The sequence below is a fragment of the Amblyomma americanum genome, chromosome 10, assembly GCF_052857255.1.
Source record: "Amblyomma americanum isolate KBUSLIRL-KWMA chromosome 10, ASM5285725v1, whole genome shotgun sequence".
Taxonomy (NCBI): domain Eukaryota; kingdom Metazoa; phylum Arthropoda; class Arachnida; order Ixodida; family Ixodidae; genus Amblyomma; species Amblyomma americanum.
In genome coordinates, this window is record NC_135506.1 from 73,377,919 (window position 1) to 73,450,007 (window position 72,089).

The 72,089-nt window shown below is 49.2% G+C and overlaps 1 protein-coding gene across 1 annotated transcript; it reads right to left on the bottom strand.

Annotated features, from left to right (window-relative positions):
• Positions 1-8,445: 8,445 nt before the first annotated feature.
• On the bottom strand, positions 8,446-44,717 carry LOC144108418 (uncharacterized). Its single transcript, XM_077641660.1, has 5 exons — positions 43,908-44,717; positions 43,654-43,801; positions 43,397-43,585; positions 11,116-11,407; positions 8,446-9,088 (listed from the first exon to the last, which is right to left on the bottom strand). Exons 1-5 carry the CDS (start codon positions 44,715-44,717, stop codon positions 8,446-8,448), a joined length of 2,082 nt encoding a protein of 693 aa, XP_077497786.1.
• Between the last annotated feature and the right edge of the window lie 27,372 nt (positions 44,718-72,089).

A 72,089-nucleotide genomic window follows, 5' to 3' on the forward strand; every position in this document is an offset into this window, starting at 1 on the left:
GCAGGGGAATATGGCTAATCCGAAACTATGATAGCTTTCGGTGTACAACACGAAGGAACTGAATGCGCCAAAGTGCTCAGCAACGGTCCTTCTGGAGCGATTTCGTAGTTCAAACCAATAGACTTATTGCTGGCCGCAACGGCCAGTGTCAAAAACCAAAAGCAAGGCGGTGTATTCTAATAGCTCAAAAACATCATCTTCCTGTGTTTTACGTGAAGGCACTGCATGCCTGGACTACCAGGCGCACGCATTGACGAAGAAATTAGAAACAGTATTTCTCAGTGCAGGTTTACATCCGCACGAGTAGCAGTGTCTCTACTCATGGAATATTCTCCGTTACTGTGCGGTTCGATTCAAAACATCCTTTATTATTCTCTCATTTCTGTCGCTATGGTAAGAAACACAGAAAGAGAAAGAGAGTGGGCAAAGAAGAAATAGGGCGGGAAAAAGAGAGTCAGACTGAGAAAGAAAGAAAAAAGAAAGAAGAAAGAAAATCTGGGAAGCATAGAAAAGAGAAGACGAAAGAAAAAGAATGCATTTTAAAAAAGAAGGGAAGGAAGAAAAAAAGACAAGAAAGAATTAAAACCCACCGTTGTGGGTCAGCGGTTAGCGCGCCGCACTACTGAGCTGTAGTACTTAGGTTCGGACCCGGCCTTGGCGGCCGCGTTTCGATGGAGGCGAAACGCAAAGGAGCCTGTGTGCTGTGCGATATCAGCCCGCGTTAAAGATCCCCAGGCGGTCGAAATTTTTTCGAAGCCCTCCATTACGACACCTCTTTCTCTTTATCTTACACTCGCACGTTCTTTCCTTACCTTGCGGCACGGTTCGGGTGTCCGCAGATATATGAGAAAAAAGTAGTAAGTAGTACGTGTTTATACAAAAATCAAAAATATAAAAAAGGAAGTTAAAAGATTTTTGCTCACCCCGGCATCTGCCATCACTTTATTGGCGGGAGCAGAAAAAAAAAACCAATTTTCAATTTTTAAAGAAAAAAAGAAAAAAGAAAGAAGGAAAGAAAGGAAGAAAAGAAGGAAAGAAAGAAGGAATGAATGAAAGAAAAGGAATAAAGAAAAGAAAGAAGGAAAGGAAAGGAATGAAAGGAAGGAAGAAAGAGAGAAAGAAAGAAAGAAAGAAGGAAAGAAGGAAGGAAAATATGTGTACCTTTCTTTGTACAGAACCATAATTTTCTGCTTCCCTCTATTCTTCTTGCTACGTCGTTTCGTAGTCGGGCGGGCGGGGTGTTGGGACACCGCAACTTCTTATCGTCGCCGGCCACAGGCCTCATTGCGTGACGTGGCCGCCACGCATTTCTGTAGCGGAGCGCTGCTCACCACTTAAGGCAACGCTCTTAAACGTTGACCGCGACAAGTGGCCAAATCTTCGCGTCTAGACTCGAGCACGAAAGTGCAATTCAATGCTTCTCGACATAAACGCGGTCAAGTCTCCACGTCTCTTCACTTTTTGAGATAGCGAGTTGGGCGTCGCACAACACAGAGGGTTAGTGGAAAGGCTACTCGGCGAGAGGCTAACTTCTCTAAAAACGACTCCTCTTGACAGTTTCAAGCTCAAATATGAAGCTATGAAGCGTTACCGATTATCGACTTCGGCCGCATAAACTGTTCAGGATATTGTGCTCCAAAAACATTGTTAAACATCTCTTCCTTTACGGTGACACCTGTTAAGCGCCTGTTGCTGCGATTAGCTCTGGTGTAGTAGTAGTAGTCGGCGTGAGTGATGGGTGGTTGCCGTGCGAACCACCGGCAGGGTGGTTACCGTCGAAAGAGGAGGACATGACAAGAGCGGAGAAATGAGTATCCGTAAGGTGCTTACCTTTAAAGGAGGAGGGCGGGACGAGAGAGAAAGAAAACGTAACCGGAGGGTGGTTGCCACCCATATAATCTGGAGAGTGGTTAACTTGAAAGAGATTTAAGCGAATTTGAAGAATGGGCAAGCGGAGAGTGGTCGCATCGCGACGCGCTTCAGCACCAGATGCGCATGCTTAAAGGGAGACTGAGTGGGATTCATACAGTCTTGGTCAATAATAATAATTGATTTTTGGGGAAAACAAATGGTGCAGTATCTGTCTCATATATCGTTGGACGCCCGAACCGCGCCGTAAGGGAAGGGATAAAGGAGGGAGTGAAAGAAGAAAGGAAGAAAGAGGTGCCGTAGTGGAGGGCTCCGGAATAATTTCGACCACCTGGGGATCTTTAACGTACACTGACATCGCGCAGCACATGGGCTCCTTAGCGTTTTGCCTCCATAAAAACACAGCCGCCGCGGTCGGGTTCGAACCCGGGAACTCCGGATCAGTAGTCGAGCGCCCTAACTACTGAGCCACCGCGGCGTGTGCGTATTTACTGCTCCAAAATGGCTAGAACAGAGTACTGACACGGAATTATATCCTTCAATAAAAAAACAACCCTGTAATCTTCTTTGAAAAAAGAAGACTGTCACTTAAATCCTAAGAATGCGAAGCTTGACAGGCAAATTGCACCGTGGCTTTAAGCCGATCCAGCCTTCTTGGACATAGCGTTAATTGCGCTGCAACTGTGCAGCATTGCAAGATCATGTTATGGCAATAATGATGAGAATGTATTAATCCTCTAATGTGTAGCGAAATTTTTCTTTTGAGGTTTGTCCTACTCTTGCAGCGAGTAAATAAGACTGCCGTAGAAAAACAATGCCATTATTCTTAACAACACATAGCACAAAATTATAAGCGCCTCGAGGGCGGATGCGCAGATTATATTCTTTGTTAATGGCGCGGTCTTATGATATGCGAAATATTCGGTTCATTAACACTTTTTCTTTGAAAAAGGAGCTTGTCGGTAATTTTCTGGGTATGTGTGCACTGAGAACACCTTTAAGTTCACTTGTTTCGATTGGTTACCGCATTCTAACTGCAAAGAGACCATTCTCGCCGAAAAATGACCTTTCATAAGCTAGAGAACAACAAAAAATGAAATACTGGTGTCGCCATCACCAGCACATTTCTTTTGTACTCTGTGCGCGTTGGCACATATTTATGCGCATGGATCAAAGAGATTACATCGCTAGTGATTGCGCGTCGGTCACGGAGTTCTCTTCAGTGTAGGCGTCAAAGTCTTAATTGAGTGGCAGAAAAATTTCTTATTCAAAATTTTTGGAGCAGTAAATACGCAAAAATTTTGAATCTGAAATTTTTCTGCCACTCAATTCAGACTATGACGCCTACACTGAAGAGAACTCCGTGACCGACGCGTAATCACTAGCGATGTAATCTCTTTGATCCATGCGCATAAATATCTGCCAACGCGCGCAGAGTACAAAAGAAATGTGCTGGTGATGGTGACACCGGTATTTCATTTTTTGTTGTTCTCTAGCTTATGAAAGGTCATTTTTAGGCGAGAATGGTCTCTTTGCAGTTAGAATGCGGTAACCGATCGAAACAAGTGAACTTAAAGGTGTTCTCAGTGCACACATACCCAGAAAATTACCGACAAGCTCCTTTTTCAAAGATAAAGTGTTAATGAACCGAATTTTTCGCATATCATAAGACCGCGCCATTAACAAAGAATATAATCTGCGCATCCGTCCTCGAGGCGCTTATAATTTTGTGCTATGTGTTGTTAAAAATCATCGCATTGTTTTTCTACGGCAGTCTTATTTACTCGCTGCAAGAGTAGGACAAACTTCAAAAGAAAAATTTCGCTACACATTAGAGGATTAATACATTCCCATCATTATTGCCATAACATGATCTTGCAATGCTGCACAGTTGCAGCGCAATTAACGCTATGTCCAAGAAGGCTGGATCAGCTTAAAGCCACGGTGCAATTTGCCTGTCAAGCTTCGCATACTTAGGATTTAAGTGACAGTCTTCTTTTTACAAAGAAGATTACGAAGTTGTTTAATTATTGAAGGATATAATTGCGCCTCAGCACTCTGTCCTACCCATTCTCGTAATCAGGGACACCCCACTTCTTTTTCTAACAGTGGTGGAAGTGAAGCATGCTGGGCCTTCATTGAATCCGAGTGGGCTGGCAACAGACGCCCAGAGGAAACACTTATACCACCAAACGGACTGAAACAGACAGGCCGTCGTGCTCTATTGGGTCGCCAGCGACCAATGTCTGGAGATTTGTGGACCGCCGACGGAGTCGTTCGAGTCTGGAGCAAAAAGACGAAAAGAAGACAGCACACTGTTCAAGGCACCTCCTCGTCGAATACGTCTACGATCCCCTAGGAGCGAGATCCCGAAGCATATGCGGTCATTTCTGTGCCACCGACCCCAAGGACAATCTTAACCACCTCAACAGGCAAGCCAGGTGTGTGTCCTATGAGGTTCGCGTTCCGGCCCCACCAGTGACGTCTCGGACGAATGCGTGCGTAAAAGTTTGCGCAGCATCGAAACGCTTGTTGACACCAGCGTTCACTTGCATGTCTCTCAGACAGTGGCTCCACAGCCAGTGTCTTTATGACAGATTCATGAGCATCTGTGGCAGAAAACGGCGTTACAGTACTAAAAACCGAGCCCTTTGGTAGGACAAAGTGCGTTAAATCAGCTTTTCTGAACGACTGTACTTCCTCTAGCGCACATGGAGGGTGGACACTTCCAACACATGGTTGGGCCTTTCATCACAATACTACTTTAATGCCCAAAGTGAATAGAAATCGGGCGCGTGAGTGGCGTGTGCAATTACTACATCGTGTGCCTAAGGCGTTGAGCTAAACAACGGCAACCCCTGTCGGACGAGTGTTTCAAGTTGAGCCCTTATGATGGTGTCTCGAAGAACTACCAGCGTCTAGAGAGAGCACAGGCAGTAATGAAAGAATTGATGGGACACTATTAAACACGCAGGAAGGCCGCCACTACAGTGCAGACCGCATTATCAAGGGCGCAGCCGTCAAAGAAAGGAGGCGCCATCTGGTGTCTAGGCTGGCAACAACCGCCTGTTTGGAATATGCGGTCTCATTCGAGTAAGAGGACGCAAGTGGCACCAATCGGCATTGCTAAGCTTCCGTACACCATTTTTGAGTTATTAAAGTCCCTGACAGAGAGAAAAACCTTTGCAAGCAAAATTGAAGTGACTCGGTTGAAAAACGATAGCAAATTCGGCGGATGACGAGGCCAGATATGCCTCCTATGACTGACATAAGGACGAAAAAACACACTAGAGGAGTTGTGTGTTACCTATATATGCGGTGCAGAGCAGCGGTGCCGTAACCGCAGGCCTCGACGGAGATTAAGCGAGAAGTACAGAGCATGCTGTTAATCTACTTTTCATGGTAGTCGACCAAGTTCTAGAGATAGGCTCGCATAACGGTTCGTACGATTGGTAGTTAGCTATGGTGCATTTTTAGTCGTGCTACATTTGAGTAAAAGGATGGTGAGGTGGACTAGTCGGTATAAATCTATACTGAAGAAAAGCCGGCACAAAAAACAGGACAAAAAAAAGAAGCGACCCACCCATCGATTATGCACACACGATCAGTTTATGGTTCGACCCGCTGTGGCGTGGATTCTCCCGATACATCTCGTGCCAGTTATACCCTTAGTGGAAGTGGCTTTTATGGAGGCTTATATTTTAGTTAATGTGATGTGCATGAATTCGGGAATATTTCGGAATGGCTGCTGTTCACACAATTACATTATTTCCTAGTATCGGTAGGAAAAAATTACGGGATGTGTCTTCTCGAAAAAAAAAACTGCGCTGCCTCCCTAAATAATAAGTATAAAATCACTTAATTAGGTACTGTTACCAACGGGTAGATCGTGCATGTTCGCTCATACTTTCATGAACTTCAGGTGATTGTGCTAAAACAATTTTTTTCCGTCAAAAGGCACCTCGTGCAATTTTACTGCCGTTAGAACCTTCCACTCATTACCCAACTTAAGCATCCATGGGTATTACATTTTTGACCGCTCGTTCTCCACAAACCCAGTGGTCAGAGCACGCACGAAACGCTGCGGGTAGGACAGAACACCACTTAATAATAACGGCCTGAGGGGCGAGTTGGCGCATGATGAAATGAACGGCGGCGCAAACAAGGACACAAGAGACAGACACCACATGCGCAGAGTTGGCGTGTTGGTAGTGTGCGCATGTGATGTATCTTTCTTGTTAGTGTCCTTGTTTGTGCCGCCATTCATTTCAAGACGGAACACTTTTGGGTGGTGCTTACAACCCAAAAACGGCGCATGTCTTCGTCCGATGGAAAGCGTTGCAACTGAAACAACTTTTACCGGCACAAGCAGCGGTGGTGGTGGCTTCCGCTGCCGCCATAGCTCGTTCGAACATCGCCTTTTGGGCTTTCAGGTCACAACAGGCGAGTAGGGTCGCCTCCCAGTCCTCCCGGGTGGGGTTTGGGTTTGGAGTAAAAGCAGGGTTGGAGGGGCACGCCCACACCATGTGGTAGAGGTCCGAGGACCTCTCCCCACAGTGCGGGCACTCCCCGGAGAAGGCAGGGTCAAAGTGCTTTAGCGAGGCCGGGCACATCATGGTGCTCGTGTCAAGGCGGAGGAACAGGCGTTCCTCCGCTCTCGTTAATCCTTTACACGGGTGGGGGTACAGTTTATGTCTATCTTTGTATAATTGCGTTATTTCCTTGTAAGTGTAGGTCGCCGTGGCTTCCGCTACTTCTTCAGAGGAGGCGGGGGACGAGGTTGCCCGGTTAGAGAGCGCGCGGGCGGCTGCATCTGCTGCCTCGTTTCCTCCTAGCCCCGAGTGGGCCGGAGCCCAGACTATGAAGCGGTGGGATGGACCTCCTACGTACGAGCTGTTTTGCAGTAGCCGGTAGGCCAGGTACGGGACCCAGCCCTGTTGGACGTTCCGACACGCCCCTCGCGAGTCGGTTATGATTGTCTTGGAATCGGAGTGTGTTGCCGCTAATGCGATGGCGACTTTCTCTGCTTGAGTGACGCTTCGGGCTTTGAAGGTGAGCCCGTTCACCGTTTTGGACTCGTGGATCACTGCCGCCGTGTACCACCCGCCTTGGTGCGGGCCGGATGCGTCCACGTAGTATACCCCGGGTTTCCTTCCGTAGTGGTGAGCTAAGGCCTCTGCGCTGGCCCTGCGTCTACCCTCGTGGTCGCCCCTGGACATCTTAATTGGGAGTGGTCTTACGTGCAGGGCGTAACGCCACTCCTGAGAGAGTCTTACTCTCTCCTCAGTTAGAGTCGTGTGTTCTATGTGCAGACGGGCTAAAAGGCGGCGTCCTGACGGCGTCTGCGATAATCGCGTGTATTGACCTGTGAGGTGGGCTTCTCTAAGTTCATCGAAGGAGTTGGTCATACCCAGACATTGGAGTCTTAGGTTAGACGTGGTTATCGGGAGGTCAAGGGCCTTCTTCGCCATTTTGCGTATTGTCACCTCGATGATGTTCTGGTCGTGTTTGTTGAGGCGGAGATAGGGGGTCGAGTACAGGATTCTGCTTGTTACAAAGGCATTGGCCAGCCGCAAGGCGTCTTTGCTTCGCAATCCCCCTTTCTTGTTCGAGACTCTGCGGGCCATTCGGCCCACCTGATCTCCCACCTTCTTTAGTTTGTCGAGCGTGGTCGTCGCCAGCCGACGCTGGTGGATGAAAAGACCTGGGACTCTAATTTCTTTTCTTTCGGGTATCGGTTCCGATCCAAGTCTCAATTCTATCTTGTTTGTGCATTTTTTGTTGGGGCGAATGTGCACGAATTCGGATTTTTGAAGGGAGCAATGAAGGCCACATCTTTTCGCGTACTCGTTCACCGCGGTGGCCGCCTCCTGCAGGCTGGCCTCCATTTCACCGAGAGAGCCCTGCGTGGCCCAAATGGAGATGTCGTCCGCGTACAGCGCGTGCTGCACACCCGGGACTTTCTCCAGGTGGACCGGCAGGTTCTTCATTGCCAAGGTGAAAAGCAAGGAGGATAGCACCGCTCCCTGTGGCGTCCCTCTCGTGCCTAATAGAAAGGGGCTGTGTTCCGCGTTCTGGATCCTCACGTAGGCCTGTCTGTCCGTGAGGAAGCGTTTCATGTACTCGAAAGCGTTCCTGCCGCATCCCGTCTCTGATAGGTGCGTGAGGATCGCCTCGTGTGTCACATTATCGAAGGCTCCCTTCAGATCTAGGGCCAGCACTATCTTATCCCCGTTCGGATGTTCGATCGGGTTTAGTACCTCTCTGCTGAGCTGCAGCAGGATGTCCTGAGCCGATTTATTTGGCCTGAAGCCGTACATCGAGTCGGCGAAGACTCGCTTGTTTTCTAGGTACTCAGATAGTCTATCTCTGACCATAGCTTCCATCAGTTTGCCCACGCACGAGGTGAGAGAAATAGGTCTTAGGTTATCCGTATCTATGGCCTTGCCCGCCTTGGGGATGAAAGTTATCAGCGCCGTCTTTAACTCCGTGGGAAGTGGAGCTTCGCCCATCCAAACCGAATTAAACATTTTAGGAGGGATTCGTATGCGCGGTCCGGCAGATTGGCTAGGAGTTTTACCGAGATCCCGTCCCTTCCTGGCGCGGTCCGCCTTTCATCCTCGCTAGAGCGGCCTTGAGTTCGTATATTTTGAAAGGTTCGTACAGCTCAGCATTTTGGGCTCCACTGTATCTGTAAGCTTCTCCCCTTGGATCTTGGGTCGTGCTCAGGTACTGGTCCCGAAGCTTCAGTGTGAGCTGGGCCGTATTTCCTTGAAATGCATGTACCGCTCTCTGCAGGTGCTTCTGCGTCTCGGTGCGCGTCTGGTTGGGATCTATGAGCGCCCGGAAGAGGCGCCACGTGTTTTTGCTAGACATCTGCCTAGCGGCCGCGTTGCACCTATCTACCCAGTTCGCGTCCGCGAGTTGCGCCGCGTACTCCGCCGCTTCTTTAGTGATTGCCGCGATCCGAGCTCTTAGCTTTCGATTATGCTTCTGTCTATGCCATCTTTTGACCATGCTGCGTCTGGCTGCCCAGAGGTCGAGGAGGTGGGTGTCCACGTCCGTCACCGCCTCTGAGAGCTTTACCTGCGTCTCCGTCGAACGCAGGTTGATCAGCAGCTGTTTTGTCCAGGCTTGATAACCCTGCTCCTGGATGGAGCTTACCTCGTATTCCTTTCTAAATTTCGTCCAGTCCGGCAGCTTAGTGTGCCCCGTAGGCCTGGTAAGGGGTTTCGTACGGATCGTTATGGTGATCAGGCAGTGGTCACTACCGAGAGTTTCCTCTGTATTCGCCCACTCCACTCGCCTCGCGTTTTTCGTGAAGGTTAAGTCGGGACACGTGTCTTTCTGCACCGAGTTCCCTATCCGCGTGGGGCACGCCGGGTCAGTGTGTAGGGTTAGACCTAACGCGGACGCCGCCTCCGCTAGCTTCCGTCCTCGTATGTCTTCTCGATGATAGCCCCATGAGGGACTCTGCGCGTTGAAATCTCCCATTACTAGTAGCGGGTCTCGTCCTGCTTCCCTGATAGCTCTGCTCAGGAGTGTGGAGAAGGTTACGTTTTTTGCTTTAGGTGGGCAGTATACGTTAAGGATGTGTAGCGGCGAATCCTCCTTTTTCAGTGGCAGAAGAGTCACCATCACGTGCGAAAAGCTGGTTTGTAATTCCAGATCTACCAAATTTGCAGTGAAATTTTTGTGCACAAAGATGCACGTTAGGGGGTCGAGTTGGAACGTTTTGTAGTTTGTGAGGCTCACGTTCCCGCCAGGTTCCTGTACGGCCACTACTGCCGGAGTATGCTCGTACGTAGACAGGTGCATCCTAAGATCCGCTCTCTTAGTCCTCGATTTCAAGCCTCGACTATTCCACTGCGTTAATGTTATGGGACTCTCTTTAGTTTATCTCGCCATGTTGTATCTGGAGATTGTTGTTATTCTGGAGGGGAAATTGCTCCTGGTGGTCTTCCTCCTCGTCCTGGCTCAGCACCCTACGCATCCTGTAGGCTCGGGGATTCTGGAGTCTCCTCGTGTTAGCGTATTTGCGAACCATCATCGCTTTCGCTATCTGTTGTGAGACTATGGTGGGAATGGATTCCTGGACCCTTCTCATCATAGCTTCTAGTTTATTTTCAAGACTAGGTTCTGTGTCGCTTTCCATCGCCTCCTCTTGCTGAGGTGGCTGGGGTTTAGCTAGCGCACTTTCTAGTTTGCTCTTTAGCACCGCGATCTGCGCTTTTAGGGCTGATATCTGGTTTCGTAACTCGGTTTCTACTGGGTTGGGTGTAGGTGGAGAGGAAGGTTTGGGAGGAGGAGGAGGAGGAGAGGTGGTCCCACTCACCTGCCGCTTCCCGGTCTGGACTATGCTGGCCCAGGTCCTCTTTTGCTTGGGTTGATCAGAAGTCGACTCCCTGCTAGGTGGAGGGGGCGGGAGATTCCCGCTTCCTCCCTTCTTCTTCTTCTTTTTTTTTCTTCTTTTTCCTCTTCTTTTTCTCCTGATTGCTGGGTTGCTGCTGCGCGTTCGTGCGGAATTTCGCCGTGCAGTCTCTGGAGTTCGTGGCGTGTTCGCCGCAAAACACCGCACATTTTGGTTTGCACACGTGAGGGGACCGCACCCCCTCCACAAACGGGGCTAGCGTTCCGCAGAGTCCGCAGTTTTCTTGTCTCGGTGTCGGGCAGGTATCTGGCCTATGTCCCACCGTGACGCACAAGTTACACGCTGGTATGGTGCGGCGGTACGTTGCTACCGGTATGACTTGCGCGTTGTACAATACAGCTCTGGGCTTGTACTTGCCTTCGAAGGTGATTCTGGCTTTGTTCGAAGTTCCGAACTTTCGGATCTCCAGGATGGTGCTTTCTCCGTGAAAGCTTTTCACCTTCCCTCGCAGGGACTCGGTGGTTTCCAGATTGGCCACTGTGATGACTCCGTGAACCACGTTGTCTTCGCTCTGTTTTACGTGCCCGTGCAAATGGAGGTCTGCTCCTTCTTGGATTTTTATCGCAAAGTCCCCGACCAGTTTGTCTGCCGCGTGGATGCTCGACGTGCCCACGATGATCAGGTTTTGGTCCGGGGATATTGTGAAGTAAAAGTTGTCCGCTTCGGCCTCCCCGACTCGTTGTCGTAGGGCTAGCCCTAACTCACCATGCTGTAAGTTCTTCAAGCTTGTCGCCGTCAATGGTTTGATGATTAGCACCACATCGTCTGGTCTAAATCTGCAGAGAAACTTGGGTTTCCATGCAGCTTTGACTTGCCTTGGGCCTCCGGCTGCGCGCTCATCGGATGCCTTGTCGGGTTGCGCATGGTGGCCTCCGTGGGCTGACGTGGCCTTCCCTTGCGCGCAGGCTTGGAGTTTCTGGGCTCTTTCTTCAAAAGCCAGGATCACATTAGCGTTGCAGGCTTGGTCCCGACTGGTCTGCGGCACAGTTGACCATGCCATGTCTTCCGGGTCGTAGCCGCGTTGCTGGTTTGCGCTTGCCATGTTGGCCTGGAGCGGCCTCCCCGCCGCCGAACGCCGGCGTTCAGCCTTGAAGCTGCGTCGCGGCGCTATGATGGATGGGAGGAAAATACGCTAAAACAAGGTCAACAATTCGGCCCACCGGGTTGGGAGTGGTCTCCCTGCGTGCCGGCTGACTTGCTGGTCCTGTCAAGTCCAAAATTGTCGGGATCCAATGCGTTGGTCCGCCGCCACGGTCGAAAATCGCCGGAGCCGATGTCCCATGCTTCCGCTCGCTACGCGCGCTGGTAGCGCCCCTTCTCAAGCGAGAAAACCCAACCGGAACCCTCAGGGGCAAGCTAGGCTTAGCTCGGCGCTGGCGAGCGAGGCCGCGCTACGCGTCTGCATGGATTCTGCGTTGTCGACGACAGCTACGCGGATGCCCGCTGTGTTGCCACCTGACGCAGCCTCCACGTCCACGCAATCGTCAGCGCCTCTGGGCCTCCAGCCTGCGCCGTCTTCCGATGCTACGACTTTGGCCTGTGACATGGACTGCTCTACCGCTTCCGTGCCCGTGGCACTCCCTCAAGAAACTGTGCCTGTCGCGCCAATTCAGTATTCCCACCAAGGGCCGTCACCAGCGTCTGAGCCTCCTCCACAGATGCCTCCCGTGAGTCAAGGCTCTCTTCCGCCTGCTGCGAACTCGTTCCGCGTTACCATCAAGCCTACATTGCGCTTTGATATGACTGCCATCCCTGCCCGGAATGTTCAAGCCACAATTGACCATGCCCTTGGCTCTTCGAACTACTGCGGGTTTGTCGTCCATCGCCCATCGAACACCATCACGGTAAACTTGTCATCCTTGATGGACGCCCAGAAACTTTGCGCTGTTACGCGGATCCCCCTGGATGACTGCAAGCATGTATCGGGGCAAATATATTTTGCATCTGGTCCTGACACACTCCGCTGCATGGTTTATCATGTTGACAGCAGGAGCCTTCCCGCGGAGGTGCGCGCAAATATTCGCTGCTCAACTCATGTTATACTGCAAGCACGGCCTATGGGTCGCCGGGGCTCATACCTGCTCATCCTGCAAGGCCCGTTGACTCTCCCGAAGTACCTTACCTACTACGGTGCGATCGTCAAACCACAGCCCTTCCGACCTCGTCGTATTTTTTGCTATCACTGCCACAAAGAAGGACATATGCAAAATACCTGCCCTAATCCAGCAGCTGTGGCCGACATGAATGAACCAACAGCTCATTGTGCCCTGTGCAAATCGCCGGACCATGACATTCGCTCCCCCGCTTATCCAAAGAAGAAGCAAGCGAAGAAGTTTCACAAGTCGCCTGGAAAACTGGATGTTCCTACAAGTAATCGCTTTGCAGCTCTCGCATGTGACGACAACGACTTCCCCGAACTTCCATTATCTGAGCCTGCTGCTTACCATACGTCTCCTCGCCAGTGTACATATGCACAAGCGGCTCACCTTCCCGGATCAAATGGTACGCCCATCCATCCAACACATGTGCATTCATCACATGTGGATACCACAGATGAAGACACAGCTTTAGACAATGCAATCGCGGAGGCTCGCCGCCGACTAGCTGAACTCACCCAGCGCCGGGAACATCGTCGTTCTCAATCCTCTCGAAAAATTCTCATAACTCGGGAGCAATCATCAGAGGAATCACCTAGGGTAAGCATTGGCCACAAGCAGGTGCCGGCCACCTGTTAGCCGTGACTACCCCGACAGTGGATAAGATATTAGCGCTGATGAAGCAGGTGACATCCCTCATCGTGGAAGCTCTTCGGCCTCGTCATGGATAGCGCATCATCGGTGGTGGTGCACTGGAACTGTCGAGGATTCGCTAGTAAGGCCTCTGAAGTGAACATCCGCCTTCGCAACGGAAAGCTGAGGGCATGGGCGTTGCTACTGCAAGAGCATAATGCACTGCCACGCCTTTCAGGTTTCTGCGCATACCATTCACCATCTATCCCTGATCGCCGTTGCACCGTCTCCTCCCTCAGCCCAGGTAAATCTGCAATTTATATTCACAGTTCAGTTCCGCACACACCGCTCGACCTTTCACGGTGGTGCAACACACGTCAAGAGGTAGTCGCCCTTCTCGTAAAACCTGCACGCAAACCCGTTATTCTAGTTTCTTTTTATAGTCGTACTGGCTCCGCCTCTCCCAATCTGGGATGGGTTCGTTTTCTACGTTCTACCAACTCGGGTATCCCTATTCTAGTTGGTGGCGACTTCAACGGCGCACACACTGCGTGGGGTTACCCATCGGATTCATCAAGGGGTTCACACATCCAAGGGAGCTTTTCGGATCATTTCTTTCAACTTATAAACCACCCGAATACTTCTACCCGCCCACGATGTGGCCCGTATTCACCTGATTTGACTTGGTGGTTAGGCCCCGGTAACCCTCGTTGGGCTGTTGATTCTGATACTTGGGGTAGCGATCACAGCCCTATTTTTATCTCCCTCACGCCTACGCGTCTACGGAAAATACGCCGCACTGTACGAATAACATCATTGGACTCTGTACGCGCAGACAATCATTTATCTACATTCAACCCCTCTTTAGGATTGTCTACTCTATCTGCTGTTCTCGCAACTCCCACTATTACCACTACTGTAAATGAAGACGACCCAAACCCGGACATACATCTCTTGAATCTGTGGGCTCTTCGTCGCCAGGCGGATCTTTACGCTACTCGTCACTCCGATGACCCTTCGGCTCTTCCTACTCTTCACCGCGCTACCGCACGGGCGCGGCGCTATGCAAAGCGGCTAGGCAGGCAACGCTGGGCTGCATGGTGTGCCCGCCTGTCCTCTACGCAGGGCAATCGACATCTTTGGAGAGTGTTTCACGCCATGGAGCGCCCTTCTCAGGTTGCAGATTACACAGAGAGCATTCGCCTCGAGCTAAATGTGGATGAGGACACATTTGCACAACAAGCCGCCCGTCAATTTTTTTCAAACCATGACTGCACCGCTACGTCTCCACCTGACTTATCGGTAACAGAGCCCCCCGATGGGAGTACTTTTGACCTCACCATGGCAGAGCTGCTGGCCTCCATTTAGCGTTTAAAAACTGCTACTACTCCCGGGCACGACGGCATACCTAACTCTTTATTCCGTAACTTGGAAGGGAGGGCTTTGGAAACCCTACTTGATACTTTTAACGAAGTGTGGCTTTCTGGCGTCATGCCGGGAGACTGGAAGCAATCTATTGTGGTTCCAATACCCAAGTCAGGTCAGCCTCCAGTATCTCTCTCGGCCCTTCGTCCAATTTCTCTTACCCCTACCATCTGCAAGCTTTATGAAAACATTCTAGCCGCACGCTTATCATGGTGGCTGGAATCCCATGATTGTTACCCAGATTCCCAAATTGGTTTCCGCCCACAAATTAGAATGGAGGACGGCCTTGCTTCTTTGGCTGCTGACGTGCTTGACCACTCTCCGCAGAGTCACCTTTTACGAACCGTAATCGCTACAGATATAACAAAGGCATATGATAACATCCTTCACTCTGCCATTCTTGCCTCCCTTCAAACTCTTGGTCTCCCTCACCGGTTCCTCCTCTCCATTCACGCCTTTTTAGCAAATCGAACCTTCAGCGTGCGTGTCCACGGAAAGCCCTTTGGTAATTTCACTTCCAATAGAGGAGTGCCGCAGGGCTCCGTTCTCGCCCCCACATTATTTAATGTGGCTTTAATTCCTCTTGTTCGAGCCCTAGAGACCATCCCTTCTATCCGCGTGCTTGCATATGCCGATGATATCAACTTATGTAGCTGTCATCCAGATGCGTCTATTCATCAGTCGGTCCTTCAACACGCGCTGGATGTATTGACATCTCGCCTCCCACCTCTGGGTTAACACTCTCTCCTACTAAATCATGTTTCATTCGAATTGGAAATAAAGCCGCCTTACGGAAAGCTCCCGCTTTAAATTTTACGGTACATAATTCTGTGATTCCTCAGGTAGAAACTGTTCGTATTCTTGGTCTTCTCCTCCATACATCTGGGGCTGGCACCCCGTGGCTGACAGCCACCCGTAAATCGGCTCACGCTACTCTAGGTCTGATTCGTCGCATAGCTATGCGCTCTGGTGGCGCACGTGCTCATACGGCCCGCCAGCTTGTGCGCTCTATCCTTCAGCCACGGATAGTATATCAGGCACAATTTCAACGTCTCACCCGCAGACAGTGGGACTCCCTTGAAGCTATCAATCGTGAGGCTATGCGCGTCATAACATATCTGCCTTGTTTAACACCCATACCTGTGCTACAGGAGTTCGCCCAACTTAATACACTCAGTGAAATCATCGACCAACGGGTGGCAAATAGAGCTCGAAAACAGTCTCTCAAACTTCATCGTTTAAAGACACTTCCACCGTGGTTCTATTGCCAGCTCACTGACAATCGCCCCACTTTTTCCCCGTCGGGATCAGCAGCGTATCTGCCTGAAGGGTTTACATTATACACGGATGCAATGATTGCGCCTTGGGTGAAATATCGGAGTAATTTAAAAGAAAAAGAAGAAAGAAAATATCGGGAGAGAATATGTGAGAATTAAATAATTAAATATATGATAATACCAAAACGCTCTTTCGAATGCGAAAATTTGGAAACAATAAGCAAGGGAATCTGTCGATAGCTCTTGTATAATTGTGGAGGTATTCGCAAACTTGATGCAATGCAAAACCCCTGGCGCTCGCGCCGAAAGAGAGGAGGAGGGGAACCGACAAAGTGAGACCGAACTTCGTAAAGGGAATTTCTAGGTGTGCTCTCCTCTGATGTGCAAATCTCCGGCAAGATAGTTAGAAATGCTCCAATGTCTCTACTTCACCACAAGCCGCACAAAAGTTTGTGGCACTGAGCCCGCATCTACATAAGTGAAGATTTAAACGGGCAATCCTGCACCGCATGAGTGTCATCGCTACCTCACACTGCCGGGTTTTACACGCACGAGTCTTCCTTGGGTACATGAGATGTTGGTAGTCAACAGTAGTGAGTAAGGGACCGTTTCACGCGGTGGTTATAAACTGAAAACGCTGAAATCAAGTCATACCGAAAAGAACAAGATTAGGGATGCTACATGGAACTGGTGCTTTTAGAGCTGATTTTGCTAAAAAGTCTGCTGCTTCATTTTGTTAAATACCGCAGTGACCTGGTATACGAACGAAGCGCACCTCTTTCACCCATCCAGGAATAAAAAAAACCTTAATGAGCGCCTCAAAAATGCGTCTCGTGTGGACTCCAGCGCCAGAAAAACAGAGAGACATTCTGAGAGGAAACCACCTGAGAAACAGTAGTGGAAATTTTCAAGGCGGCCAGCCCCAGATCCATAAACTCAACTAGAAATACGGTTGTGTAATCCGAGACTCTAACCAAAAAGCGCCACGAGAGAGACTAAAAAAATACCAGCCCCCGCCTTCCGGTCGGCCCCAGACGCATCTGTAGCAATTACATTATGTTGCGGGTACTGGGAAAGGTGACCAAAGAGTATTCCAGTTAATGTACTTGCAGTCAGATGCTTCGTATTATGTGGGAAAATATAATCAAAAGGAACATCCACAGGTAACGCTGCCCAACCAACTCTGCATACAAAATTGAGATCCACACCAATGTCGGATGAAAGGTTCTGAGTATATACAAATTGAGGGAGGCGGAACCTTGACCAATGAGGAATGAGAAAAAGTGCTGGGTGCGAGACGAAAATAGGTGTAGCCACACCAGGAGCCGACTCAAATGGCCGCAAAAAAGTCCTGACAGTTAAAAGGTGAACACGGGAGTTAAGGTCGGGAATAAGAGCCACCAGGTACAGAACTGCGGTAGAAACTGATTGAGGAAGATCTAGGCAGAGGCGCAGTGCGCGCCTTTCTAAGAGCAGCAACGGATGAAGCTTACATTTTGGGGAGAGAGAAAAAAGTATGCAGCCAAACTCCAAAATGGGTCTGTCATAGGCTTTGTAGAGAAACACAAGCGTGTCCCGGCGCATGGCGAATTTCCTATTACTTATCTGTTGTTGTCTACCTAGTGCACGCTCTCCTCTCTCAACGTTAGTCTTGATGTGCGGCCGCCAATCGAAATTGGCGTCATAAATGACGGCTAGATACCTCAAAGATTCCATTTGAGGTATGCTGTCCGAGCGATAGTGTAGCGATATACGTAGAGGCATGTTGGTTTTAAAAACCATCAGGCTGCTTTTGACCACATTTAATACCAAATTTAATGTATCCAGTCAAACCTCGAGCGCATTGAGGTAATCCTTGAGAGAACGATATAGGGCATGAATGTCTGCTGCAGAAGCAAAGAAGGCTATGTCGTCTGCACAAACATATCTGTAACATCAGGGTGCACAGGAATGTCGCACATCAGCAAATTGAATACAAGTAGCGAAAGTACAGAACCTTGTGGCACGCCTCTGATTTGGGCATGGGTGTCTGAGGTGAAGGAACCGTCAGAGCAAAAGAACTGCCGTCCGGTTAAAGATTCCCGTATCCATGCATAAATGTAGTACGTACGGCGGGTGTAATAATGCTTTTTTAGAGAGAAGGATCGAATATTCAACACTGTCATACGCTTTAGCAATGTCAAGCGTCACTAATGGTGACACTTCTTTCTTGCGCATAGCAAGGTGGACTCTGCTCTCTAAATCGACATGGGCAGACCAAATGGAGCATCCTCGGCGAAAGCCAATCTGGGCAGAGGTCAGTGCGTTCACTACTGAAACATGCGCGGATAGGGGGCTGTGCACAATTCTTTCTAAGAGCTTTACCAAATTGGATGTTAGAGCTATCGGCCGAATGTTAACAATATGGAAGCCTTCCTTTGAATATTTTAAGAGCAATATTATTTTCGCCACCTTCCAGGAGTGCGGACACCATGCAGTTTCCTAAGGTGTATTGACCACGTCGAGGAGGTCCTGAGTGAAGTCTTGCGCTAATATTTTCAACATACCGACCGTAGCACCATCCCAACACGGAGCTGTGGATTGCATTAAAAAACTGCAGTTGTTAACTCTGATTTGTAAACCACAACATAGTCTGAGCAGCGGTAGGGGGCGAACAAAGGGACCCTACTCTGCTCCTGAAAACGTGAAGCAAGCCCTTGAGCAACTCGCTCTAACTCATCTTTCGCCTCATGTGGAGAGAGCACCACCGGACTGGTTATCTGCATGGCTGAGGAGCAGAGGTGGGCAACCTCTGAGGTTTCGACCTCATGAGGTCGACCTCAACCTCAAAATGACCTCAACCTCACGTCTTGAGGTGAGGTCGGAGACGGCTTGAAATATTGTGAGTGAGGTCAGCAAATCAGACCTCAACCTCACGAGTGAGTTTGAGGTTGAGTGATTTTGTCATTCAGTGAGGTCGAAATTTTGAGGTCGAACCTTTTTGCAGTTGCCACACCTTACGCCGGCGAGTGCCGCTTCCGAAGCGGAGTTGCAACGCATCACTGTAGTGTTCATGCAATGGCGCTTGGTGTTAGGGTTCCCCTGTTCGGACAGCCGGATGCCACAGTTCCCCCTTAGCGGCTGGTGATGCACCGTAATGTCCGTTCAGTCCGAGCATACAGGAAGACGCACCCCTCTGGACTTCCCGGAAGGGGTGTTGCTGTCACAGCACGTCACTCTCCCTCCTCCTTGCACCGCTGGCGTAGCACCTGGCTGCCTGCCGGTCGGCTCAACCGCCCGAGAGCGCGCAAAGCACGTAGCTCACGTTGACCCGCGGTAGCTTTGTTTGATGCCGCAAACAAATAATTTCAGTCCAACAAGCATGCAATAAATTCGTCGCAGCGCGGATGGCCCAAAGCAAGACTGCTTCGTCTTCATGCTCGTTGCCGGCGCTGACGTCATGGCTCTTGCCTTGTAGTCGAATAAAGGGGATCCTGCTGTACATTACAAGCTGACTTAACAGAAACTGGAGTAGTCGGCACAGGAGAGAGAATGTGATTCAGGTGGTTCCTAACAAGGACACCTGCTGATTTGATTAAAGAAAGCACGAAGCAAGAAGAACCTGTATAACACCGTCGAAGATTTTGATCGGTGACTTCCCCTTTCGAATCTCACACTAATTCTGTATACTCTCATTACGTAATGCAAGGAGATGCAAATATAACTTCGCTTATTTTGTATCTTTCGGAATAACCTCTCTTTGGTCTCCTGTTCCTTGCTCCTCGGAAATTCGCTTATTATGCCGAAACACCGCGATACGACGCGAACGCACCAGCATAGCGGTGTTGCAGTGGCGAAAAAGTCTGTGGTGATGTTGTAGCTGATTGATTTCCTTTTTCTTAAAGAAGATGTGTGAATGGAACTGATTACATACTCTCGATGCGCTGCTAAGTCATCGTTTGAAAGCTTCTAATATGACGCTTAATTTGGCACACTGTTGTTCGCTTCTGTTTTTAGTGTCCGATATTTGTTTGTATGTTTCTAATCACTTTTTTTCTATTCTCGTATGGGATCAGTTAGGTTGGCGGCCTGCCTTGCTGACGGCCAGGCACTACACGATATCTTTATTTTACCCATATTGCAGAGACACATCGTTCACCTTAAACGGCTTCACAGAATGCTCGCGCGGTGCTCGTGGGTAAAATAATAATAATATAATTGGTTTTGGGGGAAATGAAAATGGCGCAGTATCTGTCTCATATATCGTTGGACACTTGAACCGCGTCGTAAGGGAAGGGATAAAGGAGGGAGTGAAAGAAGAAAGGAAGAAGAGGTGCCGTAGTGGAGGGCTCCGGAATAATTTCGACCACCTTGGGATCTTTAGCGTGCACTGACATCGCACAGCAAACAGGCGCCTTAGCGTTTTTCCTCCATAAAAACGCAGCCGCCGCGGTCGGGTTAGAACCCGGGAACTCCGATTCAGTAGTCGAGTGCCCTAACCACTGAGCCACCGCGGCGGGGTGGGTAAAAAACGTCGAGTATGCTTCTGTACCATTGGTTAGTTCAGTTTTGAAGGAAAACAAGTGATTGACTTAAAGCAGCTTGTCTGAGACTGGTTGACAAAATGGTACCCAGAATTCTGTTGAGGTGTATGAGTACTTAAGCGGCTTTTTTCCCCGGGGTGGGTCGGTAAGAGGAGGGGAGGGGGGGGGGGAGGCTCGGAAAAACATTCCGCTGCGGGCAAATTTGAGCGGAGAGCCATGGTGCTCTTGACAGAGAGCGGTTCACGCTGCCCATTCTATGGCAGTTATATTGACCCATGTGATTTTAACAGTTGGCACAGTGTTCGTAGACGTTATCTAGCCCTTTCAAAATGCCTCGGGTTCACCGAGTCATCGGAGAATTCCCAGGATTTCGAAACCATTGCCATCGCCTGCTGGAGGGAAGTAGCGGAAATGGGGGAGATTCTTGACCTGCCAGGAACATCAACATCATCATCCTTAATTATTAGCTGCAGGTATTTCTATTTCCCCACACAATAATTGTCTTCGGTTGCTGGGAAATGTACAATATTTAATCAATATTCTGGCAACATTTAATTTGGTAGCGGTATATCAGACTTTTCCGGGCTCATAAGGATACACTGTTAGCATCATCATCATCATCACCATCTTCTCGAGAGTCAAAAGCATGTGTCGTTGCATGATCTTTGCAGTATGATATACATGAGAACTGGCGTGTTTACCTGCTGAACAATACGAATGTAGTTAATGTGGACCGAGTTGTGGGCACACCTTGATATGTGTCATGCGCGCATGTGTTCTTATGTGGGATCCATATGGATCTTGCAATGGGGGTGGAAGGGTGTGGATGGGGGCCTGGTATGACGAGAAAATCATTGTTTACACGTGAGCAGGTGTGATGTCATATTACAGCGTCGTCACGTGACTAGGTTTGACGGCACATTACATCGCTTTCACGTGACTTGGTATGACGCAACACTCACATGGTGTTATCACTAATAATACTAATTAGTCTTAGCATTACCTGATTCTATTAATTAGCATTAATTGATTATGTGACGTAAACATCTTGTTTGCGTGACTCATCAGCTCGTGGCGTCGCATGGCGCCGTTTCTTGCGGACACTTTTTAGCGGATGTGACCTTGAAAGTGAGCCATCTAATGCTTTCGCATTAACAAAAGCAGCCGCTCGCTTCTACACAGACATTAATGCAACGTGCCTCTGTTGGTGTATTACAGTCGCAGCTTGTTAAGTGTTTTCGAAGGCAACATACAGAGGACTGAAAAGGGCATTCTCGGTGTGCCGGATGGAGCTAGAAAATAGAAATATACTGATAAGCGTCTGCATAACCGTCGCATTAGAAAGTGCATCGACGAACAGTTTCTTTATATTCGGTAACTATTCTGAACCTGAAAAGAGTATGGTCAATACATCCCCCTCCTCCCAATTTCTGGTAGATGGCGCAGAAGCGCTGTGTTTGACAATTGAACGGTTCGTGCGTGAATGAGCGAGAGGCTTCCAATACGAACAAATATACACGAAGCAGGTTGCCAAATATTGGTACATATAAAGTACTCACAGGCGTACTGGTGGTAACCGCGTGTGGGACACCCCTGCCCGCAGACCATTTACTCTCTGAGGGTTTAACCAAGATTATAAGCTTCTCCTATTGCGTGCACATCAATAGTGCCTGTACACACCTTAATAAATAATACCATCATCATTTTGGCTTTGCTGTCTCACAGGGTTCTTAGGATTGTTTTGAACTGAAAAGCTTCTTAATCGCTCTTAGTTTTGTTTTTCGTTCCTTTTCTGAGGTCGAGCAGCCGACCTCAATCTCACAATTTGCGTTTGAGGTAAGGTTTAGTGAGGTCAGCAGTGGCCTCAGGAAAAGTGAGGTGAGGGCGCCTAAGGAGACCTCAACCTCAACTGATGAGGTTGAGGTTGAGTGAGGCCGGCAAATTCTTTTTGAGGTTGAGGTGAGGTCCAGATTTTTTAGGTGAAATGCCCACCTCTGCGGAAGAGTTCATATTCCGTTTCATAAAACGATACAAAGCCTTCCTATTTTTTGTATTTGAAAAATTATGTGTTCAAATTTTGATTGTAGTCATCCTTTGCCTTTGCAATGGTTATTTTAAACGAGGCCGAGAAAAATTTGTAGTTGACCCAATTTGCCGGGCTCTGATTATGCGAAAGAGTTCTCCACGCTGCTTTCCTACGATGGACAGCTGTCTCACACGCGTCATTCCACCATGGGGATGGGGGTTTATTGCAAGCAGCAGAACTCACAGTGAATTGGGAGCTCTCCGTAGCCTTAAAAACAGAAGAAAACACTAGCTGAACCCTGTCGGTCCTACATGGACAAGGATCAGATGTAAAGGAGGCGCGCAAAGATGATTTGTAGGCTGCAAGATTAACTAATTTTCGGGCAGAACCATCATTTCGGAGGGGGCTCACCAATATGGTGAAAGTAATTGGCAGGTGGTCACTAGATGTGCCACAGTCAACTGTGGACCATGCCCCTACACCTACTCCTCTTCCTGCCAGGGACAAATCGAGAACTGAGCGCAAGTGTCTGCGGATGAAGGTTATGGCCCGAGAATTGCAACACCGCACATAATTTGCAGACATCCATGCTCATAACATATGTCCATGTGAATCAGTATAGAAACCCCAGACGACGTGATGTGAGTTGAAGTCCCCAGCAATGATTACCCCTCTAGAGTTTGCAAGTAAGCTGTCTAGGTGGTCTGTTCTGCATACTACATTTGGAAAAAAGACGTTTGCGACTGTCACAGTAGAGCAGTGCGGCAAAATGAGCTCTATAGGTAGAAGCTCGCAATTAGAATTCATTACTTTTTAGTCATTGAAACCCGGTGACAATATTTTGACGAAATCAGGGTCACCATCCCGCTGCCCCTACCACTTTTGCGGTCCGCACGGAAAACACGAAAACTGTTTAAAGAAAATGAGTTAATAGGGGAGAGCCAAGTTTCGACAAAAACACATCTGGGTTCTCATAGAAGAATTTTTAAATCAGGAAGAGAAGATGCAATAAAGCGGCAATTTAATTGGAGAACCTTTACACTCGCCATGATGATTATTCGAGATGTGAGGCTGAAACAACCTCTTGTAGCATATCTGACTTGGAAGACACTCTAGAAGGCCCTTTTTTGGTCTTGAGCTGGGGAACGGAGTACTTAGAAGGAGAGGTTGAAGAACTACGCTTCTGTGTAGGTCAAGCCATTTCTCCTTCATTAGTGCAAACAGTGTTGCGAGAAAGACTTACAGGGACGCTGTCGAGAGGCGACACGTGAGACTGCACCTTGGGTGATGACATGGCAACGAAACTTTGAGCACAGGTTTGCTGTGATGTTGATGCTGGTGGAAGTACGAGCTGAGGTTTAGAAATAGCCTGATTTGCAACAATATCAGACAACGCCTGCGTGAAGCCGCTTAGCATGCGCTCGACCAGAACTGAGAGTGCTTTTTCGACGGTTGAAACTATGGAGGCAGACAATGTGGCCTCGAGGTCAGGAGTAGAGGAAAGCACAAGGCTGGCATAGGAATGTTTTCTGCGGTTAAGGAGTGCATAAGCGTCTGCCCGTGAGGAGCGATTCTGCTCAATTCCAATAAACATTGCTCCTGTGACCGACTTTCACAAGTGGCATCATCGGCGCTGTGACTGTTATTGCATAGACAACAGCTTGGTTGTTTAGCGGTGCAGCTGTCGGAAGCGTGACCTTCGTCACACACCTTGCATCTGGTCGCCGACTTACAGGCTCTACCACTATGTCCAAATCTCCAACAGTTGGTACATATTGCAGGGGTCGAGGATGCAGCGGTTACACGCTGTAGACAATTGAATAATAAATAATAATTGGTTTTCTGAGGAAAGGAAATGGCGCAGTATCTGTCTCATATATCGTTGGACACCTGAACCGCGCCGTAAGGGAAGGGATGAGGGAGGGAGTGAAAGAAGAAAGAGAAACAGGTGCCGTAGTGGAGGGCTCCGGCATAATTTCGACCACCTGGGGATCTTTAACGTGCACTGACATCGCACAGCACATGGGCGACTTAGCGTTTTTCCTCCAAAAAAACGCAGCCGCCGCGGTCGGGTTCGAACCCGGGAACTCCGGATCAGTAGTCGAGCGCCCTAACCACTGAGCCACCGCGGCGGGTAGACAATTGGCCCAATTTTCAACTCCGAGGGGCATGTGTGACCAACAGAAGTTGTTATGACTGACTCCATTGCAACATGTACTCCAGCCATATCGCGAGAGCAGCGGTATACAGAAATAATTCCCTCCACGGCTTCCTGCAACTCCTCCAAAATTTCTTGAATTGAAGATGACGGGTCCAGTCAACACACAATGCCCTTAGTGCACGCAAGCTGCTCAGGAATGAAGGTTTTAACCGGCAGAGAAGTTAAGGTATTACACCGGAGCAGATTAGACACACACTCAATGTTTGCCGACTTACAAACAATGCCACGCCTTCCAAAATGCCGCACTTCAGAGATATCGAGATAGTGACTGGTTAGACTTTTCAGTTCCTGTATTGTTTTAGGATTCTTCATTTTGAGAATTCCATCTCCAATCGGTACAAGCGCCACGGGAATTGAATCGACACCATTTTTTAGAAATGAATTAAAAGGAAAGCTTTCGGCCGGCAGTCTGGTGAACACGGCTGTCCAGCCTCCTCCCGGGGAGGTGAAAGAGATTCCTACACACAGCGCGCCGGCAACCTTACATCACGCGCGTCAGCAGAGCTACCCTCAACCCTGGCAAAAACCTCACGACCGCTGAACGGCCTCACCAAAAGAAACGCCCGGCACCACCAGGAAACGAAACAGGCAGGCATGGCGCGCGAAATGTGTGCAGGTTTAGTCCTCCTTTTGTAGCCACGGCCAGACGTCCTGTAAACTACAATAACCATCATAGGACAGCTTAGCGCAATAAATCCAATCATGAGCCCTATCATTGTTCTCTCACTAGGTACGCCTAATCCAGACAATCGAACAAAATCAAACATCACAACTGGGTCAGAAGTGGCCTTTTATTTTACCTTGGGTGATTGTAAAGCGACTGGTGCAGGTACTTAGCATTTGAGTGTCTCTCCACGGCACCGGTGATCGAAGCGACGGCGTTGAAGTCAGCTGGAGTTGCCCACTCTTCAACGCGTTGCCGAGTTTGTCTGCAATTAGAATTGCCTTAGCGTCGCGTACCTGAGCATCAAAACACAAAAAATTTAAATATGTTTTTTGTTCACGCAACGAGTGGTGATTTATGTGAAAAAATGTGTCTGCTTGAGAAAAGGTAGCTTGAACGCCATGGCGGTATTGGCGACGATACTCTCGAAAGTTGGCGGCTACTAGCTCCGCCCGGAAAGTGTACAACAGCTTTATCTTACCGGTACTCACCTATGGGAGAAACATGGAGGCTAACGAAAAGGGTTCATCTTATGTCGATGACAACGCGGCGAGCTATGGAAAGGAAAATGGTAGGTGTAACATTAAGGGATGTGAAGAGGGCAGAGAGAAAAACCTTATTCCGCTCTAAATTTAGATGTCTTGTCCGGTGACTGTGGGTGGTGGTGAAAGCTTTTATTTAAATATTGCAGAGAGGTTGCGTGCTGATGCCATTGGCTGGAAGGCAGTCCTTTGACAGGAAAAAGCCGCTTTTTTTTCAGTTGTATCTGAATTTCTTTGAACCTCAGCAACATGAATACAGCAATGCATCATTGAGTGTTGCAGCTAACATTCCAGTATATTCTTTGCGCTCACCGCAGCGATGGCCTAGTGGCATTGAGCATACGCCTCTCATGTGGGATGCACTGGGTTCGATCCTCGGTGCCACCGGGTACTCACCAGTATACTTTCCCCTGGCCTGGTGCTGGACTAATTTAGGGTAAAATGCTTGGGGAATGGGTCTTTGATCTCACCTTTAGTAGACAAAAACACCTTGTGCTGTGGCACACACTGGCCACAAATGCCCTTGCAGCATAAAAGTTCATATTCTTTGCACTTACAATGGTGAGTTTTCTTTAAAAAATTCGGTGATGTACAACTCATTTTTGAGTTCTTCGTAGCAGTATTATTTTCATATTTGCATTGCATTTCTTGTGGGCTACATGATGTCCTGATTGGAGTTGTGGTATGTTAACCACGCGAGTTTTTCCTGAAACGATGGCTGCAAGGTGGTGACCAGCCCCAGCTTGTTTATTTTTAAAACGAATGCCTTTCTTGGCTCATGAATGCCGCGCACGGAAGTTGTAGACAAAGGCTGTCTGCACTTGTATGGTAATTGAAATAAGAAAATTGGGGCTATGTGGGAATCCAGCCTCGGCCGCCGTGTTGAGTCTAGTGAATGCACATCTTAAAACACATCTTCGAAATATGTACTGAGACCTACATGAGTAATTATGAGCATGTTAATTGCAGATGTTGCAATCAAGCGAGTAGCAAATTTTCTTTATTTCCGGTAAATCTCCTCCGTACTTGGCGTGCAGTCATAGCGCCATCTTGTGGCACCCACTGAAAAACCCCTCAATATACTGTGCTGGTTCCAGCAGATGGTGCAGATGGTGGACAGCACACACCTTTCGAATTTCTGCACTTAAAGAGAAGTGCACCCTATAATTTTTTACTTCTTTATTATGAGTAGGAGGGAATTTCATTTGCATGTACCTCTAGCCGTGCACCTTTGTTCAGTGGTGTTAAGATCGACTTAGTGCCGACTTTGGCCTTCCAGGGTGTACGTCCTACAGTTGGGTGTACTCAAGGGTAGGTTTAAGCTGTGTAACCCCACCCCATGAGATTTTTCTCTATAAACAATCCCCCCCTTTTTTCCCAGTCTTTTTGCTGCTATTAGTGTTAGAAAATGCATGGTTGTACGGGACCATACCCCTCCAAATGGTGCACCCTCCAAGAGTTTCCTATAAATCTATTCCAGACCAGAAAACGGCATTTTTGTCATGCAGGTTGCAAAACTGTGCCAACATATCAAAATCCTACACTCTGAATGGTCCAAAACTGGTGATCGGATGGTGGGGGTTGGGGGGTTTGTACAGTATTTGAAAAAATACTATTGATTTCCTCAAACTGTCCCCAATCCCATCTTAGTGTGTAGTATTTTCCTTATTTCAATCTTCGGCTACTACAGATATCGTTTAAATCACTGACGGATCTTGAGTGGGCATGTACGAATATTCGATAATTTCGGTCGAATGATAAATTATTCTAAATTATATTTGATTCGAATGCTTTGTATCTGAAATATCGAAGTACTCGTCTCGAGCAAATCACGTTTCGTAACTCTTGCTGCGCGTGGTTTCGGTTCGGCGTGCCTCCTCCAGGACGGCATCACGGCGCGCTCGTAGTCAAAGTCCTGACTCATGGAGGGATCAGAACTCAGAGGAGGCCCTCGGTATCCAAGCTGCACGCTAGAAATCGTGCCGGAAGTCACGCGCTTTCGCAAGGACTACTGGGAGTTTTGGCCGCTGCTGCAGCCAATAGTAATACTGGGCGCAGCAGCGTTGTCTGCTGCGCATACGCAAGCGCGCTGAGACGGCAGCCTAGTAGGAGATGGGGAGGGGGGCGTAGGGGGGATCCGGCTTGAAAACGTGTGACGTAACCGTTGTTCCCGAGTTCTCTCCTTCTTCCATGTGTCAACTCCATGGACGCTTCCTAGGTGTTCGCGCTGCGTGCCTGCTCGCCCACGCGCTTGCCGGAGTAAATCTGCGCATGCTTGTGGCAACAGACGCGAGCAGGTGGTAGCACAGCTCCCAAATCAGTAGCTGCCAGGTGGTTGCGGCACGTACGCGCCGTAACCGGCACAGCGGCGTGCATCAATAGAGGAGGAGGAATAAACTTATTCGTCATGCATTCGACAAAGACCGCAGGGGTGAGGGATAGGTCAGGCAGGTGTGTGGGCCCTCTCGACCAACACTACTAGATTACCTTGTAACGTTGCTCTATACGGCCCTGGGTGGCTAATTAAGTCCATGCTTCATGGCAACCTCAAGGGCCCCACCCATTTCCCACAGTTGGGCCTCCGTGTCAGGGCTGAGCAACGCCGTCTCCCTCTGACTTGCAGATTTGGAGGCTCACAGGTGGATTGGCCCTCTGGGCACTCGAATAGGATGTGATTGACGTTTGGTTTAGAATGATTCTAGCGGGAATTGTGTTCCACGGGATACACCAGGGAGTAGATGATGTAAGGATTTGGGATTGTTCCCGTTTGAAGTTGCTTACAGGCAACGTGCTCTACTTTGGTGAGGGATTTGTGCGTAGGTGGGTATTTGAGTCTCGATAGTGGAGAGTGATTTCACGATAGGTTACCAGGCGCTCCCTCCCGAACCAGGGGCACCGGTCACTGTGTGCCCGGTTGACGAATCCTCGGGCACATTAATGGGCTGTCGTGTTCCCTGGGTGGGAGGTGTGTGCTAGCACTCATTTGAGCTGCAACATTTGGTTGGTTGGTTTTTTTGGGGGAAGGAAATGGCGCGGGACACCTGAACCAGGCTGTAAGGGGAGGGGTAAAGGAAGGACTGAGAGAATAAAGAGGTGCCCTAGTGGAGGGCTCCGGAATAATTTCTACCTCCTGGGGATCTTTAACATGCACTGACACGGCACAGAACATGGACACCTTTGCTTTTCTGTGGATAATTTGGCTCTTGCCAGGATGGAGTGAGCTGGGTCATGAAACCTCTGAGCTAAGTTCCTGATTGCTGGGTTTAGATAAAGCACAGCACGATGCGCTTTCACACTCCGCCAGGGCACGCGCGCTGATTGGTCCAGATGGTATAGGCGTGCAAACAGCTGGCCGGCGTCTTGTGGCATCCTCAGGGCGAACTGCGCATGCGCAATGGCTTCCCCGGGAAGGAAATCGCGCTGTGCTAAATCTAATTGGAGAACATGCTGCACCCTTGACTTCCGAGGAACAAGTCTAAGCTGACTGCAGCTGCTACAGACGTGCAACAGACTCTACTACATACTCATTAAAGGGACGACTGCAATAAATTAATTGAGGTTACGTAAAGCAGACGAGAGATAGGCATTCCATTACTCGTAAGGTAGACAGAAACGCCGACTCTGTCGCGCCGCAATGCATTCGACAGGCACGATTTTGCTTTTCGAATGCCCAGCGTGCATCCGGCGCTCAGCGTTGCGCTGTGTTCTCTTCATCCGCTTTCCGACGAGGCTTTTCGCATGCTTTCTCCTCACCCTATCCTCCTTGTAGAAGTAGCTATCCCAGACAAAACAACTATATCCTCAGGACGACCTGAGGATTAATTTTTAAGGACATTGTGTTGTCCTGAGGATGTTCTCTACTGATCCTCAACAAGTCCTCAGGACATCTTCCTCTGAAGGACCGTATGAGTCTGTTTTCTGGACTTCAGATCACGATTTAGCCCAAAGAATCTTGTTTGGTTGGCTGGTTTCTGGGGGTTTAACGTCCCAAAGCGACTCGGGCTATGAGAGACGCCGTAGTGAAGGGCTCCGGAAATTTCGACCACCTGGGGTTCTTTAAAACGTGCACTGACATCGCACAGCACACGGGCCTCTAGAATGCCGATGGTGGGCCTTTAGAATTTCGCCTCTATCGAAATTCGACCACCGCGGCCGGGATCGATCCCGCGTATTTCAGGCCAGCAGCCGAGCGCCATAACCACTCAGCCACCACGGCGGCTCCAAAGAATGCGGGTTATTATTTGTTTAATTGTAGGCAGTGTGCACAGGGGTTGTGAGATTTCTTTTTGCTTTTTTATCTTGGATTTTGGCAAACAAACCTTGCAAAAGTTTTGCCATGCTCAACAACTGACCGCATATTTTTGTACCTACTGGCTGTTCTGCATGCAATCTTTCCGTTGAGCGATGACCATCTAACTCTCTCTGGAGTTGAATTCTGCCGTCGGAATGAAAAAGCCACTCATACGAATGGTCCATAAATCTAAAAAGTCCAACTATATCGGAAGCATGCAATACACAAGGTCAGGCTTAAAAGACAAAGCATAATAAAATATCTCAAGGCATATTATTTCAGTTGAAATGGTTTTCTTCATTAAATCGCTACTGTACACTATTTTTTTTAAACCTGCACTTTTTAAGTAATGACTTCCAAGGGCCCGAGATAAAGCTGCTTTTATCTCAGTTCAGTGCCACAATATTGTTCAGCTGTGATAGGATGCAGCATGGATGGAACATGGCCGTTGGTCGTAACAGATTCAGCTGTCCGATGTGTGAACCTATAGGAGTCGTGAGTCAAGGTGAGACTGGCTGAGTCACGAGTTGAAATGGGGCGCGTGAGCCCAGATGAGTCGTGAGTTGAAATGAGTGAGACCAAATGAGACGTGAGTTGAAATGAGTGAGTGAGCCCAGCTGGGTCTGAGAGAGTTTAGTGGTTGACACTTGATGACTACTGAGTTTGTGTGAACCCAAGTGAGTACTTGTAATTCTAATTGAGTTTATGATTTCGAGTGAGCCCAGGCCTCTGAGTGTGTTTGAGTGAGCCCTTAGGGTGACCAAACTTTTGTGAGTGAGCACTCGTGATTTTGCCGAGGTATGAGTCGTCACCGAAACCTGACGCCTTCGTGTGCCGGCGCGGGTACAGCCAGGCCTCCTCGTGGATGGGGGCCTTTTTGCTCGTCCGGCACAAAAGCTCCCCCGTTTGGTGGTCATTTCCTCGCGCGTCTGACAACTTCGCGGTTGGGTGGGCAACGTTACTAGAAGTTTGGAACAAGCCTTATTGTAAGTCATATGAGGACATCAATAAGTGCTTCGAGGAAATAGACCTCTCCCGGCCTACGTCATTAGCCCAGGTGTCTCTGGTGAGAGAAGAAAGGTTGCGAGGCGCCTCGAATCGGAGCAGAAAGGCGGCTAGGGAGCCCTCGAGACCAGCAAAACCGGTTCAAGCATGCAACATCTTGTGCTTAATTCGAGGAAACGGCGCGGAAGCCAGGGCACACGCGTTCTCGTCAGCGCGCACCGAACCTACCTATGTCGTCTAGCAACAGCGACATATCCCTCTCAGACTCCGCCTCATGTGTGAATGCGGGAGAGGCAGTGGGGCAACACCACTCTGGTCCCACGGTGGGAGCCTCGCTGGCCAGTGACGTCATGAGCTCTTCCCCTCTCGAGGTCCCCGGTGTGAATTTTTTTCCTCCTCCAGGACCCAATAAATTTGTTTTTATGTAACCATTTCTGTTGTCTTGTTCGCCTTCATTTGTTGCTGATATTGCATAGCTTTCAGCTCCGCAAAACACACGAAGGAAGCAGCCCGCTAATTTCGCTTGATGCCGGGCCGCCAGCACAACATGACACAACCCCAATTAATGGACCGCCGGTGTCCCAAGAATGCACGAAGGACGTATATCCGTTGCTGGATATTCGTATGTCCGATGGACGTCGAGTTTGAACCTGGATAGGAACTGTGGACATCCCTGAGACCGTCCCGCGCAAAAAAAAATGCGGCCGAATGAACGTCCCTCGTACGTTCACACCGGACGTTCCGATGTCCTTAGGATGCCAGGATTAGGATGTAGTGCGAATTCAAGATGCTCAGACCTTTGTCGAACAACTCAGTGCCTACCTTGTCATCCTCTGGACGTCCGGAAACGGATATATCTTGGACCATTTGTGGCAGCTGCTAAAACAAATAAGTTTAAAGTGCTAATTCCTTGGCATTATCAGAACACCGAAGGAACAATTAACATGCGTACAACTTTCTCAGAAATGGTCATACAATCCTGCAGGCAGGCAATCACGGAACTCTTGACAGCAGGATAATCTTCATTATTAACAGCTCTAATTAATCTGATAACTCTAAGGCACAAAGAGGGCAACAGTAGAGCGCATGGACGCACCTCGTTACCTAACCTTTGAAGCCATGGGCTCATCCTCGTATGCCTCTGTGTGTGTTCATTGTGCTCTATTGGTGGGTGGTTAATAAGTGAAGTTTAATGAAATATTTGCCCCACGTATGCCAGCTAAGGCAGGCACAATTTAAGAAGTTCAAGTGCAAAATTCTGTTAAGTTGAAAAGCATCATTACTGTATCGAGGGGAAAAAAATGTAGGATACAATGCTAGAAACATACTTCTGTTTCTGCTGGTATCACAGCTTTCATTAGACGTTCCCCCTCTCTCTGATCCTTACCTCTCGTCCCATCGATCGTACAGTAGCTGCTGTCTCACTGCCACCACGCAAAATGATTTTGTAATCAATTTTGTCTTTTTTACCGCATTTCAAAATCTCGGGAGAGGAAAGTGTATCCTGCAGACGTCCGGACTCGGCCGTCCGTGCCTGGGCGTATTTCGTACTTCCCGTGGATATCCGGATTTGGTACGGAACTATACGGATCTTAGTGGAGCGTCGATAGCTAATCGCTGGCCGTAGTTTCATGGGCAATGGCAACAGCATCAGTTATTGCCCGCCATTTGAAACTCTTGCCGTGGACACTGGTTTTTCGTGTAGTAGGATGGCTTATATATCGTTGATGCCTGCTGTGTGCCTCTTCGATGAGCGCCGTAGTGAATTAAAATGATAAAGCAGCGATTATATCGCATTTCTCCATGCCTAACGTGACATGTATTCGGTCATTCCAGCTCCTATAGGTGACGCGGCGGCAGTGCGACATGGCGGACGAGGCGGTGATGGCGCCGATGCCATAACGTGCGGCTCTATAAAGCAAAGCGGCTTCTTGATGTTGTGGCACCTTTGGTGCGATTTTTAGAGTCTGGATAAGCAGCAGTAAATGATTCTTGGTTATTAATAAGATCCTATGCTTAAGTTTGGCTGCATTACAGGCTCAAAATAAATTTCATGATTGTGAGCATGGAATCGCTAGTTCGCAAGTGCCGCGTGCGCAAAAACCCCGTCGGCGTTGAAACTTGCGAACTCAGCATGGTCAAGTGCGACGAGCATTTTAAAGTGTAATTTTCTGCGCGTTCACTTTTTTTTCTTTCGGCACTCACCCGAAAGCGCAAAGAAACTACTTTAATGACCCAGACAGTCTGACGCTATATTTCGCGCCTACACGAGTGCGGCCCTTACTCGCGTAAATACGGTATGCGTATTTATTGCGGGCTGATCTTATAAGGACACAACTAAAAAAAAAATCAGCAGTTGGTAACACTGGCTATGGTCCGCTGCGTAATATTACAATTACAATAGTCATCAAAATCAACTTTTTAATGTTGGACTGCATCAAGCAAGCCAGAAACGTCAGAAGCCTTGAGCGTACAATTTCAACGCGTGATTGACTGATTGTTTACCTAAACAGAAAAGTTTCACCAGTGGTCTACATTTTCTAACGGAGGAATTCTGTTCGGTGGCCCTGAATGTGCACGGATCTTTACTGCACATTTAATTGTATCCGATTATAGTCAGTCTGCAGCGTGCGTTGGTCACATATGCGGTAATAGAAGAGGCAATGTAGCTGTTGTTTGAAGCGGCAGCCATGGGGCCATTCAAGCTTTATAATACAGTCGAAATTAGCGCTCAAAATGTGTTTTGTTATTAGCGGGGGAAAACGCTGTGATCGAGTGAGCAGACGGCAGTTTCCAAGAAGCGTTTGCAATTATTCATCCACTTTACGCACATATCCGAGGAATGAAGGTACAATTGTGAAGTTCTTGCCATTCATATCACTCTTTAGCAATCACGTCGTGGCCAGAAAACCGTGTTTAATCTAGACCAGGATGGACTGAAGCGTGATGGAAAAATCTGTTTGCTGCAAACGTCCGCCTTAAAATATAAGCAATATACTCCATATCAGCTAAGTGTTTAAGCTCTGCACTGCTTTCATGCAGCTGTAATAGGCTCAGCTGGTAGCATGAACAAAACTCCGAATAGGAATGCACTGACGACACCATGTCGTGGCGTCAACAGCGTACGTCGCTGATTAACAGACGGGTCATTGTGCTGAAACTCGTTACCAATCTGCAGAATGAACTTTTTTTTAAAGCGAAATTTATTACCCGAGGGCATCAATGACGGGTGAAGGTGTGATGAATGATGTAGTAGAGATTAAATGAATGAAAAAAGGTTAGCTGATTTGATGAAGTCCAGTAGAAATCGATGGTACGGTCCCTGCGTCCAGGCAATGTATGAAGCAGGGTTGCTTGGTGAAAGACCTGTTACCATCAGGTGCCGGATCCTTGTAGGCTTGAGAGCTGGGCGCAGTCCCACAGTAAGTGATGAATGTCGGCCTCAATGTTCTCGTGTTTACATATCGGACAGCCTGGCCGAGGAAACAATTCTCGGTACTGAGGCCACTTTCGAGTGATGGATGGTGTGAGGGTAACCCCGACCCGTATCCTACTAAGCGCAACCTCCTCTGCACGGGTAAGACCGCGAGGGGGGGGGGGGGGGGGGTTACCGCATACGGAGGGATGAGAGCACGTGTGCGGTGCCGGAGGAGTTCCTTTCTTGATGAAAGGAGGGTAAAATTGTCCAAATGAAGGAGCCGATGCGGTGATGAATTTGTATTCGCAAGGCGGGTCGCTAAATCTGCCTGGCTTTGATAGGTCAGAAGATCCCGTGGGACCCTCTCAATACGTACTGGCTGCGGGATGCGTGCCGCGAGCCGGTGGATGTCCTGACATATCGTTGGACAGCGGCTAACACGTCGTAGCAACCGGACAACTTGAAGGGCGTCAGTGCGGATGACAACGCGGGCCTCAGAGAGCATAGTTATGTCGGCCACGGAGCAGAGTGCTTCTTGAGCTGCAACGAGCTCAGCACAAAAGGACGAAGGGGGTTCCGTAAGCTGAAACCAAGAGGTTTGATTCAGGGCAGGTCTGCACGTGCAGTAGGTAGCTGTTGTTGCTTTGCAGTGTTGTATGCTTGCGTCTACGTAGACAACTATGGATCCTTCAGGCAGGCAAGCATCTTGTTCCTCAAATATCTGACGAAGCAACGATGCCGGACGAGCAGATGTTCGTCGGCGGTTATCTGTTGGCTTGTTGTCGCTGAGCTGTACAAACTTCCATGGGGAAAGAACTGGCGTTGGCGGCTGAAGAATGGAGTGTGACGCTGCATAAGTCCTCAGTGCATGCGTGGAGTGCGATAGACTGGTCTTAAGGCTGCGCGCTTCACGGCGCTGCTGCACCAGATCATCAATGGTATTGAGCTGCGCATTTTCTGGTAAAGCTATGATCGGTGTGATGCGTAGAAGGCACGTAATGGTCCTCATAGCCTCTCGGTTCACGGCTTCAAGGCGATCCCATTGGGCTCTTGTAAGCATGTTGAAAATGGGCTTGATAAACAATACGTGGCTGCAGAACTGCCCTCACCAACTGCCGTGCAACGAACGAGCCTGCGCCACCAGTTTTAGGGGAAATTCTTCTAATCAAACCCAAAGTCTGAATAGCTTGCCTTTTTGCCTGAGAAAGCCATGCAGTCGCTGATCCTGTTTGATGAATCACTAAGCCAAGGACTTTTACACTCGGACTTTCCTGTAGTGGGGTGCCTGATAGACAAAGACGGATTGGACTTGCAGCAAGTTTACGGCGTCCCCAGCTGTTCGCAACTGACGTGTATGTTGTTTTATGCATGGATAGCTGAAGTCCGATGGATGATGCGTAATTACAGGTAACATCCAAGGCAGATTAAACGGCAGCCTCCTGAGTACGGAGATCTTGGTGAGTACCCCACACCGTGATGTCGTCAGCGTACTGAAGAAATTTTAGGTCACGGATGTCATGTAAGCGCCAAGCCAGCGGGATGAAAGCAATATTAAATAACGTCGGCGACAATACTGATCCCCGGGGCACGCCACAGAGAGCAACAAATGATCCGACCGCTTCGCCGCTGAGGCGTATTGCAAATTTGCTGCCTTCCAAAAATGATTGGACAAAACTACGCACTCTCAGAAGGAGATGAAGCATGTCAATGGAGTTTAGAATGGCTGCATGACTGATGTTGTCATATGCCTTTTCAACGTCCATTGCTAAAACAGTACGCACATTGCGGCTGCGGGTAGATGACAAAACTGCAGATGCTAAGACAGCCAACCCGTTCTCTGTACCAACATATGGACGAAAACCGATTTGTGCTGGGTGATAAAAACCGTGCTGCTCTAGCCACCATGACAATTGTGTGGCTAGAATTTTCGCCGCCAGCTTGCACAGCTTAGGAGTTAAGGAGATAGGTCGCAAGTTGGCAAGATCCGTCGGAGGCTTTCCTGGTTTCGGGATAGGAATCACGACAGCGGATTTCCAGCTCTCGGGCACTACGCCATCCAACCATACTTTGTTTATGGCGTCAAGTAGTTGAGGGCGTGCAGCGCTACTCAGGTTCTTGTACACCTCGTACTGAATATTGTCCGAGCCGGGCGCTGTTTTCCGTTTCGCATCATCTATTGTAACCAGCAACTCAGGCATAGAGAATGGACACGCAATTCCATCTACGCCGACATCAGATGGCATTTGATATACATGCGCTGGGATGCCTGCCATATTTAAACTAGCGGCTGAAGAAGGCACAGCATCGTATTTTGGGAAAACCTTTCGCGCAGCTTCTTTGGCGAAATCATCTGGCTACAAGTTAGCCGCGAAGCATGCGGTTGCCGCTGCGTCAGTCGAACGGCGACCGTGTTCCATTGTACGGAATGCTCGCCAGAGAGAGGCATTCGAGGATCTTGCAGAAAATTCCTCGCACCACGCATGCCACTGCCGCCGAGAGAGGTCGCGTTCATATTTGCGTGCCTTAGCTGCAAGATAGTGCAATTGCGTACGTGCCTGCGACGAAGTAGGGTCTCGCGTAGCAGCCAGCTCGGCTTGACGGCGTGCCGCCCACAAGTTAAGAAGGCCGAGGCCAGGTGCCGGTCGACCAACATCAGTCCAGGTGGTAGTTGCAGCACTGTTGAGCGCTGTTTGTATGCGCTCGACAAGGATTGGCGAAGAATCTGAAGAGAGATTGTCCATACAGGAGCGAAAACTGTCCCAATTGACCACAGAACATTTGTAGCGTAAATGTCGGAAATGTGAACTGTGAACACCGATGATGATAGGCTGATGATCACTTCCCCAGCAGTCTGGCTCCGTGTGCCAGGAGGGAGTACCCGGATCCGACCACCAGGTCAAGTCTGGATCATAGGAAGCACTGCGAGTTTGACGCACTCTCCGTGTTGCTGTCCCATGATGGTTGAGAAGCACAAATTGGGCATCCGTGAAGGCGTTCCGCACACGCCTGCCACGAGGGCTTGAAGTGGGGTACCGCCAATCCTGGTGAGGGGCGTTAAAGTCGCCTCCGACTAAAATCGGACACCCGGGGTACTGCCGACGGACACTTGTTAACCAACCAAGATTAATACGGGAGGAAGCACCACCGGCTGGTCTAACGTAAAATGAAATGACCACATAGGTTCCCTTCTTGTGTTTCGCAGCCACTGCCACAACCTCTTGATACGACGTGCACCAGTTTTCGAGAGCAAGGCGTACATGCGAAAAACGTGAGTCCACATACACCGCCGCCTTTCCCGGGGGAGCAGCAGTTTGTACACGATGGTCTATCACTGAAGGAGACATGTAGGCACTAAAGCCTGGAATCGATGGCAAGGCGTTTGTTTCCGGTAGCAGCATGGCCCATACCTGGAGCTTGTGAATTTGTAGTCGGGTCTTGAGCTCTCCCACCTTCGTGGAAATGCCTCTGCAGTTCCACTGCAGCACACCAGCACGACTGGAACTCGCCATTTCTAGTAACTAGCCCAAACGCGGTAGAATCACGGACGTCAGGTTGGACAACTGGTTGACCATAAACCGGAGCAAAGAAGTCGCAGAGTTGTCCAGTGGCACTGCGGTAACCTGGGAAGAGGGGGCAGGAAATGACACTGGTGGGCGGCAGGGAGGCGATGTTGCTGCACCATTGATGGATGTGGCGTATGATTCCGCTGCCCGTCTACGTCGAGCGAGCAGTTCCCGGTGTTGCCGGAGCTTGGTGACCTCCGCTAAAAAACGTGCGATTTGTTCGTCGACTGCGGCCATATCGTCCTGCGGTAGCTCAGGCACACTGCGCTGTTTTGTCGGCTGTTTTCGGAGGCGTTCTTTTCGCACAGTACCTTTAGAAGGCTGCTGAGCTGAAGGATCATGCGAGGTGTGCTCAGAGCGCTCCGGCCACTCGTCGTCATTCTACTGGAGAGCTGCGAACCGATTGGATGTCTGCAATGAAGTTATACTGTCTTGTATTGGCCACTTTGAGTAGAACACGTTCTTGGGCAAGTTGGTTTATAGCTTTAGTAGATGAAGCGCACAAAAACACAGCACACAGGAAAGGAAGACACGATACAGGCGCTTCTGTCTTGTGTATTCCTTTCCTGTGTGCTGTGCTTTTGTGCGCTTCATCTACTAAAGGTATTGGTCAATGCTTAGTCATTCGACGACGAGCCTGTTGTGTTGGCTTTTGTTTTGTCGGACAGCTTGGAGATGTTATCTCGTGGTCGTCAGATTTACAAAGGCCGCATCGATAAGCCACTTTCCCTTCCGATGTACTTTCACCGTCAGCAGTGAAGGGGCAGGATTTGCGCATATGTCCAGTACGGAAGCAGTTAGAGCAATATACCGCACTAGGTTTATATGGCCTAGGTCGTAAAATACAGCCATAATAGTACAGACGGGCTGGTAGTGTCAGAGGGCCTTGCAAGGTGACTATGCAAGAGCGCCCCTTTCCCATGCGTCGGGCCTGGATGACACGGTGCGTAGGACAGTACAGCTCACGCTGGAGTGCAGTTTGATCCTCAGTGGTATCGACGTTGTAGACGACGCAGCGCTGCAAGTCGGAGCCTTCAACTAAATACACTTGTACTGGCACTGAGATTTCGCTTGTCAGTGAAATACTGTTGAGCGTTTGCAGCCGTTCTACGGCAGAGTCGGAAGCCACACTGCAGTGGTGTTGGACTTTGTCCTGTTTGTGAAGCACCGAAAACCTTTGGTTCCGAGGCACGCGTCCAAGTTAGCTTGTAAAATCTTGTTTGGTATATTTGTGAGGCTTTTGTTGGCCAGTGATTTAATGGTCACTTTGTAAGAAGACGATCCGGGTGTAGGGTCCACCGAGTTCTCGATCGTAAGGCAAGTGCGCTTACCTTGCACCGCCCTATGCTCTAGGTTTTGTCGCATCTGTCTCTAGGTCCTTTTGTGTTTCCTCCTTTGCCCATAATTCTCAGCCCTTGAGCCTCGAGGAATTGGTCTGCAGTGTCGGCGAACTCTTCCAATGAACACAACTTTCTGTCGCGAATAGCGCTAGCTTTGAGCTGCAACATGCTAAAAATTGCCCTGTGACAAGCTTGTCACGCATCCCTTCAAACCTCTTTTCGTGTTTGCCATATCAAGCCACCTATAGAAATAGTTGGTCAGCCTGCAGGAAAACCGCTTAGCGGTTTCAGAATCCTCAGGTTTTGCGGTGCGAAATCGCTCACGAAAACCCTCTGCCATAAGCCTGAATCTTTGGAGGAGTGCCTTCTTGACTTTCTCGTAGTTTATATAATCAGCAGCAGGCATTCTCCCGAACACATTCAGTGCCTCTCCGACTAAACACATGCTCAATGCCGTGGCCCATACACTACGCTCCCAGCCTTGCCCCAAAGCTATCCGCTCGAATTGTTGCAGATATACGTCCAGATCATCTCTTAATTTTGTCATCAAAAGGAGCAATCAGCTTTCTTGGACAAGCTCTGGCCGGTCTAGGAGATTCTGTACTCGCTAAGGAACGCTGATCATTTTCCGTGATCTCAACATATCCTCCCACGACATGCGCATGATATGGCCCCTTTAATGGAGAATACCTAAGTAATCTGCTATTTACTGATGACATTGCCTTGCTAAGTCACTCAGGATATGAACTGCAAAGCATTATAAATTAGTTAGACAGGCATATCAGAACGGTGGGTCTAAAAGTTAACATGCAGAAAACCAACGTAATGTTCAACAGTCTAGCAAGGGAACACCGGTTCACAATTGGTAGCGAGCTACTGGAAGCGGTAAGGGAATAGATCTGCTTAGGGCAGGTAGTGACAGCTATACTCCGTTTCAAACGCCATGTGCAACGCTGTCAGAGCTCGCGCTATTGTTTACGCTGCCTACATCCGCGACCAAAAAGTAGTCATTTGTGGTGAGCCAAACATAGTAAATACTTTGCCTGTAGGCTTACCACATGACACATTTATTATGATTTATTAAAACGCTGTCATTAATTTATTATCATTTATTAAAACGCTGTCGCTTTTTCGTGCCATAGACCACTCGGGCACAGAACAAGCGCGGAGTAACACGCCTTTCTTTTGAAGCGAAAAGCTTCACTACGCTAGTCAACACCGCGCTTCGCTCGAGCCGGCGTATGTCGGAGCACGAGTGACGTCACGCACGACGCAGGTGGCCGCCGCGGACTCCGTCGCATTTTCTCTCTCTCTCGCTCCCCAGTCACACCGAGCCACAGGTGTTTCGCCACTATGCAGTGTCGCGCGTTTCCTCAAAATGCAACTTTCAGTTTTCTCTTTCCTTACCTCTTTTATTCCTTCCTTTACGGCACGGTTAGGGTGAGCCGACGGCATTCATAGAATTTATTTGCATTGACAACTTTGCAAAGGCTGTTCATTTTCACGAAATGAAAGACGCACAATCGGCTCCGTGGTCAGTGGAGACCTCAATCTTGCTTTCATGTACATGGCGTTGGCGTCAAATGCCTGCTTTGATTGCTTTCCGCACACTGGATAGGCAGCGCGCCATCCCTGCCACCCTGGGAGGTCGCGTGCAGGTTATGGTTGATCGCGAGAAATTATACGCCAAATGAACGCTGCGGCCAGATGCCGCATGTCAGCCACAACGCTGTCAACACTAATTCATTCATTCCACATCTCTATCTCTCTCACCACGAATCAAAGCGCGAATGAGGCGTCCACGTATCCAGGGGGCCAGTTATGAACCCTTCCTTTGCTCAAAGCCATCGCCGTCTAGAACATTGTCAACGCCAACGAACGCAGTGAACGCCAATATATTTCGCTTTGGATATCCTGGATTAGCTCAGCTAATCTAGATTAATTTTTTTCCCGTCCGGACTATTTCCGTACCTTTCACAGCGTTGCGCCTGATGTATAAAACGGAGTATAATCCGGATCATACTAAAAGGATAAGAATAGGGTGGAGCGCATATGGGAGGTTCACTCAGATACGAATGGCAGTTTACCAATATTCCTCAAGAGGAAAGTGTAAAAATTGAAAATTCGTTTTTGGGGAAAGGAAATGGCGCAGTATCTGTCTCACATCGGCGGACACCTGAACCGCTCCGTAAGGGAAGGGAGTGAAAGAAGGAAGAGGCGCAGTAGTGGAGGGCTCAGGAATATATTCGACCACCTGGGGGATCCTGGAACTTTCCTGTCCATCTGCTTGGTCTGCTGTCGCACTCGGCACATCACTCACGTGACCTTTTCGTCCGCGCTCCGGTCTAGTAGACCGTGGTTACCGCTCCAAACAAGATGTTCAGACAAGACACCCCACCGAGGTACGGCCTCTTGGTGGGTACACGAATAATGGCAAGGTTTCACCGCGAGATTTCAGGCGATTTTGAGTGACTAGTTAAAATTAGATTCTTGTTTCCTCCGATATCGCACTGCTTCCTTCTTACAATATGGCATTATCTTTTCGAATATGATCTCACGACACGAGTTTCGGTCAGTTAAAAACGTCGAGGCAGGGTATACAAGGCACGGGTATCCTTTTCAGAAGCTGCTGTTTCTCTGAAAAGGGGACTGGAGTCTCATTAGCTCCTGAACTCCGTAGCTCCTGCAATGCGCGACTAAGTCCTCGCACAGCAGCAAACACGAAAGGGTTCGCGCAAGTGCCAGGGAGGAGTACACAGAACGCAAAGAAATAAGTTTTATTTTGAACATAACGACGCTTGGCAGCTTGCTCGTGGAAACCAACGTCCACCTGCACGGGCCACATCACCTGCACACACGCCACCCCCAACAAGGGACACCCACCTATACCACACTGCTGCTACGTGTGTAGAGGGTTCGCGTGCAATGTGTTCTATGGCCAAATCCACCAGTCATTGACACCAAGCGCAAGCCTGGCAATCGAACCGAACTAATGACTAGTGAAGCTGGCCGCTCGAGTGAAATTATTGTTCCGAGTCTCATAGAGTTATGTTTTACGTTGTGACCTATTTTTGAGTGTAAATGTTGGCATGCTGTTGACAACCGCTATTCCCCGTGTAGTGAAGTGTATAGAGACGAGCAATGAAATTATTCGTGTTGGGTATCTTGCAGCCATGCGCTCTCTCTCTCTCTCTCACACACACACACACACGCACACAGACAGGCACACAAGCATCCATTCACATTTGCTGACCCCGTGTCAAAATCGTGTAAAAACACTAGAAACCCCACCAATTCCCCATTTATTTCATGTTGTACACGGCAAATACAGAGCAATACAAGCACATTTAGAACGCACAGTTAAGATTAAAACCCTAATAACCGAGCAATTAACCTACAGAAATTAAAAAAAAAAAGCTTTGAACTTCGAAGGGCACTGAGCGAAACTGGCCATCGAAGAGGAGTCTTCACTGATGCTTGACCAAACGGCACGATGCAAAAATTGCGCGCGACGCGAAAACCGAACGAGTGAAGACCGCAAGCTAGAAGTAACGTGGCCAGGCACCCTCAGAAAACCAGGACGCGAACTCACCTTGTTCAGGGCGGCTCCAGGATCCAGAAAACCGAAAGCGGATCGCGACTAAGCGCCGACGATTGAACGACACATGACACCCGACAAATGACTGGACGTCTTCTGGGAAGCCTCCGTGCGGGAAGCAGCAGGCGAAATTAACTTTACTCCTGTCTAATTTGTACAGAGTATGGCGATACAGACAAATGCAAAACATTGCGTCTCACAGCTCCCTAGCAGAGTATACAAAATAAAAGGTGGTCTCGGAACAAAGTGAGAACAAAGCGTTGCACAGTGAAATTACAGCCCAAAGACAGGGCAGCTTAACCAGAGACCGGCTTTCAGTGGGGACCGATGCAAACGTAGCATGTGCACAGCCCCCGGCGTTGCAAGCAAAGCTGAACCCCGAATCACCACAGAGGCTAGGATCACCGTGGGGCAAACGTGACACAGAAAAAAAAATGTGCAGGTGGGTTGGGTGGTCAGGGACGGGATACGTACCATGAGATGGTGTCGACTGCTGATAACCGGACGGGCCGGCGATAGCAGGAACGCCAGACGCGTCCGTGGCTGCCATGGCGGTGGACGCGCTGTCCCCGGATAGCGCGGCGGCTGGGGAGGCGGCGACCACAGGTGATATGGTTTTGTCATCGTATGGTGTTAAACTATTTGGTGACGGCTTGATGTCTACTGCAAATGACAAGTTACGAGGCAGTGTCAGCAACAGGGCCGAGAAACTTGAGCAAAACTTTGTTTACCTTGACTCATGATAGACATGTCTGAAGGCAGTGAAGGTTGAGCAGGAAGAAGGGCAGAGTTGTCGGATGTGGACCCTGTGTAAGCAGACAGCTGTGACTCGTCCCCTACAGCTTGTGACGATGAGGCAACATCTGGGAACACTGGAACCTGAGAAGAAATAAAAAAGGCGTATCGCAAGAACTCAGAACATGTTTGGCAATTGTTACGGGCACAGACTTTTAAACGGGCAGCACAGCAGCAAGGGGCCACCTACGTTCTCGGTCGATGTAGATTCCTCCATAACGTCCAAAGGCTGCACATCGAAGTCCGCATCGTCGCCTTCAACCGCGTTGTCCCCAATCGAGTCCTGAGTATGCTGAGAGATGCTGGCCTGAACACTTGAACCGTGACGAGCGCCTGAAGGCACGGCAGTAGACGACGCCACATTGGAAGCCCGACTCGAAGGAGACGTGGCGGGAGGGCTGGTCATGTGATCACTAGACATACTACCGTCCTGAATAATTTCGGGACTGTCGGGCACCTTGATACGCGTCGCCGGCGGAGCGTCTTCAGAGTCGCTCTTGTTGGAGTCGCTAGATGAGCGCCGCCGAGGCCGGCGGCTTCTCTTCCTTTTACTGAGCGGCGGAGATTCGGCACGCGGCGAACCCACGGGTCCAGCGTCTGCAGCACCGTCCACACTGGTCACGAATTCACCATTCTTGTTCTCGTTGGGGTCCTCCACGAGACCCTTGACCTTCAGAATCTCGGCAGTCTTGAAAAGCGCCATGAGATCCTCCTGCGACACGTCCACCTCACCGCGGTACATGAACTCGACTATCGCCCTCAAGTCCGTGTAGCGCATGTCCTTCAGTATCACAATAGGATGCTTGCAGGGATTCTCGGCAAAAAGCGCTTGAAAAAAAGGGCTGCAGGCGGAGAGGACCATCTTGTGTGCCTTCAGCGATATACCTTCGCACGCCAGCGTAACGTCCACCAGAGCTTCGTTAGACAGCATTTGATAGAACACGGCCAGCATGTTGGACTGGTGGTTGTTCCACTTCAGGCAGAACTGTTGGGATCCCATCGTCGTCCGAAGTGGATGCGCGGCTGCAAAGGAAAAAAATTGCTATACGCTCCCGTAGAACAGCCATGCGGCACTCAAATCTACAACGACGCGGATCAAGCTGTAAAACTGGCTGAAAGCACAAAATCCTCAAATTCACGTCAAAAACGCAAAGGAAGTCAACAAAAACGCCAGTGTCGGCGTTAAAAATTATAAACCCAATCGTAATAGAAATGGGCCTAATACTTTTGTCGCAAGTCCGTGCGGCCTGGGGATAATTAAGAATGGCGAACGCCAGGTTTACAAGACGCCACGCCTGTCTTCCGTCATTAAGCTGGCCTTCCCGCCTCCCTCATGCAAATGTTCACTCGAATGGCCATATTGGCTTCCGCAGAAAATATTTCCACCGGGCAAGTAAACGTACAAAATTTTACATAGCCGCAAAACTCGCGCCTAAAGACCTGGAACAATGAACCCCACCACTTTAGATATTGCCTAAAATCTTGTAACTGGCCTATCAAACGCGAACTCCGCAATCCAGAAGCGGCGAAGGGCACGGAACTGATTAAAAATATGGAACGAGGCCAAATTTCTTTGAATATTACAAAACGGCCGCTCAGGAAAGCTGAAAACTCGGCATTTACCGCACGGAACAGTTGCGGCGAGGAGCGTCAGTCAACGCTCGGCACGAACGCAGTTTTCGGGAAAGTGTCGTAGAACTAAAAAATATATACCTCATTGAGACCAGAACGGTATTCCACTTCGCGGAATTGCTGAAAATGCTTCAGAACGGCAGTCTAGCTTCAAAAAAAAAAACCAAGGCGTAAAACTATCAACGGTCTTCCCGAGGAACAAAGCGCACGACTGAAAAAAAAATAATGCAAAAGTGCCACAAAAACCCAACTAAAATAGAGAAATAGTTGACTAAAGCAAGAATGATAATTGTACTAAGGCAAAACTTGTTGAAGTTAACAACGAACACTTCCCAAGAGGAATCGAACATTTAAGCCTAACATACCTATACAGGACTAGGCGTTCGCGTTGCAGCGGCTCACCGCAGATGCGGCCTCACAGCACGGCGCCTTCGGGTCTACTCACGACGCAAGGGCTGCCCGCCGGCGGGTAGTAAGCAAATACAAGTGGCGCCAATAACCGCATCGGCCAATAAGCGCCCTCGACGTGCTGTCCTCTAATGGCGGAAACCTCAATAAACGCTAAAAAAAGGCGACCAAACGCGACGTCAGCGAACAACATTCTTAACGGTGATAATTTGTGTAGTTATGATGAATTTGCGCTATTATAGATCATTAAAGAGAGTAGTTATAGCCGCAAAACTCGCGCCTAAAAAGCTGAAACAATGAACCCCACCATTCTAGATATTCCCAAAAGTTTGTAACATGCCTATCAAACGCGAACTCCGCAAGCCAGACGCGGCGAAGGGCACGGAACAGATTAAAAAGATTGAATGCTGCAAATTAACGAGTCGAACGCGACGAGGCAAAATTTCTTTGAATATTCCAAAACGGTCACTCGAACCTCCAAGAAAAAAAAAACGAATATCCGTAAGCAGAATTTTTGAACTGTCAGAAGAGCGCTCACAATTATATTCAGAAAACGCGTATACATGCTATCAATGGCAGAAAGCTGAAGTAAATCAGGAATGCAATTTTACTAGCCTGGAAATCCCTAAAACGGAACCGCAAAGCTCCCGCCCGCGCAAATACGGTCGAATATGGCGGACGCTTCTCCCCAGAACAAAGGCTCTACAGCGAGGCCTAGCAACGGGCGAGGCACGGCGTCTCGCCGTCATTAGACAGGGCCTCACCAACTACACCTCAAATATTTTAGAACGCCCCTCAAAATTGGTATGGAACCTGAAAACGCAGCACCTACCCCCGAAGGACGCCAGGAACGCGGAAAAACTCGGAAAACGCGGAAAACCCCACGGTACAGTCACGGCAAGGAGCCTCATTCAACGGCCTGCACGAACGCAGATATCAGGAAAGTGTCGTAGAACTAAAAAAAATACCTCACTGACACGAGAACGGCACTCCACTACGCGGAATTTGCTGAAAATACTTCGGAACGGCAGTCTAGCTTCAAAAAACCAAGGCGTAAAACTATCAACGGTCTTCCCGAGGACGAAAGCGCCCGACTGAAAAAAGTCCCGCAAAAATGCCAAAATCCCAAATAAATGAACAATAGTTGACTAAAGCAAGAATTATAATTATACTAAGGCAAAATTTGTGAAAATTACCTATGAACGAGTTCCAAAAGGAATCGAACATTTAAGCTTTACATACCTGGACAAAACTAGGCGTTCGCGTTGCAGCAGCTCAGCGCAGATGCGGCCTCACAGCACGGCGCTTTCGAGTCAACTGACGGGCAGCCGGCGGGAGGCAATCAAACGCCAGTGGCGCCAGCAAGCGCCTCGGCCAATCAGCGTCCTCGCCGTGGTGCCCTCTAATGACGGAAACCTTAATCAACACTAAAAAATTGGAAGATAATATTTCGTTTTTTGAGGAAAGGAAATGGCGCAGTATCTGTCTCACATATCGTTGGACGCCTGAACCGCGCCGTAGGGGAAGGAAAAAAGGAGGGAGTTCAAGAAGAAAGGAAGAAAGAGGGGCCGTAGTGGAGGGCTCCGGAATAATTTCGACCACCTGGGGATCTTTAACGTGCATTGACATCGCGCGGCACACGGGCGCCTTCGCGTTTTGCCTCCGTAAAAACGCAGCCGTCGCGGTCGGGTCCGAACCCGGGAACTCCGGATCAGTAGCCGAGCGCCCTAACCACTTAGGCTTCGTCTTTAAGAGAGACGCGACCGGGTGTCGCAGCGTTGCCGAGGGGTACACGGAGCGCCAACGCCTGTTCAGCGCGACGCGTGACCCGATGGACAATTTAAGGTAACGACGCCTGTCTCACATATCTCCGTGGACACCCGAACCGGGCCTTAAGGGAAGGAAATTGAAATGAAAATTGGTTTTAAGGGAAGGAAATGACGCCCTATCTCAAAATTCTATTCCCTTACGGCGCGTTCAGGTGTCCACCGAGATGTGCCATTTTTAGCTCACGGCCAAAGACGCCGACGACACCGCCTTCTCGGCGACACGAGTTCCTTAACGCTGTCGCGTTAATACGCCAGTCCCTTTAACGGGTACCGACATCGATGTTCGATCAAAGCTGCACTTATCTCCCCGCATCCAGCGTCCTAGTACCAAGCGTCCATTGCCAGTGAGCCTGCGTTCATGCCAACACTGCTTCGTTTACCAGATAATGCACGTGGTGACTTGGTCCGATTTGCTCTTGGTTTGTGAATAGCGGTATACTGACCAATATCAATGAGCAGTGCCAGAAATTAAGACACCAAGGCTGACAATGCAAAACATGCTCTTTATTTCGAAAAAAAAAACGCTCGAGCAAGTCTTGACATACTGTAAGGAGTACAGTCACTCTAGACGCAACGTTGACACAGCTAGTGCAATTCATCAGGATATTCTAGCCCTCCATTCTCCGTTGGTCAGACGTGAAGGCATGCTGGTGTCCTGCTCGATCTGGACGGCGGCCCAGTCCTGATACAGCTCATGTTGTCGCGTGACCCATGACGGGTATCGAGGACCTGATCACGGCGCATACCTTGAGAGCCATCCCAAAGGTCATGCCCATGGTATTTATGTGGTAGTCCTCAGTAAGCACTCGCAAAGCATTCCTGTCGGTTACCTGGGCACTGAATTCTTCGACACATTGTGTGCAGCTTTGACTTGTCGCGATGTAGGCAATAGCACTCGCAACCGTACAGCCACGCGTGTTCTCGGCAGCCAGCAACGCTAGATGCTCCAGCACTTGCTCCTGATTCAGTTCCTCGTGGTTAACCATGTCCGCCTCTGGATTAGGCTCAGCAGTGTCGATCCTGACAGCTGCCGGCGTAAGATTCCTCACGCCCGAGTCCTCCTGCATAGAGTAAATATGCTGACTGTAGAGCAATAGCTCCACATTCTTACAACAGCAGTGGCAGCCATTATGGCAACGCATCAGTAGCCAAATTTAGTGCCTGTATATTCGAGGCACTATGGCCAAACATTAAAATGCAGACTAAATACAGGGCGTACTTATTAGCGTTAATTCTGCAAATAACAGCGCCAGTTTTTATAATCTAAGCACTATGACCGAATATTTTCTGCAGACAAAATACAGAGCGTGCTCACCCGCGTCCTACGTCTCCGATCACGCGACCACGTGATTATAACTAGTACCTCGATAGCAGCATTGAAACCCCTTTAAGATCCCGTGGTGCTCAAATGGGCAAAAACTATTTTCCTTAATAATCCTTAAGCAGGAACGCAGCCATACAATTTTTACTTGGAAGGTGGTGGTGGCGGTGGTTTTTATTAAAATAATAGCAAAAAGGAAGGAAAAGATTTTTGCTAGCCCCGGCATCTGCGGTCGATACTGACGCACCTGAGCTGCGGGCAGCGGAAATAAAGGATAGCAGGCAGAATGGAGAAATGAAGTGAAAGAAGTGGGGGACAGGAAGAGAGGATAGGGGGAGAAGCAATATATACAAACTATTTACACAATAAAAAATGTGTCCAGGTTGTGCGCGTGATTAGTTCATGTTGGAGGAATTAAAACACGCACAACACTCTGTTGTCTACAACTGGACTGGGGCGTCCAGTTATCAATCGTTCAACGTAGAACTCGCGGAGCTTTCGGTCACTGCGTGTAACAACTACCTGACAGAGAACAGACGGGACGTCAAGCCCATTTGTTCGAGGAATGCACAGAGGCTCACCAAGGTTCGCTCACGAGTGAGCCCACTGCCCTGTGGCCACATTAGCGTCTTGAGGGATTCTGGTAGTATGTATGCCCAGTGCCCTATATGCCGTAAGCATATCGCGACGAGCATCGGCGAGCGCTGCACAGTGAAGGAGCAGGTATACTAGTGTTTCCACTGTACCGCATTCGTCACACACATCACTCATCGCGATTCCGTGACGCTCCCGTCGTTCCCCGGATCACACGCAGCCAATGCGCGCGCGGAGGATCATTACACGTTGCGACCGTGTAAGTGGGCGACAGCCGGTGATGCTGTCGATGCGGTCGCCTCCTACGATGCATGGGTCGGAAGGCTGCTTTCGGAGATGGTCGTGGATGGCCGCACGCACGTCTTCCAGCGCATCAGGCAGACCGCTGGCAGATAGTTGATGTGCAGCGGTCGCGAGGTCGTCAGCTTCTTCGTTGTCGGCGATGCTGCAGTGACCGGGCACCCACTGTGCACGCACGACACATCCTCTCTGCTGCGGAAGGCGCAGAGAATTAATTTTTTGTACAGGCATGATGCCGGGGGAATATTTATCGCCGCTGCCCGTCGTTCGAACCCGACCGCGGCGGCTGCGTTTTTATGGAGTAAAAACGCTAAGGCGCCCGTGTGCTGTGCGATGTCAGTGAACGTTAAAGATCCCCAGGTTGTCGAAATTATTCCGGAGCCCTCCACTACGGCACCTATTCTTCCTTTCTTCTTTCACTCCCTCCTTTATCCATTACCTTACGGCGCGGTTCAGGTGTCCAAAGAGATATGAGACAGATACTGCGCCATTTCCTTTCCCAAAAAACCAATTATTATTATTGCTGCCCGTCGCGTCCCCTTGAAGAATTAATAATATTAATTTGTTTTTGGGGAAAGGAAATGGCGCGGTATCTGTCTCATATATCGCTGGACACCTGAACCGCGCCGTAAGGGAAGGGATACAGGAGGGAGTGAAATAAGAAAGGAAGAAGAGGTGCCGTAGTGGAGTGCTCCGGAATAATTTCGACCACCTGGGGATCTTTAACGTGCACTGACATCGCACAGCACACGGGCGCCATAGCGTTTTTCCTCCATAAAAACGCAGCCGCCCCTTGAAGAATTGAAAATTGGTTTCGTGGGGAAAGGAAATTGCGCCGTATCTCTCACATTTCGGCGGACATCTCAACCGCGCCGTAAGGGAAGGGAAAAAGGAGGGAGTGAATGAAGAAAGAGGTGCCGCAATGGAGGGCTCCGTAATAATTTCGACCACTTGGAGACCTTTAACGTGCACTGACATCGCACAGCACACGGGCGCCTTAGCGTTTTTCCTCCATAAAAACGCAGCCGCCGCGGTCGGGTTCGAACCCGGGAACTCCTGATCAGTAGCCGTGCGCCCAAACCAGTGAGCCACCGCGGCAGGTGCGTCCCCTTGGCGCCACCACTGAAGTTCAACGCTTCTTGAACCTGGTTTTGAGAAAATATCGTAAGGGTTAATTACAAAGTCTCCTTTACGCACTTTACCACCCTTCCTTCTGGGACGCACTGGTATCGACCGTATTGTTCCACTCCCCCCCCCCCCCCCCCTTAAGTACTGACTCCAGTGTAGGACTCACCGGCTTGGTCCGCGCCGATCGAGCAGTGGCTTCGGACGCGGGAGGATGTGACACGTAGTCTTTTTTTTTTTTATTCGAGAAGTGTGCCATGAGGCATAAGTTGAAAAAGGAAAGGGGGAAGGAATGCACGGGATTGAAAGTTAAAAGAAGGAGTGAAGAACCGTTGCGCTGAGGTAGTCGCAGAGGTTGTAAATGAAGCGGTTGTCCATTGTCCACTTCACGTAGTCACTTTCGCGGTTCCACCCCAGGCCCACCTCCCTGAGGAGCCGTTTTCTGATAGCAGCCGTCGCTGGGCACGTCCACAAGTGCCGCACATCACATATGTCTGGTGCAGCGCTACAGTGAGGGCACCTGTCAGGTACTGGCAGATCTTTGGCACGCCACCGATGACGGACAGATGGTGTCAGAGCCGCCCCTGCCAGAATCCGGCGCACGGATACCTCCTCATGCCGAGTAAGACTACGGGGGAGAGGGTGCGAACACGGAGGAATTAGAGCACGTGTTAGCTGGCGCAGAACCTCGGAATCAGAAACGTGGGACAGGAACGGATCTGGGGGAAGAGGGGAAGGTGGCGGATCGTCTAATGTATGATGATGAGTCATAGCATCCGCTTGAATGTTATGTGGATCCTGGGCATGGCCGCGAATCCAGTGTATGCGCACAGGACATGGATACTTTGCGCAGAGCACATGAATAGATTGTGAAATCTGGAACGTTCGTCGAACAGCCTTAAGCTGTTTAAGGGCGGCGCGGGAGTCGGTGTAAATGTGAACTGTATTGAATGTTGGAACGAGCGGAAGGGAAGCAATGGCATTATAAATGGCTCGAAGTTTCAATGCCAGGGGAGTGCACGTATCCGCAGTATACGTCGCGCGAGAGTTGAGATGCGGATGAGATAGACTATACACAGCAGTAACTCCCCTCTCTGCAGAATGAGATGCATCCGTGTATAATATGCACCCTTCAGGCAGATACGCTGCTGATCCCGACGGGGAAAAAGTGGGGCGATTGTCAGTGAGCTGGCAATAGGACCACGGTGGAAGTGTCTTTAAACGATGAAGATTGAGAGACTGTTTTCGAGCTCTATTTGCCACCCGTTGGTCGATGATTTCACTGAGCGTATTAAGTTGGGCGAACTCCTGTAGCACAGGTATGGATGTTAAACAAGGCAGATATGTTATGACGCGCATAGCCTCACGATTGATAGCTTCAAGGGAGTCCCACTGTCTGCGGGTGAGACGTTGAAATTGTGCCTGATATACTATCCGTGGCTGAAGGATAGAGCGCACAAGCTGGCGGGCCGTATGAGCACGTGCGCCACCAGAGCGCATAGCTATGCGACGAATCAGACCTAGAGTAGCGTGAGCCGATTTACGGGTGGCTGTCAGCCACGGGGTGCCAGTCCCAGATGTATGGAGGAGAAGACCAAGAATACGAACAGTTTCTACCTGAGGAATCACAGAATTATGTACCGTAAAATTTAAAGCGGGAGCTTTCCGTAAGGCGGCTTTATTTCCAATTCGAATGAAAGATGATTTAGTAGGAGAGAGCGTTAACCCAGAGGTGTGAGGCGAGATGTCAATACATCCAGCGCGTGTTGAAGGACCGACTGATGAATAGACGCATCTGGATGACAGCTACACAAGTTGATATCATCGGCATATGCAAGCACGCAGATAGAAGGAATGGTCTCTAGGGCTCGAACAAGAGGATTTAAAGCCACATTAAATAATGTGGGGGCGAGAACGGAGCCCTGCGGCACTCCTCTATTGGAAGTGAAATTACCAAAGGGCTTTCCGTGGACACGCACGCTGAAGGTTCGATTTGCTAAAAAGGCGTGAATGGAGAGGAGGAACCGGTGAGGGAGACCAAGAGTTTGAAGGGAGGCAAGAATGGCAGAGTGAAGGATGTTATCATATGCCTTTGTTATATCTGTAGCGATTACGGTTCGTACAAGGTGACTCTGCGGAGAGTGGTCAAGCACGTCAGCAGCCAAAGAAGCAAGGCCGTCCTCCATTCTAATTTGTGGGCGGAAACCAATTTGGGAATCTGGGTAACAATCATTGGATTCCAGCCACCATGATAAGCGTGCGGCTAGAATGTTTTCATAAAGCTTGCAGATGGTAGGGGTAAGAGAAATTGGACGAAGGGCCGAGAGAGATACTGGAGGCGGACCTGACTTGGGTATTGGAACCACAATAGAATGCTTCCAGTCTCCCGGCATGACGCCAGAAAGCCACACTTCGTTAAAAGTATCAAGTAGAGTTTCCAAAGCCCTCCCTTCCAAGTTACGGAATAAGGAGTTAGGTATGCCGTCGTGCCCGGGAGTAGTAGCAGTTTTTAAACGGTCAATGGAGGCCAGCAGCTCTGCCATGGTGAGGTCAGAAGTACTCCCATCGGGGGGCTCTGTTACCGATAAGTCAGGTGGAGACGTAGCGGTGCAATCATGGTTTGGAAAAAATTGACGGGCCGCTTGTTGTGCAAATGTGTCCTCATCCACATTTATCGCGAGGCGAATGCTCTCTGTGTAATCTGCAACCTGAGAAGGGCGCTTCATGGCGTGAAACACTCTCCAAAGATGTCGATTGCCCTGCGTAGAGGACAGGCGGGCACACCATGCAGCCCAGCGTTGCCTGCCTAGCCGCTTTGCATAGCGCCGCGCCCGTGCGGTAGCGCGGTCAAGAGTAGGAAGAGCCGAAGGGTCATCTGGGTGACGAGTAGCGTAAAGATCCGCCTGGCGACGAAGAGCCCACAGATTCAAGAGATGTATGTCCGGGTTTGGGTCGTCTTCATTTACTGTAGTGGTAATAGCGGGAGTGGCGAGAACAGCAGATAGAGTAGACAATCCTGAAGAGGGGTTGAATGTAGATAAATGATTGTCTGCACGTACAAAGTCCCATGATGTTATTCGTACAGTGCGGCGTATTTTCCGTAGACGCGTAGGCGTGAGGGAGATAAAAATAGGGCTGTGATCGCTACCCCCAGTATCAGAATCAACAGCCCAACGAGGGTTACCGGGGCCTAACCACCTAGTCAAATCAGGTGAATACGGGCCACCTCGTGGGCGGGTAGAAGTATTCGGGTGGTTTAAAAGTTGAAAGGAATGATCCGAAAAGCTCCCTTGGATGTGTGAACCGCTTGATGTATCCGATGGGTAACCCCACGCAGTGTGTGCGCCGTTGAAGTCGCCACCAACTAGAATAGGGATACCCGAGTTGGTAGAACGTAGAAAACGAACCCATCCAAGGTTGGGAGATGCGGAGCCAGTACGACTATAAAAAGAAACTAGAATAAGGGATTTGCGTGCAGGTTTTACGAGAAGGGCGACTACCTCTTGACGTGTGTTGCACCACCGTGAAAGGTCGAGCGGTGTGTGCGGAACTGAACTGTGAATATAAATTGCAGATTTACCTGGGCTGAGGGAGGAGGCGGTGCAACGGCGATCAGGGATAGATGGTGAATGGTATGCGCAGAAACCTGAAAGGCGTGGCAGTGCATTATGCTCTTGCAGTAGTAACGCCCATGCCCTCAGCTTTCCGTTGCGAAGGCGGATGTTCACTTCAGAGGCCTTACTAGCGAATCCTCGACAGTTCCAGTGCACCACCACCGATGATGCGCTATCCATGACGAGGCCGAAGAGCTTCCACGATGAGGGATGTCACCTGCTTCATCAGCGCTAATGTCTTATCCACTGTCGGGGTAGTCACGGCTAACAGGTGGTCGGCACCTGCTTGTGGCCAATGCTTACCCTAGGTGATTCCTCTGATGATTGCTCCCGAGTTATGAGAATTCTTCGAGAGGATTGAGAACGACGATGTTCCCGGCGCTGGGTGAGTTCAGCTAGTCGGCGGCGAGCCTCCGCGATTGCATTGTCTAAAGCTGTGTCTTCATCTGTGGTATCCACATGTGATGAATGCACATGTGTTGGATGGATGGGCGTACCATTTGATCCGGGAAGGTGAGCCGCTTGTGCATATGTACACTGGCGAGGAGACGTATGGTGAGCAGCAGGCTCAGATAATGGAAGTTCGGGGAAGTCGTTGTCGTCACATGCGAGAGCTGCAAAGCGATTACTTGTAGGAACATCCAGTTTTCCAGGCGACTTGTGAAACTTCTTCGCTTGCTTCTTCTTTGGATAAGCGGGGGAGCGAATGTCATGGTCCGGCGATTTGCACAGGGCACAATGAGCTGTTGGTTCATTCATGTCGGCCACAGCTGCTGGATTAGGGCAGGTATTTTGCATATGTCCTTCTTTGTGGCAGTGATAGCAAAAAATACGACGAGGTCGGAAGGGCTGTGGTTTGACGATCGCACCGTAGTAGGTAAGGTACTTCGGGAGAGTCAACGGGCCTTGCAGGATGAGCAGGTATGAGCCCCGGCGACCCATAGGCCGTGCTTGCAGTATAACATGAGTTGAGCAGCGAATATTTGCGCGCACCTCCTCGGGAAGGCTCCTGCTGTCGACATGATAAACCATGCAGCGGAGTGTGTCAGGACCAGATGCAATATATATTTGCACCAGGACATGCTTGCTGTCATCCAGGGGGATCCGCGTAACAGCGCAAAGTTTCTGGGCGTCCATCAAGGATGACAAGTTTACCGTGATGGTGTTCGATGGGCGATGGACGACAAACCCGCAGTAGTGCGAAGAGCCAAGGGCATGGTCAATTGTGGCGTGAACATTCCGGGCAGGGATGGCAGTCATATCAAAGCGCAATGTAGGCTTGATGGTAACGCGGAACGAGTTCGCAGCAGGCGGAAGAGAGCCTTGACTCACGGGAGGCATCTGTGGAGGAGGCTCAGACGCTGGTGACGGCCCTTGGTGGGAATACTGAATTGGCGCGACAGGCACAGTTTCTTGAGGGAGTGCCACGGGCACGGAGGCGGTAGAGCAGTCCATATCACAGGCCAAAGTCGTAGCATCGGAAGACGGCCCAGGCTGGAGGCCCAGAGGCACTGACGATTGCGTGGACGTGGAGGCTGCGTCAGGTGGCAACACAGCGGGCATCCGCGTAGCTGTCGTCGACAACGCAGAATCCATGCAGACGCGTAGCGCGGCCTCGCTCGGCAGCGCCGAGCTAAGCCCAGCTTGTCCCTGAGGGTTCCGGTTGGGTTTTCTCGCTTGAGAAGGGGGCGCTACCAGCGCGCGTAGCGTGCGGACGCATGGGACATCGGCTCCGGCGATTTTCGACCGTGGCGGCGGACCAACGCGTTGGATCCCCACAATTTTGAACTTGACAGGACCAGCAAGTCAGCCGGCACGCAGGGAGACCACTCCCAACCCGGTGGGCCGATTTGTTGACCTTTTTTTAGCGTTTTTTCCTCCCATCCACCATAGCGCCGCGACGCAGCTTCAAGGCTGAACGCCGGCGTTCGGCGGCGGGGAGGCCGCTCCAGGCCAACATGGCAAGCGCAAACCAGCAACGCGGCTACGACCCGGAAGGCATGGCATAGTCAACTGTGCCGCAGACCAGTCGGGACCAAGCCTGCAACGCTAATGTGATCCTGGCTTTTGAAAAAAGAGCCCAGAAACTCCAAGCCTGCGCGCAAGGGAAGGCCACGTCAGCCCACGGAGGCCACCATGCGCAACCCGACAAGGCATCCGATGAGCGCGCAGCCGGAGGCCCAAGGCAAGTCAAAGCTGCATGGAAACCCAAGTTTCTCTGCAGATTTAGACCAGACGATGTGGTGCTAATCATCAAACCATTGACGGCGACAAGCTTGAAGAACTTACAACACGGTGAGCTAGGCCTAGCCCTACGACAACGAGTCGGGGAGGCCGAAGCGGACAACTTTTACTTCACAATATCCCCGGACCAAAACCTGTTCATCGTGGGCACGTCGAGCATCCACGCGGCAGACAAACTGGTCGGGGACTTTGCGATAAAAATCCAAGAAGGAGCAGACCTCCATTTGCACGGGCACGTAAAACAGAGCGAAGACAACGTGGTTCACGGAGTCATCACAGTGGCCAATCTGGAAACCACCGAGTCCCTGCGAGGGAAGGTGAAAAGCTTTCACGGAGAAAGCACCATCCTGGAGATCCCAAAGTTCGGAACTTCGAACAAAGCCAGAATCACATTCGAAGGCAAGTACAAGCCCAGAGCTGTATTGTACAACGCGCAAGTCATACCGGTAGCAACGTACCGCCGCACCATACCAGCGTGTAACTTGTGCGGCACGGTGGGACATAGGCCAGATACCTGCCCGACACCGAGACAAGAAAACTGCGGACTCTGCGGAACGCTAGCCCCGTTTGTGGAGGGGGTGCGGTCCCCTCACGTGTGCAAACCAAAATGTGCGGTGTGTGGCGGCGAACACGCCACGAACTCCAGAGACTGCACGGCGAAATTCCGCACGAACGCGCAGCAACAACCCAGCAATCAGGAGAAAAAGAGGAGGAAAAAGAAGAAAAAAAAGAAGAAGAAGAAGGGAGGAAGCGGGAATCTCCCGCCCCCTCCACCTAGCAGGGAGTCGACTTCTGATCAACCCAAGCAAAAGAGGACCTGGGCCAGCATAGTCCAGACCGGGAAGCGGCAGGTGAGTGGGACCGCCTCTCCTCCTCCTCCTCCCAAACCTTCCTCTCCACCCACACCCAACCCAGTAGAAACCGAGTTACGAAACCAGATATCAGCCCTAAAAGCGCAGATCGCGGTGCTAACGAGCAAACTAGAAAGTGCGCTAGCTAAACCCCAGCCACCTCAGCAAGAGGAGGCGATGGAAAGCGACACAGAACCTAGTCTTGAAAATAAACTAGAAGCTATGATGAGAAGGGTCCAGGAATCCATTCCCACCATAGTCTCACAACAGATAGCGAAAGCGATGACGGTTCGCAAATACGCTAACACGAGGAGACTCCAGAATCCCCGAACCTACAGGATGCGTAGGGTGCTGAGCGAGGACGAGGAGGAAGACCACCAGGAGCAATTTCCCCTCCAGAATAACAACAATCTCCAGATACAACATGGCGAGACAAACTAAAGAGAGTCCCATAACATTAACGCAGTGGAATAGTCGAGGCTTGAAATCGGGGACTAAGAGAGCGGATCTTAGGATGCACCTGTCTACGTAGGAGCATACTCCGGCAGTAGTGGCCGTACAGGAACCTGGCGGGAACGTGAGCCTCACAAACTACAAAACGTTCCAACTCGACCCCCTAACGTGCATCTTTGTGCACAAAAATATCACTGCAAATTTGGTAGATCTGGAATTACAAACCAGCTTTTCGCACGTGATGGTGACTCTTCTGCCACTGAAAAAGGAGGATTCGCCGCTACACATCCTTAACGTATACTGCCCACCTAAAGCAAAAAACGTAACCTTCTCCACACTCCTGAGCAGAGCTATCAGGGAAACAGGACGAGACCCGCTACTAGTAATGGGAGATTTCAACGCGCAGAGTCCCTCATGGGGCTATCATCGAGAAGACATACGAGGACGGAAGCTAGCGGAGGCGGCATCCGCGTTAGGTCTAACCCTACACACTGACCCGGCGTGCCCCACGCGGATAGGGAACTCGGTGCAGAGGGACACGTGTCCCGACTTAACCTTCACGAAAAACGCGAGGCGAGTGGAGAGGACGAATACGAAGGAAACTCTCGGTAGTGACCACTGCCTGATCACTATAACGATCCGTACGAAACCCTTTACCACGCCTACGGGGCACACTAAGCTGCCGGACTGGACGAAATTTAGAAAGGAATGCGAGGTAAGCTCCATCCAGGAGCAGGGTTATCAAGCCTGGACAAAACAGCTGCTGATCAACCTGCGTTCGACGGAGACGCAGGTAAAGCTCTCAGAGGCGGTGACGGACGTGGACACCCACCTCCTCCACCTCTGGGCAGCCAGACGCAGCATGGTCAAAAGATGGCGTAGACAGAAGCATAACCGAAAGCTAAGAGCTCGGATCGCGGCAATCACTAAAGAAGCGGCGGAGTACGCGGCGCAACTCGCGGACGCGAACTGGGTGGATAGGTGCAACGCGGCCGCTAGGCAGATGTCTAGCAAAAACACGTGGCGCCTCCTCCGGGCGCTCATAGATCCCAACCAGACGCGCACCGAGACGCAGAAGCACCTGCAGAGAGCGGTACATGCATTACAAGGAAATACGGCCCAGCTCGCACTGAAGCTTCGGGACCAGCACCTGAGCACGACCCAAGATCCAAGGGGAGAAGCTTACAGATACAGTGGAGCCCAAAATGCTGAGCTGGACGAACCTTTAAAAATATACGAACTCAAGGCCGCTCTAGCGAGGATGAAACACGGGACCGCGCCAGGAAGGGACGGGATCTCGGTAAAACTCCTAGCCAATCTGCCGGACCGCGCATACGAATCCCTCCTAAAACACTTTAATTCGGTTTGGATGGGCGAAGCTCCACTTCCCACGGAGTGGAAGACTGCGCTGATAACTTTCATCCCCAAGGCGGGCAAGGCCATAGATACGGATAACCTAAGACCTATTTCTCTCACCTCGTGCGTGGGCAATCTGATGGAAGCTATGGAGAGATAGACTATCTGAGTACCTAGAAAACAAGCGAGTCTTCGCCGACTCGATGTACGGCTTCAGGCCAAATAAATCGGCTCAGGACATCCTGCTGCAGCTCAGCAGGGAGGTACTAAACCCGATCGAACATCCGAACGGGGATAAGGTAGTGCTGGCCCTAGATCTGAAGGGAGCCTTCGATAATGTGACACACGAGGCGTTCCTCACACACCTATCAGAGACGGGATGCGGCAGGAACGCTTTCGAGTAAATAAAACGCTTCCTCAGGGACAGACAGGCCTACGTGAGGATCCAGAACGCGGAGCACGGCCCCTTTCTATTAGGCACGAGAGGGACGCCACAGGGAGCGGTGCTATCCCCCTTGCTTTTCAACTTGGCAATGAAGAACCTGCCGGTCCACCTGGAGAAAGTCCCGGGTGTGCAGCACGCGCTGTACGCGGACGACATCTCCATTTGGGCCATGCAGGGCTCTCTCGGTGAAATGGAGGCCAGCCTGCAGGAGGCGGCCACCTCGGTGAACGAGTACGCGAAAAGATGTGGCCTTCATTGCTCCCCTCAAAAATCTGAATTCGTGCACATTCGCCCGAACAAAAAAGCACAAACAAGATAGAATTGAGACTTGGATCGGAACCGATATCCGAAGGAAAAGAAATTAGAGTCCTAGGTCTTTTCATCCACCAGCGTCGGCTGGCGACGACCACGCTCGACAAACTAAAGAAGGTGGGAGATCAGGTGGGCCGAATGGTCCGCAGAGTCTCGAACAAGAAAGGGGTATTGCGAAGCAAAGACGCCTTGTAGTGGCCAATGCCTTTGTAACAAGCAGACTCCTGTACTCGACCCCCTATCTCCGCCTCAACAAACACAATCAGAACATCATCGAGGTGATAATACGCAAAATGGCGAAGAAGGCCCTCGACCTCCCGATAACAACGTCTAACCTGAGACTCCAAGGCCTGGGTATGACGAACTCCTTCGATGAACTTAGAGAAGCCCACCTCACAGGTCAATACACGCGATTATCGCAGACGCTGTCAGGACGCCGCCGTTTAGCCCGTCTGCACATAGAACACACGACTCTAACCGAGGAGAGAGTAAGACTCTCTCAGGAGTGGCGTTACGCCCTGCACGTAAGACCACTCCCAATTAAGATGTCCAGGGACGACCACGAGGGTAGACGCAGGGCCAGGGCAGAGGCCTTAGCTCACCACTACGGAAGGAAACCCGGGGTATATACTACGTGGACGCATCCGGCCCGCACCAAGGCGGGTGGTACACGGCGGCAGTGATCCACGAGTCCAAAACGGTGAACGGGCTCACCTTCAAAGCCCGAAGCGTCACTCAAGCAGAGGAAGTCGCCATCGCATTAGCGGCAACACACTCCGATTCCAAGACAATCATAACCGACTCGCGAGGGGCGTGTCGGAACGTCCAACAGGGCTGGGTCCCGTACCTGGCCTACCGGCTACTGCAAAACAGCTCGTACGTAGGAGGTCCATCCCACCGCTTCATAGTCTGGGCTCCGGCCCACTCGGGGCTAGGAGGAAACGAGGCAGCAGATGCAGCCGCCCGCGCGCTCTCTAACCGGGCAACCTCGTCCCCCGCCTCCTCTGAAGAAGTAGCGGAAGCCACGCCGACCTACACAAGCAGCGGCTCGGCTGTTTGGAAGGTTCTGGCGCAAATTTTTTCCGCTTTCAATAGTTGCAACTTAAGCGAAAGCAACACAGTGGTCGCCGGATGAGCTTGCGTCTATATTCAATATGCTTTGCAGCTACTTCAGCGCGCAAATGACTGCGTAGCAAGGTAGCACATACGTGTTCTGATGTGCCATGCCTTGGCGCCCCCGCAGTGCGTGCATACCAGGGAAGAGGAGTGGCGCTAGGGGCGCCGAGTTCGAGGCTATTTTCTTCATCGCAGCAAAAAAACGTGTATACGACGACGTCGTCGTTCAAGACTTTGAAGGTCTTCTGGCAGTGCATCTACAGTTACTCCGGACACTGCAGGTGCTTCTGTTACTATTCCTTCCCCTGCACCTGCCACGCTAAAGGACGGGCATACGATGACTGGTTAAGCCGGCCGTGTTGCCGGAGACGTCATCTGGCCACATCTACTGAAGCCACTCACAACTGCTGCGACCGAGCAGGCACACGCTCTAAGTCTCTTGAGCAAGACCAAGACCCGGTGCAAGGCACAGAGTGGCAGCGGAACAAAATGCGCAGTGGCTTATGGGCGCTTTCTGTCCAGTCGTTGCAGGTCTTCGATATCAGACACAATCACCCCTCCATCCCCATCGCTTCAATAAGAAGTCACAAAAGCACCCTTTTTGCAATGGAATAATCGCGGCTCATATCTCACATTTCAGTCTTTCGAGAACGTGTCTGTAAAAAAATGAAAGCCTGCCTCATAAAACTTATAGAGCCTCATAGACCCAGTTTCGAACTCATGTTGAAATTCCTTTGAGCCTTACCTCAATGCAACTTCTACTGTGCTTCGCGTGACGTGATCCGACTTTGCTGTGACGCGTGTGCTTGGCATTGCTTTCTCACTGGAATGCTCATAGCCACGCCTGCGTTAGTTGCACGCGCAACGAGACAATCAAACACTTAAACATAGCATGCGCAACGTATCGTGCCTAGTAACATTGGTTACGTGGTTCACTGAGCCGCCTTCACCCCCCGCCTTTTCCTTCCTTTTTACCATTATTTTAATAAAAAATTCACAACCGCCACCACCACCTGAGAGCGCAGGCTCTCAACCCCTGCCAGGTACTCTTTTTTTTGTAGGGTTGTCATTCTGCGCAATATGCTGTGCCTTTAGCGTACACAAAATCTTTACTCAGCTCTCTTTTCTTTTTCTCCTCTTCTTTCTCCCAGCGCGTTGTGGCAAGCCGCAACCTTGACCTACCTTCTCCTTTTTAAGACCTACCGCGATGGCTCAGTGGATAGGCCGATCGGCTACTGAACCGAAGTATACCCGGGTTCGAACCTGGCTGCGGCGGCAGTGATTCGAGAGGCGAAAGGACATCTCTTTCTTCCTTTCTTCTTTCACTCCCTCCTTTATCCTTTCCTTCCCTTACGGCGCGGTCGCAGCATCCACCAATCAGACAGCTGCTGCTCCATTTACTTTCCTCAAAAAACAGGAATAAGCACCGCTCCTTTCCTTTCCAAAAAATCATTCTTCCTTTCCTTTATCTATCACTTTTATTTCTGGCGGCTCAGGCGATGCAGTAAAAATTTTCCTCAACTCGCGTGTTCTATTTCAGTTTGCGGGCATCTGTACATGCATGAATCATGCTGGCTGGTCAGGTTGACATCTTGCCATGAAAAGAAGGAAGAGATTTTCATAATTTTTTTCTTCCCTCGGTCCTAAGAAGAGAGGGTGACAGTCATGTCATTTCAAACTTCACCCTTTGTATTCCCATAACCAGCTGGGCAAGCCTATGTGAATCAGACGACGTCCGATGGAGCCGCATTCGTAGCAACTTCCAGCCGCCGCGGTGGCTGAGTGGTTATGGCGCTCGGCTGCCAGCCCGAAAGACGCGGGTTCGATCCCGGCCGCGGCGGTCAAATTTCGATGGAGGCGAAATTCTAGAGGCCCGTGTGCTGTGCGTTGTCAGTGCACGTAAAAGAACCCCAGGTGGTCGAAATTTCCGGAGCCCTTCACTACGGCGTCCCTCATAGCCTGAGTCGCTTTGGGACGTTAAAACCACCATAAATCATAAACCATAAACCGTAGCAACTTCCACTCCATGATCTTTACATAAAGGAAAGTTTATTGACACACCAAAACCAAATCTACACAAAGAAAACCCGTTTGTACATGACCACAACGAGCTTGACCACGATCTTTACAACTATAGCGGTATTTCACCCTTTCGAAATTCTCCTATACAGCTAAAAACGCCCGAAGCGAACAGCGCATATGCCAGGTTGCCTCAGCTGCTGTGGCGTTCGAGTCCTGGGCTTGAGGGGGCCGGTTAGAGTCCCGGCCTCGACAGCCGCATTTCGATACAAGTGAAATGCACATGAAAGGCCCGTGTGTTGATATCCAACAATTTTAGGCAAAAGCATATTTGAACTTGAATTAGTTTATGAACGCAATTTTTCATACATTGCATGATTTCACGATAACAATCAATATATCTGCAGATGTCTCGTCGGCATGCTTGCATTTTTTGTGTTATTAACGTTTTTGCTGTCGTCAAGAGCGTTCATTATTGGTTTCTTAAGGCAGCCTTAACTTCTCGATACGAGCAATGGAAACACTATGAAAGAAACATTTTGATGCATATCAAAAGAATGCACCATTATCTTCAATATTTCCATAATAATGTTTTGCAGTTTTTCAGTTCTCAAAAGTATTTTTATTTCAAAAATGTTGGACATGTGTGCGATGTCAGTGTACGTCAAAGAAGCACGCGGGTCGTAAAGAATTAATCCGGAGCATTCTACTACGGCGTCCCTCATAAGCAACACTGGAGGTTTGGCTCATTGAGGTGCACTGTTTTCAGTAACGAACAACTCTGTAAAACGTTTAAAATTTTCTTTAAGATGGGTCGGTGTGAAATGCCGAAACATAGCCATAAATATATACAAGACAGATACTGCGCCATTTCCTTTCCCCCAAAAAAACGAATTATTATTATTATAAATATATGGCGCACTAAACACATGTCCTGACAATGGGAGCGTGGTACATTAAAATGATCAAATGTAAGCTAAAGGACCCAACAGTACGTCAGCCACCACTCTCACCGGTGCAATCGCAATGTATATAGCTCAAAGGTACCTAGTTATTAAGAAAAAACAAAACTTTTTAGCTTTCGGGAAAGGAAATCTAAAAGAAGCTGGATGCGATAAAAACTGCTGTCTAGTCTAGAAAATGGTATGCGCAAGGAAAAATAACTGACGCAAATAATCCCAGTAAGAAGAATCATGTAAAATAGAAAGTATCCAGTTGGCTGCCTTGAAATGCCCGCCGGCGCCTAAACTAATGGTAAACGCAAACTATGTTATGCCAACGCGATAGACACCGTTTCGGATCGTCGCTGCGGGGTTTTTATTTCCTTCTATTTATTTCATTTCTGCTGGAGGACTCTTACCGCATGTCTCGCAAGAACGGCTCCTGCCGTAATCAGGAAAGTGGGTCACCGCAATTTATCTTCCGTGCATGCGTAGAGACCAGCGTCTCTTTCATAAACCACGACATGAGCACCATCGGTCTCTGGCCAGGGCACCGAGGAGGTGAGATAGCTTTACATTGTAACTCAAGAACTTAGTCGAGTAACAGCGTGTTTATCTGCTCTAACTGCAGCACCCATACAAATGAATGAAATAGGACACCGTTCGCCAGCGTTTGTCCTTTCCGTGAAAAAGAAAATATCTTCAAAGTAACCATTTGCACTTTCACGTTGAGCACACTCTCGAAGATTAGGGATATCAGCACATATCGCGGATACACAGAATGAAAGAATGCCTATAAATTACCGGATTACACTGTGGTTGTACCCTTTAACACTTCAATTTTTTTAACACTATGAGCTCGCACTATTTTCCTTCGTACGATTATTTCTACTTAAAATATAGTAGAAAACAAGTATCTAAGGTACATTTAAATAAATTTGCTTTGAGCAGATGGTGAGAGTGTTGTAGGAAAAAACAGCTCGTGAATAGTGAGGCAGCGGCAATATTCGTGAAACAAACAGCAGCCAGATATGTAATACTCTCATAGAGTGAGAACTTTCCGCATCTTCGTAACAGTTACTTCGCTAGGGGCAACGAGGACTGATGATAGACCGCGGGTTGAGCTTTTCGCTGTAGACGGAATCTAGGCTCAAAGGCCGTGCGTTTCTCGCAAGGTGCCGCAGTATCAAAACGAGCTAAAGATAGCATGCCACGCAGTTTATGTTATCTCTACCTTAAAACACGTTTTATTGGCTACATTAGAACACTGAACCTCTGTCGCAGCTGAAAGACATTGTCCCTGAATCAAAATTCTACTAAAGTGGAGTTTGCTCGAGGTAAAATTGACGCTTCGAAACCAATGTAGTGTCTGTGACTTCATCTGTAGCTTGAATTACAGGAGTAGATATTTCGCGATGGCTCAGCGGTTAGGGCGCTCGGCTACTGATCCAGAGTACCCGGGCTCGAAACCGACCGCGGCGACCGCGTTTCGATTGAAGCAAAAAGCTAAGGCGGCCCTGTGCTGTGCGATGTCAGTGCACGTTATAGATTCCCAGGTGGTCGAAATTATTCCGGAGCCCTCCACTACGACCCCTCTTTCTTCCTTTTTTTTTCTTAGTCCATCATTTACCCCTTCCCTTACGGTGCGGTTCAGCTGTCCGCCGATATGTGAGGAAGATACTGCGCCATTTCATTTCTCCGAAAATCAATATTTATTTTATTATTTATGGTTTCTTAGCGTGTGTTAGGAAAAATAGAAAAAAATCTGAGAAAAGCGTGTCATGGTAGCGTCGAAATTAATGCGTGAGAGACGATACAAAATATTGTTATAGCTTTGATGGACATGTCAATACAAAGAGGAGAGTAAAATACCAAAGGAAACGCAGATGAAAAGGAATGATTATTGGGGAAGGGCGTTCGTTTCATCAGCACGTCGGCGGCGCAGCGATCGATAAGTTACTCTTCGTTCTACGTTACGCGTCCAGAGGAACTGAACGCTCGATAATTGCTCCTGGAACGACGTTGCCGCCAATTAGCTTAAAGATATTGCCACTGAAGCTAAAGGAAAGAGGTCTTTGTTCCCTAAAAGCAGTCTGTATACTTACAACGACCCTCACACCTGACTGCTAATTGCGCTTCAGGTCCACTGCGGCCAGTAAGCAAAATAGGCCATAAAGGTAACGTCAGTCGGTTACGTGTGTATTCAGTGCTGCAGGCTCAAGAACGGCTAACTGCGAGTGCAAAAAAAAAAGAAAAAGCAAGCGACGCGACAGGTTTACTCCATTTTCAATCTTGCACGTTTTTTATTCCTTATTTTTAACCTCTTGAAAATTTGTGCTTCCGTCTTTGTGCTTCCGTGCTTCCGGGGGCGTTAGCGTCCATTCAGTGTTTGTTAGTCAGTGGAAAAACTTCCAGTGACTCTATTAAGTGTCACTTCACATTTTTGTTCTATTTCTTTGAATTCTTCGCGTCGCCACTGACGCCTTTGTTGCGCTGTACTTTACCGTACCTGTCTCGGTTTTGCTCAGTTTAGGTTAACTTGAGTGAGGTTAGCTAATTTGTCGCGGTCGGTTCGCAGTCGCTCGTAAGTGGAAGAAAAAGAAAGACGGTGCTTGGCAAGTAAAGACAGTGCCACGCTTACTAAGGAGAGGAAGAAGAAGTGAAGATATTAGTTCCATTCTAATTCATAAGCGGCATCCAAAAATTTGGGCTTGAAGACTCAGTTTGGTTAATCTTGATTGCACCTGGGCGGTTATATGGCACCTGTGCCAGACGGGAGGTGTGAAAAACTGCATAATTACTTTTGCGAATTATGCGCACATAATTTATGGCCTCTCCCAGCTGTTTTCCGCGCAGTTGTAAATTGAAGTGAATGAAACTTACCTCATTACAGTAAGGATATCCTTCGATACGCAGTTAGCTAATTTTACGAAGCCCACAAACGATGTTTCCCGCTGTTGATGATGAACTAAGAACATTTATTTAGTTTAATAATAGGATAATTTTGTAGCGGTGTAGTTAGGGGTGTACAAACAGGATTTTTCTGCTCAATACGTGAAAGATGCATCTCACATCGACTTAAACATATCTGACTACCCTTTTACTTTGTTCGCAAGTAAGAAAGGCATAGAATCTAAGATTTGAAATCTTGTCAGGTCGGGTAGTAAGTTCATTTCATAAGAAAAAAGGCAACGCCGATTAATGGTTTAGATCTAGATGAGACGAAACAAAGTTTCCGAAGGGAAGCCGAAACGTCCTTCTTCTTTCACTCCGAACTGTTGGTTGGGATTGCGTTTTTCTGTTGAAAGAAAAAAACATCAGAACAGAGCTTGAAAAAGGTTCGGTGGCAAAAGATAATATGTTTTCTTTTCTTTTGCACGGAACCTTCAATGGCATTTTTTACGTGTAACCAATAAGAGCAAAAGCGGGAGTAAAGCAGGCTGCGTATCAGGTATATGTACGGTCGATATTAGAGTATGCCTGCCATGTTTGGGACCCGCTCCATCGTGTGCACGCTGATGCAAATGAGCGTGCGGAATTTGTTGCTGCTCAATTTGTTACGGGGAAGTTTGCTCGATTTCTCAGCGCTTCTAATATGACACGGGAACTCTTATAGTACCCTTTAAATGAACGAAAATTTGATATTTAAATGGTTCTTATAATAAACTGCACAACTCAAACCAAAATTTAAAATTTAACTCTACGTTTCGAAGTCGATTCGGCTCCTTCATCAGGGGTGACTGAGGGCAGTAGCTAGCGTCTTTTAAGTGTGGAGGGGAGGGGGGAGGGTGAAAAGAACGACAGCTGTGTCGCGAAAGGCGCGGGGGAGGCGGTTTAGGCTGTTAGTCACGCTGGCGCACTGCAGAGAGGTGCTTAATGGCGACTTTTTTTTTCCGTTGCGTTGAAGAGCGAAATCCCTGGACATATACTTAGGGCAGGTTTCCTTTTGTGCGGTTGATATTGTTCGGGGTGGTTTGGATATGCCAGGATTCCAGAAGGAGCCTCTTGTGGTAATTTGTTCCGGTTCCGAGGATGCGGGTTTCTTCAAAGTTGATTCTATGGTCGGAGTCCTCGGAATTTTCGGCTACTGGATTGCGCTCTCTTGCGAATTTGTGGACGTCGTTCTTATGTAGCCGAATTCTTTCTTCGAAATTTTTGGTTTCGCCGATGTAGCTTGCGTCGCAGTCGGCGCATGGCATTTTGTAGACAATGCCTTGGGCTCTTTCTCTCGGCGGCCAGTCTTTGGGAACAGGTAGGCAAAGCGCAACAGTGTTTGTAGGCTTGTGCGCAACCTGGAGACCCGATTTTTTCAGGATTCGGGCGATAGTTTCGCTGACATCTCCGGCATAAGGTAAAGTGACGTATTTTGGTGGTGGCGTTGGTCTTTGTGCGTTGATTTCTTGACGAATGTTGTGTTTTTGACGTCGAATGGCTTTTGAATAAAGTCTTTTGGGTAGCCGTTCATGATGAGTTCTTTGAATATCGTGCGTTGTTCTTTTTTTCTGTCAAGTTCTGTGCTGTAGTGTGTCTCAGCTCTTCTGAACAGCGTCTTCACCACTGATGCTTTATGGACTGTCGGGTGGTTCGAAGAGAAGGGGAGATACCGGTCTGAGTGGGTTGGTTTGCGGTATACGGAGAATTGAAGTTTATTGTCGTTTCGGGACATGAGGACGTCCAAAAACGGCATGGAGTTTTCTGGTTCCACCTCTAGCGTGAACTGAATGTCATGTTCCACGGAGTTTAAATGATGAAGGAAATTTTGAGTCTCAGAATATTTGATGACGGCGAAGCAGTCTTTGACGTACCTGTGGAAAATCTCTTGTATCGGGTGGAATGAGTTGAGGGATCATTGTTCGACGTGTTCCATTGTTAAATTGGCCATGACGACAGAGATGGATGCTCCCATTGGTGTTCCTTTCACTTGTTTGTAAAATTCCCCGTTTGACGAGAAATATGTGTTTGATAGGCACAACTCCAGGAGGCGGCACACATCCTTTACACTCAGCGGGGTTCGTGCACTGAGTGTGTCGTCGCGTTGTAGGGCGTCACGTGTAGCGGCCACCGCAAGCTTCACGGGGATGTTTGTGAAAAGGGACGCCACGTCAAAGGAGACAAGGCATTCGTCGGCCTGAAGGGTGGATTGGGACACCAGTTCGATGAAGTGACTGGAATGACGGATATAGGTTGGTGTTTTTCCTGCGATTGGGGATATTTGTTTGTGAAGGTATTCTGACAACGAGCGAAGAGGGGAACACCGGAAGTCGACAATCGGGCGCAAAGCGATCCCCGGTTTATGGACTTTGGGCAGGCCGTAGAATGCTGGAGCCAATCCGTTGGTACTCAATAACTGAAGGTATAGGTTTCGGAAGGTGGGGTGTTTTTCGAATACTTCTTTCAATGTATTGTTTAGAATTGCTTGGGTAGTGGTTGTGGGGTCCTTCTTCAATTTTGCATATTCTTGGCTGCAGAGTAAGGTGGATATTTTCTATTCGTAGTCCCGTCTGTCCAGAACGACTGTTGTGTTGCCCTTGTCCGCTGGGAGGATCACTATGTTGGTGTCTGTCTTGAGGTGTTGCAGGGCTTGCCTTTCGTCCAGATATAGGTTGGATTCTTTACGGCGTGCTTGCACTGAATTGAGTACACCCATTGATCTTTAGCATTTTTCACAGTCAAAGAGGAATCACTGCTTCCACTGCTTCCAATTACTTACAAACACAGCACTATATATTTCCTCTCGAGATGAGCATAAATTGAAGATTCTTCCATACCATTGCCGCACTTATTTGTTTAAACAATCATTTTTTCCGCCCACCATAAACTGTTGGAACGTATTGCCAGAACATGTAGTTTTCCGAAAAACTGCTGACTTGTTTTATGATGTTTTGTGCCCCCCCCCTCCCCCCCCCCCCCGCTGTGATGCCCTAGTGGTGCTGCGGGGATTTTACGAATAAATAATAAAAAGAAGATCACCGATGGCGTTCCTAGATCGCGTAACATCGAGACTCTTACAAAACAATAAGGCAATTTTATGCGAATCATACCTACTGCACGAAAAGAACGCATGGCGCTACGCTCGTCAGTGAAAACGCTAGCAATCAGTTGTGCAGAAAGTAATTCAAGGGCATCACTGCAATAAATTCTCGCCTTCCTTCAGCGCTTTCCATATCGATGATGCCTTTCTGTTAATTCTGTTCTACTGCCGACATTTTACAAATACGTGCAATAAAAGTAAAGGTTACGCGAACGAGCCGAGCCGACCGTGACAAACTGAAGGTCATGCTCACCTTGGTGTACTACTTCGGCACTGGAGTTCCCTTCTTACTGTGTGGGCTGGGCAAATTTATTTTAAAGCGAAAGCTGTGTTCCTCCCACAAAAGGCTGAAGGTCATGTGGCTATGAAATTTGACCTTCAAATAAGGAGGACCGGAGGCTTGGCTCTGACGTCATGCCACGTGACTAGTCACGCCTCGCCACAGCTGCGTCTGCGGAGCTGGCGGCACTGTCGCAACTGCCGGAAATTGCGTGACGCGCCATTCGCTGTATAAAAGCGCATGGCGTGCAGCTAGCTTCGTGTGTTTACCTTAACAGAGGTTTCGTTCGTTTTTCTATGTTCAGCCGGATTGAACCAGAACCAATTTCGTTTTTTTTCTGCAAACAATAATTTACGTGGACGTGTGCCGACATTGAAACACCATGACATATCTCTAGTTATAGTTGCATCGTTAGTTTGTGGACAGATTTTATTTATTTGATGGTCTGCTTGCTTGTTCATTGCATCTGAACTTTAGATGCATAAATCCAGTAGACCGCCTCAAAGCCAGCCCAAAGTATGGCTTTTAAACTCAGCCGGAAAGTAGAGAGATGTTCGAAAAAGGCAGGCTTTTTTATTGCCGCCTTTTTGGCCCCTTCGTTTTTGTTCTATTCACTTGTGGTCTACAATTCACCACCGCCTGAAAATGCACGCCATTTGACGTGTTCATAATAAATTGTGTGTTTAATTGTGCACATTTTATGCGATATATAGTTTCCTATTGAAGCATAGCTTACGCTTTCGATTGGCTCACAAACACATCTCGGTGTGCTTGAAATGAAATTCGCCGTCAAATGACGTTTTAAGCAAACATCTTCGCTGCAATGTAAATCACAAGGGATTCTGAATGCGCGACCACGCCGCATCGTCGATGCAGGTGCGGCCAAAATATTACAAAGCATGCTTCGGGGTTTGAAATTTTCTCACACGTTCCGTAGAAAACATAGGATGGTTTCCGGAACTTATATGCCAGAGCACCAGCGGCATGGATTAACATATGCATTAAGTACTTCCAAATTTTTTTAGACAAGGCGTGAAAAGATATTTATCTCGTTAGCGTGGTGAATAATACTGTTGCAACCGGGACCTTACGCAAAACCGAACCTCTATTCTTAAGAGATTAAGTGCTAAAAAATTGCCAGCAGCTACATTGCCAAATTCTAACTTTTTTAGGGTTGATCAGCATTTTGCATTAAGCCCAAAAAAGAACTTCAGACTTTTATTGAATGCCTTGGTGCATTGCCTTAGTATCACTTCCCTTTACGAGCCTTATAACACAAGCTTTTATAGTCTTTATTTTCTTTATATTAGGGGGCGAAAGTGTGACTGGGAAATACGTTCTCAAAACCCCCAAAACACTACCGCGTGAGGGCTCACCTGCTGTTCACCAGTGCCTAATAAATGTATACGTTTAAAATTGCTAAATAGCTAGCCTCCCTACCCCTTAGACTCGTGCTGATGCATGTCACATTTTATTTAGGAACACACATAGACAGGAGTAT

Bases quoted from the DNA above. Each gene is read 5' to 3' on its own strand.
- LOC144108418 (XM_077641660.1), bottom strand. From the start codon at position 44,717: ATGGGATCCCAACAGTTCTGCCTGAAGTGGAACAACCACCAGTCCAAC. The intron at 43,586-43,653 runs GTAAACAAAGTT...TGTCATTTGCAG, and splicing joins CATGTCTATCATGAGTCAAG to TAGACATCAAGCCGTCACCA. The intron at 9,089-11,115 runs GCAAGTCAAAGC...ACCCCTTACCAG, and splicing joins CGCGCAGCCGGAGGCCCAAG to GCCTACGGGGCACACTAAGC.